At 41.3% G+C, this 72,089-nt stretch overlaps 1 protein-coding gene across 1 annotated transcript; it reads left to right on the forward strand.

Annotated features, from left to right (window-relative positions):
- The first annotated feature begins 4,827 nt into the window (after window positions 1–4,827).
- EDNRB (endothelin receptor type B) lies at window positions 4,828–35,992 on the forward strand. Its single transcript, XM_088457228.1, has 8 exons — window positions 4,828–4,974; window positions 5,497–6,001; window positions 29,812–29,924; window positions 30,180–30,384; window positions 30,647–30,796; window positions 31,904–32,037; window positions 32,349–32,457; window positions 33,221–35,992. Exons 2-8 carry the CDS (start codon window positions 5,558–5,560, stop codon window positions 33,371–33,373), a joined length of 1,308 nt encoding a protein of 435 aa, XP_088313354.1. The 5' UTR covers window positions 4,828–4,974; window positions 5,497–5,557; the 3' UTR covers window positions 33,374–35,992.
- Window positions 35,993–72,089: the final 36,097 nt, after the last annotated feature.

Below are 72,089 nucleotides of genomic sequence, written 5' to 3' on the forward strand. Positions count from 1 at the left end.
ACGTAAGGAACACGTCCACTAAGGTGTCAGCCTTAATGATCGTAATTTCATTGCTTTTTGGAGTTTGAGTGGCAGAAGTTCAATAGATTTGTGAATTTTCAGATCATGTCTAAGCAGCCTTAATGGGACATGTGAAACCGTAAGGTTTTTTGTCTATTAAATTTCATAGCTTTTTTAAAATGTATTAACTACCAGGGTTTGGAAGAGCAAACCAGGGCACCTGCAAAGGAGAAGGGCAACAAAATGGTACATTAACGCAGGTGGAAGAGGGGACAGCACACAGGAGGTGGTTTGGTAGGTGCAGAGTGCGAGATGGCTGCAGGGGAAGACTGTAGGCATGTGGGGTAGCGGCAGCAGCGGTAGTGCAGAGTAGTTGCAGCGGTGCAGTGCAAAGGGTGCATTAGCGGGCAACAGAGGGCTCACTGGTAGTGTGCATGCACCTGAGAAAATAAAGTCAATTTGTCATAGATGCACGTACGCAGCAGTGAGATCCTTCTATGCATCTATGTTAAAAATTGAATGTGTAAAATAAAACAGGGGCCCCCCTCCCCCAAAGCACAACCAACAGTAGGCTTTTAACAGCCAGTCCTGGTTGTGTTTAAATACAGGGGACAAATAACGTAGGGGTCCCCTGTACTTAAGTACAACCAGCACCGGGCTAGTCAGAACCAGCCCTGGTTGCCAAAATATGGAGGACAAATGACGTAGGGGTCCCCCGTATTTGACGCAACCAGCACTGGGCTCTGAACCAGCCCTGTTTCTGGAAATACAGGGGGAAAAAATGCGTACGGTCCTCCTGTATTTACCAGAACCAGCACCGGACTCTTTCTAGCGTGGGGGGGAGATGCCACAGCCAAGGGAGCCCTTTCACCAGGCCCCCCCAGCCGAAGCATCACCCCTGACCACTAGTCAGCCAGGGGAGCTGGGCACCCCCAATAAAGGCGTCCTCTTCCTCAGGGCACCCCTGGCCCAGGCTGATTGTGTAAAATGTGGTGCATATGAAAATATAAATATTGTCTTTTGCAGTAGTACTACAGGTCAAGTCCCAGAAGGCATCCCCACACACTGGTACTTGGAGAACCACAAGTGCCAGCAGATGGGGCATCAAGAGCCCACTAGTACCTATAGGACCCCTGCAAAAGAAATATTAAAATAAAACAAAGAGACCGTTTGTTTTAATATTTTCTTTTTCAGCACCTTCACCTGGGGGGTGGCAGCCTTTAAGCTCTTTTTCATAGCTGCTGCCTCCAACAGGGCTTCCACGGCGTCTTCACCTGGAGGGCGGCTGCCTTTAAGCTCTTTTTCCTGGCCACTGCCCATCCAGGACTTCCCAGCGTCTTCTTGCTTCAGCTGGTCTTCTCTCCAGCTACCCAGCCGATGAACTGAGTGGACAGTGGCTCGCACTGGCTTTATATAAGCCAGCCGAGGTGGCGGGGCGATGATGTCATGAGCCACAATGGGCTCGTGGTTGCCATCTTTGAATTTAAAATATGGTGCTGAGGTGCCATTTTTGAAAATGGCACGCTCGGTTCTCCCCATTGTAGTCAATGGTGAGAACAGCTCATTGGTTGAGAGGTGGAAAGGTCGCCTCTCTCAGGCAATGAGTGCTCTGCACTGGGATTTCTGAACTGAAGTCCCGGGCGAAACTGTTATTCGGGTAGTAGTGTTCTTAGAGAACACTACTAATGTCCGTGGGTCCAGGTTTCTAGGATTATCTATTATAAACAAAAGTTACGGTCTGCGCTCCTACAGAAGGGTTTATGTTAAACCACTAGCTGCTCTCCCCTATGGGGTTGTCCTTATTCCCCAAATTTATGATTCTAAATATATAATAAGGGAAGCGCTCCGTGGTAGACAGAAATGGAAATTCTATGATATGGTATACTGAAATATATCAGCAAATCAATAGGGTATATATGGGAGCTTGGTAATAGTCAAATAGAGTCAATAACTGTACTTGTTTCCAGGTGGGCAAAAACTTGGGGCTGAATCTTGTTAATATAGATGGATATGTGTCTTAGAAGAAAGAGTTTATATCTGGGTCTCCTAGGCAAAAACTGTGGGCAGAGACTAAAGTATATCCTCAATGTGACATGGAAATAAAAATGTCAGTATTGTGATCCAAAATAATGAGGCACAATACTGGAACAGTGGGCAAAAACTTTAGGCTGGATGTTCTAATTAAATGTGTGCTTCTTCCTCATGTTCCTGATGCAATCCTTCTCACCGCTCTCAATACCTCAGAGGACAGGAACGCAGTATCAGTGTGATATGACACTATATTGCAGTTAAAGTGATAGGTAAGTTAAATGTACTTACCCAATCTGGTGCTACTGGTCCTTCACCTGTCTGCGAGTCCTCTGATGTTAAGGACATTTGCCCTTGATAAAGTCCCTTTATGGGAGGAAATGCGTTGGGGAATTACAGATTATAATCCCTTACTTTGTTTATGAAGCTGTGACTGCTACTTTGTATTGCAGCATAGAGCTTTAAATTTGACTAATAAACTGTCATTTATATTGGAGCCTCCATATCATTTTTAGTGCACCCTCAGACCTTTTAACCTACTCCCACTCACATGCATGTTATCATCAGAGGACTCGCAGACAGGTGAAGGGGGGGGCCTGGTGTAAGGGCTCCCCTGGCTGTGGCATCACCCCCCACTAGAAAGAGTCCGGTGATGGTTCTCATAAATACAGGGGGGACCCTATGCATTTTTCCCCCTGTATTTCCAGAACCAGGGCAGGCTCAGATCCCAGTGCTGGTTGTGCTGAATATGAGGGACCCCTACATCATTTGTCCGTATTTTGGCAACCAGGGCTGGTTCTGACTAGCCTGGTGCTGGTTGTGCTTCAAATGGGGGATCCCTATGTCATTTGTCCCCTGTATTTAGCACAACTAGTACTGGGGCTCCAAAGCCCGGTGCTGGTTGTCTTTGGGGGGGATAGGGCAATGCCATTTTTTTTTTAAACACAGAAGCAGGTATCATGGATCTTCCATATCCAAGCCTGCATCTGTGTGCTGCTATCTCTCCTTGGTCCTAACACCTGCCCCACCACCACCTGCACTGCCGCCCGCACCGCCACTGCTATTGTCCGCTACCATCCCAGGGGTCCTGGCCGCAGCTAATGCCCTCTACCCCTCCACGCCTTTTCCCCTTGTCCTGCTGCAGCTACCGCCACCTTCCTTCCCTCGAGCCCGCAAACGACGGCCATCTTTGTGCACCCAAGTGAAGCCACAGTGAATACACCTGCTAGAGGCTCCTACTGCAGCTCGCAACAAGTTGAAATTTCCTATCTATTCAATGGCGCATTCTTGAGGTAATAGTTTAAAAACTGTAACTTTCTAATTTAACTGAACCCCAAAAGCACGTACCCTGGGACAATAGCTACCTATTAAAACAAACCCCAAGTCTAAATTCGCCCCTTACCCTGAGTTATGCCATCCCCCCCAAAAAAAACAGACTAGAACAGAAAATTCGTCCTAATTGAGAATGTCAGAAAAAAGTGACAGATGGAACTTTAGATTACTCCCAAATCCTCATCTTTTTATGTTTTTGTCCTGAAATTTGGCAAGCTGCACCAAGCAACAATTCTACCCACCCATGCCAAATTTCAGCTTGGTACCTCTTATTGCTTTTGAGGTGTAGCCCCTTAAACACCATGCCCCCGCTCCAGTATTTTCTGTGGGAGAATTGCAGTTTTTTTAGATGCAATCTTAATATAATATATATATATTTACAAATAACATACACTCACCAAAGATACAAAAATAATAAATTAAATTGAGTCCTGGTGCCACTCTGAAACAGTATTTGCACAATAAATGCACTTGGTTTATTGCAACTGTTTCAAAGTGCAGTGGTTTTTTTTGCATTTTCTATACAGGTATTTGCACATATTCCTTATATGAAGACAATAATACCTTTTGCTGATGACAATAAATACATTCAATTCAATGAGACATGACAACACTTTTTTTTTAGTATATTATTTTATAATGTTAAGGCAAACTCACAAACATAGTTTATCTGGATACAAAAAATACCCATGCAGATGTCAATCTGTGCCCTGGGGGCTGCACTCTGCTTCATATCCTCAGTAACATTCCTTTCTGTGTCTTCACAGGACACAACACTGCATTACAATAGCCTTATTCAGTTTTATTCACAAGTAAATCCATACAATCCAGTTGTGTTACAAGATGTAATGTCGCCAAGATATACAGGTACATTGAAAATAAACTTATTTATTTTTAAATATACTATAAAATCTGTGTCAATAATGTTATTAAAACACTGATCTGAGTGAAGATACTGAACTTAAGTTGTGAGAAATCAATCTGCTGAAGCCCTTCAAAAATCAACTAGGGAACATTACAAAGCAACGGAGCACTGTGTAAACCAATAATCTGTCTACATTGTATTTTATATTTTTATAATAGATATGAAATCACTAGTTACTATTTTATCGGACTTTGCTAGAACAGGGACATGATCACTTGAACATGTTAATAAGTCACATTTATATCAGATAACACAGTGCTGTAATAATAATATATATGATGCTAACAATAGCATGCACAGAAATGTCAGGTATTTACAAAACAAAAAGGTCTGTTCATTGTGGTTTTAGTAGTAGGTCTGACTTCTGTACTATTCCAATCTCTGATCTATCCCAATGATGCTGTCCAGACTACAAGGGACAAGAGTGGGGTAGAGAGAGGTTGCTGTAGTAGGAGGAAGCAGGCGGAGACTGTCAGTGACTGATGTACTAGTATTTGACTAGTGGTTTTCAGACACACACACATACCAGGAGAAAGGTCTGAATTGTTCATTACACTGATGTCCACTGAGACATTTCAGAAGATTTTCTGCTTCCTATAACTCCCCAGGACAACTCACAATCTAGAGAACTGTGCCAGTTTATAAATTAACTGCATTACGAATTCACTAGTAACAGGACATATAATAAGGTAAGTTTACTGTCTTGTTAATATATTATTATTATTATTAGTAGTAGTAGTATTAGGAGTAGTAGTAGTAGTACACGTAAATGTTTGTTTTTATTATTTATTTTGTAAAATACTGTACACTTACTTTGTGATAAATAGCAAAATAGTATTGATGTATTCATTGTATACCAAGTAAGTCACTTCTAATTAACCATATATGAAAAGTGATGACAATGTAGCAAAATGAATCACTAATATATAAATTGTTTGCAAATATAGTAGATAATAAAAATAAAATATGTTTACTTTAGTACAATAATAAATGTTATATAAATATTTTGTGTAGGATTTTTATAAATATATAATTGCAAATTGTATAATGAGTAATTGTTCTTAAACTTGTTAAGAATTGACTCTGCTTTTAGGTAATGAAATACTGTATTACAACTTATGTTATACTGCAGACAATAAGAATACTTTATACTAAGTAGTACAGATACTCACCGATTTTGTTTATGTTGATTTTTTAATCTTTTTGTATAGGTACATAAACTAACTGCCAATTTCTGTAAAATATTGCACCAATTTTACAACCAGATACATCATGAAATGTTTAAGTCTGGTGGCGTTGTTGCTAGCTACAGCTGTAGTCTTTGGAGAAGAGAATGGCCCATCCCTACAACCATTATATAATGAAAGGCTGTCAGGTTGGAGAAGTGTGTCTACTACAGTAAAGTCAACTGATTTCAAGACTTCAAATGCTAATATATCAAACCACAGTACACTTCATAATATAGTGTTTCGACCTGGAAAAAGCAGAATACCTCCAAGATGTAAAGGACAGATTGAGATCAAAGATACTTTCAGATATATTAACTCATTGGTATCGTGCCTGATATTCCTAGTTGGGGTCATTGGTAACTCAACACTGTTGAGGATAATCTATAAGAATAAATGTATGAGAAATGGCACCAACTTGCTTATTGCTAGCCTGGCACTGGGAGATCTGCTTCACATCATCATTAATATCCCAGTCACCATATATAAGGTAAGAACAAATATACCTATAATGCATTGACCTATGTTTCTCCACACCAGTTTTCAAATTTCAGGCTTAAATATTTCTGATTTTATCATATTAATGCTAAGAATTACAAAACAAATATTTTAGCAATTTTGGTTCATGCTGTTACATAATTCACATAGTGTAAGTTTGTTCAGACACAACAGCAACTGACATAACGGTAAATTAGGGCAATGCATTTACAGTCGCTTTTTGGAATATAGGCCTGGAGTTCTGTTACATGAGATAGATTTATCTCAAGCACTTACCACCTGGCTTTCCCAGAGGCTTCAATTGTATTGTGGCATGTAACAAACACTGGAAGTAGTCACTAATAATGCTTAGGATAACATCAAGGGTACTCATGCTGATTGTATTAATATGACGTGTCCAATACAACAGCAAGCTGTTCCCATCACTTTATAATAAATTTGTAACTTTGTATGCTGGGTGATAACAACAGTTGCCATTGTATTTGAAAGCAATCTGAATTAAGCTGAAGTTCCAGCAGTAGTAAAGAAATAAATAAAGTTATTCACCATAATTTATCTAATCATATGTCATGATGCCACAAACTTACAAGAAGGAAACAGTATTGTTGTGCATTTATACAGTGTATGAAAATATTCTCATTTAAAACTAGTCTGTGAATTTTGTTCTAATCTAGTTGGGCATTGAGTGCTGTACATATACCCAGCCTGATGCAGTGTTATAGCAGAGAGGAAGCAACTAGTAACCTTAGACAAGTCATCTAGAGTGCAAAGCATGAATCAAATATTACGTAACAGGATTAACTCTGTAAACTATGTGTGAAAATAATAGTGTGCAATGCTTACACAGTGATGTAATGAATTTCATTAGTAATATTAGTATGAAAAAACTACATAATAGCAAAATAGAAAAGTTAATGTTATTTTTATCCCCATTTTATTATTTTTAAGCATACCGTGCAACATTTGTATATAGACCCCAGTGTACTGCCCCTGTGAGTGTGATGATTGCTAAAGTAATTTCATAACCGTGTTAAAAATTGGTACAGTATGTATAATGTAGCATAAACCTTATTTGATTGAAATAATCTAATTTTAGTAAAAATAATACTGTAGTACATACTATGTATATTCTTTATAGGCACTGTACATTAGACAACTGCTGTTTTCTAAAATTACTGTAAAATATTTGAATAGTATAACCTATTAATTAAAATGTTGTTTTTTTCTATTGCTCCTGCAAAAAGTATGTACAAACATAGTTAAATAAAAATAAAAATGTTAGCTTACTGTATGATGGGAAAGTTCATGCAATTGGTATACAATTAACAAAACACAGAGATTTATTCAACACACCTTCTATCCTTTCTATGGATGTAACTAGTCAGCTTAAGCATAGCTTTTCAAACTGCAGACACTCCTAGAAACACAGAGAAGTCCATAGCGAGGTCAATTCCTGATAACAGTACATTGATATCCTTAATACTAGGCAGGCATTACTAACAGAAATGAGCAAAGTCTGAAATCATTTGTCATATTGTATTTACCTTATTACACATATATAAATCACTAGGCAATTAGTTTCGTTGTCACACTATGAAGGACTGTAAAGGCCGATTTAATATTTTGATTTGAATAATTAATAAATAATCTCATATAAATTAAAATAATGGAATCTCAACAAGTTGTCTGTAATACAATTGTTTAACTGTACACAAAACTTTAGACTAACATACAGTAAAGTTATTGTCTTGGCTATAATAATACAATCTACAAGTTAAATTGTATTTTAGTGACTAAATCTTCTGTGACAAATATTTATTTATTACCAGTTATTTATATAGCGCACACATATTTTGCAGCGCTGTACAGAGAATATTTTACCATTCACATCAGTCCCTGTCCCAGTGGAGCTTACAATCTATATTCCCTACCACATGCTCGCAAACATACACACTATGGTCAATTTTGAGGGGAACCAATTAACCTACCAGTAACGCTAACCATTACACCGTCTGCGCTGCTCAAATATGACATTTATATTTATTAACTATATTTCCTAGAAATTAGCTATATGTTGTTATTGATTCCATTTAATATTTTTATGTTATTTTCCTCTTTCCTTATGTGTTATATGTTAATGGTTTAAGACAAAAATAAAAATACAATTGATTAAAGTCTTTGCTTTATATTATGTTAGTCAAATTGTTGGAATTTGTAAAACAACTATTGAAATTATTATAAATTCACTATTTATAGATACACATTGTAGAAAATGAACCAGACATACAATTATTCATATTTATCTATGAAGAATTTGACCAAAGTGTAATATATTAATTTTTATTTACAAAATTATACAACTCTATTACAGAATCCCCCCATGTTATTTATAATGGAGAATATCAGATATATCCTTAAGTCTACTAAAATTGGGATTGTAAACATTAAAAATAAAAAAACAAATTAAGAAAGAAATGTATTTGTATAAAGCATGTGTAAAAAAAAATCATAGAAATGTAGACTAAATCATTTATATGCTGTTTCACCATGTGCATCTTATTTTATAATGTAACTTGAGTGTAAAATGCAAATCCCGAACTCCCTCCATTGCACTTTTGTAGCTGGAAACAAATTAATTGAATTAATTATAACTACCGGTAATAACTATTAGTAGGAGCAAGATTACACCCTTTGCAAGATTTTTCAGACTCAACACATTGGTTTCAGAAAGCAGATATACAGATCTATCCTTCCTCGTCTATACTCCCTGTATTTTGAGTTGATTTACACAGGGCATGTGAAAATCGTCGGCTCCCACGCAACTCAGCCAGCACCAAGCATCTTTTTCACCACAAATGCGTCTTATTCTCAATGTGACGCGAATAAGGCACGCAAGTAGACTTTGTGTATTAAAATGAAATGCGGCAGATGTATGTTCTATGTGCGGCTGAGTCTGTAAAATCATCACAATGGAACGATAATATTTCGTATACAGGTGCAGCTGCAGTCGCACACAGAACATACAGATGCCACATATCATTTTAATCAGCAAAGTCTGCTTGCGCATCTTATTCACAAAATACGCTTGGCATGGGTAAATTCGCATGGGACTAGGCCAGGGCCATCTCTTCCATTGGGCTTGTTGGGCAGTTGCCCAAGAGTCCGAAGCTTGTAGGGGCCCACCAACCTGCCCCCCTGCAGCCGCCGTCAGTTGGTAAATTTGTGATATTTTCATAAGACGGCCGCCGGTGCACTGTATTCCGATCTAACCTCCCCCTGTGACAAGTACTCACCTCAGTCCCAGTTTCACTTCATCCGCCGGCTTCAGATCAGTCAGACAGAGTCTCTCTGCATGTGTGGGAGGTCTGATGGGCATGCAGGAGGGTTTAATTTTATTGACCATTTAAATTTTTTCCCTGAAAATGGGTAGGGGCCCCAGTGCATTGCTTTGCCCAGGGTCCACACTGCTGTTAAGACAACCCTGGTCTAGGCAGGTCTAGAAGGGCTGTTTAACGCTTCTGCGGCAACAATGACGGAGGACACGTCTGTAGAGATGCCAATGGGAGATGCTGTTTTCCTGTCACACATGACAGTGGAAGTGTGATAGTATTATACAGGCTATTGATGCATATTTTTTCAGCTTAGTTCAAAGGCACAAGTGTGACACCACCTTCAGTTCAACATATACAATCATGACTGCACATACTGTGATAGTTTTAATTTATTTATGTAGCTTTATAAAAAAAAAAACTTTTTTCTTTAATTACATGGAAATATGTTAATTCCTATGTCACTATAAAGTATACTCGAGAATACCCCTGGTCTTGACCAGTAAAGTTAAAAGCCCACTCATCTTTAGCTATAATACTTTTGGGCAGATTCAATTAGCCACAGAATATTAGGGTTGGAATTTACTGCCTATATTTAGACCAATAGAGGTGTTAGCAAAAATAAGTGAGGCGTTACCTAGTGTAATAGCCAAAAATGCAGACAGCAACACATCTTGCAAGCTTCCGACAGAACCTCACAAATAATTGAAACTGACCTGAAATGTAATGCATAAAAATGAATGTAGGGGTGGTACCAATTGGTGCCTAATCTCTGAGACCTAAGGAGAATTACAAAGAAATAGAAATAATTACTGAGAAGTAGCGCGCTTAGAGTAAAAAAAGTGATGGAGTGCTGCTACAAATGCTTTATAAACAGTGCTGCCCTTTCCCTCTTTAGACAGTCATATTTCAAAAACCTCATCTCCTCCCAGTCCTCAAACCCCCGGCATCTCTTCGCTACTTTCAACTCCCTCCTCTGCCCACCTCTCCTTGACTCCCCTCCTCACTCTCTGCCCTTGACTTTGCCACCTACTTTCCATATAAAACAGGACCCTTAGCTCACCACCCCCTTGATTCCCAGACCACTTCTCACTATCAATCTTCCCAACTCTAACATCTTTCTCCCCTGTATCTTGAGAGGAAGTCATGGCCCTTATCTGCCTCCCCCTTCACTTTCCTCCTTGACCCTATCCCTTCTCACCTTCTCTGCTACCTTTCTCGTTGTTATAATTCTTTCACATTTCATTAACACTTATTGATTTATCCTTACACATCTATCCTTTACACTTCACTATCACCTTTTTTCCCCTTTTAGTGTGATGCCCTGCGGATGGTCCTTGGCTGGAATATTTTTTGGGTACCTTGCTTCTCGGACGTGAACCCCTTAATGTTAGGGATGCCAGTATAGAGGAGCCTTGATGATTGGCCTGGCGCTTATTCATATATTTGCAAATGTATGTAACTAATACCTCTGAATCTCTATTATCATGTAGGATTTAAGTACTTTTTGTTGACTTTGCTACAGTGTGCTGGAGGGCAAATCCTTTTTTCACCTTTCTCGTTCTGCCTGTTCCCATCTTGCCCACCTCCTCAATCTCTCCCTCTCATCTGGCACTGTCCCTTCTGCATTCAAACATGCCCTTTTCTCCCCCATTCTTAAAAAATCTAACACTCTCTCCAACTACTGACCAAACTCGCTCCTACCTTTTCTCTCCAAAACCCTTGAGTGTATTGTTTCAACCTCTCTGCATGTTTTTAAACTGTGGGCCACCCTATCCTCCTACAAAGCCTTTACTCCTTTGGTCTACATGACACTGCCCTCTCCTGGCTGTCCTCCTACCTCACTAACCATTCCTTCTTTGTCTTTTCTCATGACTCCTCTCCCCCCCCAACTGTTCTTGAACCTCTTATGTTCTCCCTCTATACATCTACTCTAGGTGAACTCATCAGCTCTTTTGATGTCTAATATCATCTCTATGCTAATAATACTCAGATCTACCTTTCCTCCCCATACCTCCCCCTTCTCTCCTCACTCTTATCTGCAACTGTCTTGCAGCTATTTCTTCCTGGATGTCAGAGCACTTTTTTAAACTTAATATGTCTAAGACTGAGCTGGTTATCTTCCCACCCTCGCACATATCCCCACTTCCCACAATTTCACCATCAATTGAAAGCACAACTATCTCATTTAGCTCTGAAGTGTGCTGTCTTGGAGTTATCCTTGTATCCTCCCTCTCCTTCAAACCACACATTCAGCACCTCTCACAGTCCTGTTGTTTCCATCTCAAAAATATGTCCAAGACCAGACCGCTTCTCATCCAGGATGATACTAAAACCTATATCCACTCACTGGTCATCTCCAGCTACAGATTGGACTACTGTAATCTCCTCCTATCTGGTCCCACTGACTCCTACCTCTCTCTACTCCAATCTGTCCTAAATGCTGCTGCTCAGCTCATCTGCATCTCCAAGCATTCTACATCTGCCTCCCCTCTTCTAAAAGGCCTCCTCTGGCTCCCCTTTCCCTTCAGAACCCAATTCAAGGTTCCTACGCTTGCTTACAAAGCCCTCACCAATTCCTTTTCCATTTACATCTCTGACCCCATCTCCCTTCACACTCCCATCCACCCTCTTTACTCAACAAATGCAAGCAGCCTCTCCTGCCAACTGATTAACATCCTTCCACTCCGGCCTCCCAAGATTTTGCCCGTGCTGCTCCCTACCTCTGGAACTTTCTCCCTGTCCCCATCAGACTCTCCACCTCTCTACAAATCTTCACATGAGCTCTCAAAACCCACTACTTCATCAAAGCCTTCTAGCTTTCATCCTAGCCCGCTGCTATATGCTCCTTCCTCCCTGTCTATCCCATCTGTGTCAAGCCTGCTTGTGTGCCCCTTCCCTTTAAAATGTAAACTCTCAAGAGCAGGGTCCTCTACTCTCTTGTGCTTCTCCTTACTTAAGGGGTTCATGTCTGAGGAGCAAGGTACCCCAAAAAAAGTTCAGTGTAAACCCCACCCTTTACAAGCACCTGTGCTATGTCATTAAGTTGATATGAGCGACCACCATACTTTTTGTTTGCACATTATGCCACACAATAATGTCCTTTACACATTATGTCATGAAGTAAAGACCCTCATCACATTATGCCATGCAGTAATGCCCTTATCAGTTCCGGCGCGAGGGCGGTTCCTGCAGTGCAGCTGCACAGGGCGGCATCAAAGTGGCCGGATCCAAAGGAGATCCCCGCCCTCCACCCAGCTGCTGGTAATGAAAGTTTAAGCTCAAGGGGGAGGGAGAGGAGGAGGGAAGGGGCTGCAGTGCTGCACAGGGTGCAGCGCACTGCCGCCCTCATATGGACCGGACCTGCACAGGGTGATAACACCCTCGGGGCCAACACTGGCCCTCAAAACACTATGCCATGCAGTTGTGCCCCTTATAACATTATGCCATGCTGTAATGCCCCTCACACATTATGCCACACACATTAATGCCCCTTACACAATATGTCACACACAGTAATGCCCCTTACACATTATATTCTTCCCCTCCTGTCCCTCCGGCAGCCTTTAAGGCAGGGGTCTTCAACCTTGGCCCTACAGCTGCTGTGGAACTACACATCCCAGCATGCACTGCCATAGTTTTAGCATGCTGTTATTTCAAAAAGGTGGCAGTGCATGCTGGGATGTGTAGTTCCACAGCAGCTGGAGGGCCAAGGTTGAAGACCCCGGCTTTAAGGAGTAGACAAAAAAATAATAATATGGATTGGTGATAAAAATAATAAACTCAACTTGACCTTCTTATGATAGTGAAAAAAAAATAGTAATAAAAAATCATAAAAATAGGGGTTCCTGCCAGAACAGGCTACTTGCAAAGCTACTTGCAAAGGCTCCCCTGCAAAGCTGCAGCCCAAAACATTGCCTTACCTGGGGAAGGCAAAGCAATATAAATTGCTTTAATCAAGCTCTCTGACATCTGCCCCCTCTCCTCTTCTGCTGTCAGACTGTCACTGACACACAGTTTAAATCGGTGGCATGGTGGGTGGCTGGTTGAGGCATCCCATCCTCGACTCCTGCTCTGGGTGTTGCTGCACAGCTCCTAGGCTCCTCTTTACAGCAACTCAGGAGAAGAGCAAGTGACGTCACGTCGCGTCAGCTCCTACATCTGCTGGATCCCTTTGGTGCATGCAGGGGAGGCAGAGCCTGGGAGAGAAAAGTCCAATTCAACATTTTCCATACCTCCCAACTGTCCTGCATTCAGTGGGACAGTCCCGTTTTTCTGGGACTGTCCTGCTGTCCCACCCGCGGGCCACAGTGTCCCGTGGTGGGGGGGAAGTTGGGCAGAGCACACCCGCTGCTCTGCATAGCAGAGCAGTGGGTGTGCAGAAGGTGAACAGATGCCGTGCGCATCGCATGGCTTCCATTGACTAGCGTAGGGAGAGTCTGGGGGGCTGCCCAGCATCTCGGAGAGTGCTGGGCACACCCCTATAGTGATGAACACGTTAATGTAATTAACGGCCACATGGTCAGGAACGCGTTAACCGGACTGCATTGCCCGCTTCTGACCGAGCGGCCATTAATTACATTAATACAAATGTCGGAATAGCAGCGGAACGGGGATGCACTGGACCACCCATTAGTTTCGCCTATGTCTCTGTGTGAGCCTTTTCCCCATTTCCCATGCTCTAATCAGTCACGCTCAATGATATTGTCATTGCCAGAACCTTACATAAAATAAAATGAAAATCCAAACTTGCCTACTCTACCAGAATGGAAAAGGCAATAGGCATGGTTCAGTAATGTCATTATACTTAATGGCACAAACTACCTATTCATAGGTTTTATAATGATATGTGCTATCCTCAATAGCCTGAGTTACATATGTGCTGCTGATCTTTTCACTGGATATTATATTGACAGTAAACAACAGTTGAATTTTATATACTGAGGTTTTATTAAAGAAGCCGTTATTTATAGCTAGCTTGCATGTGCAATTTAATTGCTAATTTTGTGATCTAAATGTATTTGACAATTAAGAATAAATGAATACAGTTCACTATAAGGGGTATCAGCCTTATAACTGATTGCTTTTTTCATTTTACCTGCAATCTAGCAGAAAAACAGACGCTCCGTGAAATTGGCACCTATTACATAACCTCATAAGTCTGATTCCATAACCTCAGCTCAGGGGCAGCACTAATCCTGTATAAGAAACACATAGGGGCTGATTGAGAATTGCACACAAAAGCCCATACAGCAGCGTCTAATGGCGGTCTCACATCGCGATTTTATGCAAATGCCGCTACAAACTTCTACCATTGTGTACATCCGTATGGCCAAATATGTAAAGTCTGAGATGCCCACTAATAGCGTCTGTGCATAATCTGCCCAGCTACCTGAACATCGGCATTGCGCTCGGTTTGCATCAAGCCCATACTCGTTATAGTTTGTGGGGACCTTGTGAAAGGTTGTGCCAACCAAATAAGGTATAATTAGTATCCCCACATTACACATATTCATTATTCCAATGTGACTATTCCAATCATATACAAACATATAGCAGATTATTTTGTACTACAGTAATGTCAAAGCAAAGTAAAATGTCACATGTCAACTCTCTGTAATTCATTCTAAAACAGATGCATTGTCTTGTCACACAATATTCTTTTGAAAACCAACTGATCTTTATTAATAATTCAGTGGCTAATGTGGCAGCCAGTGATCATTTAGAATTGGGATGTAGTTATGAGACTGTCTGCCGGTCTCAATCCTGAAAGCATTATCCAAGCAAAGGATTTAACATAGGCATCGAAATACCGACGCCTATGTTAATCCCGCTGCCGGAGGGGGAGGTTAGGGTTAGGCATCCCTAAGGGAGGGTTAGGGGAGGGAGAGGGGAGGGTTAACAAACTTACCACCGGGCATCGGGATCTTCACCTGTCAGCCTGTCACTTGAGACTTGAGCCGCCGGTATTTCAATCCCAAATGTACCACCACTAATGGCCTACAGTAAATACTGCACAATAAAGTATTTTGTCAGGTCTACAAGAGTAACTTCATTTATTGTAAAGACCAAACCCCCAGCATTTTACATCTACCACCCATGCTAAAGTTTTACAATGTCAAAAACAGTGATAAATGGTGCTTTATTTATTACAACAGGTACAATATAATATTATTTAAATGATGAATATGTATAATTATATTCTGTTCTTCTGTATCACATGGCTCAATATTATATATTCCTGACAGAACTGTACACTGAAGCAGCACTACTATTTATTTGTAAAAAGATAATATTATAAGGGCACGGTCGTGCCCTTATTTTAAGGCTGAATCAGAAAAAAAACGGTGTTTAAGGGGCTCAAAAGCTATTGGAGTTACCAAGCTGACATTTGCCATGGATGGGTAGAACTGTTGCTTGGTGCTGCATGCCAAATTTCAGGGCAAAAAAAATTAAAAATGAGGATTTGGGAGTAATCTAAAGTTCCAACTGTCAGTTTCTTCTGTCACTCAATTAGGACCACTTTTCTGCTGTTCTCTATGGGGAATTTTTGGGAAGGCATAAGACAGGGTACAGGTCAAATTTAGACTTGGTGTTTGTTTTATTACATAGCTCTTGTTCCAGGGTAGGTGCTTTTAGGCTTCAGGTAATTGAGAACGTTACAGTTTTTAAACTATTGCCTCACAAATCTGCCTTTATAGAGATAGGAAGTTTCACCTTGTTGTGCAGCCTCAGTAGGTGCCTCCAGCAGGAAGGTGTAGTCAAAGTGGCTTCACTTGGGTGCACAAAGATGGCTGTCCTTTGTGGGCGGTAGCGGGGTGGGAGTCGGGGGAAGGAATCGGGCGTCAAATGCAGCTGGGACCCAGAGAAAGTAGGGGGCGTTAGTTGTGGTGGTGCGGGCTGCAGGACCCAGGGGAGGTAGTGGGCATTAGCGGTGGCAGTTTGGGCAGTAACATGGGTGCGGGCTTCAGGATCCGGGAGAGGTAGCTGGCGTTAACGGCAGACAGATGCAGACTCGGATCAGGAAGATCCATGATGCCTGCATCTGTGTATACATAAAACACAGAACATTGACAAGATCAATGAGACCTGTCTGTTCTTCTGTGTTTAAAAAAAATTAAAACCTGTGTAAAAAAAAAACCTGCCCCCCCCCCCCCCAAAAAAAAGAATAACCAGCCCCTGCTTTGGAGCCCCAGTCCTGGTTGTGCTAAATACAGGGGACTAATGACACAGGGGTCCCCATATGAAGCACAACCAGAACCAGTCCTGGTTGCCAAAATATAGGGGACAAAAGATGTAGGGGTGCCCTGTATTAAGTGCAACCCACACTGGGCTCTACGACGGTCCTAGTTCTGGAAATACAGGGGAAAAAATGTGTAGCGTCCCCCTGTATTATCCAGAACCAGCACCAGACTTTTTCTAGCGGGAGGGGAGTAATGCCACAGCCAGAGGAGCCCTTCCACCAGGTCCCCCAGCCAAAGCATCACCCATGACTGCTAGTCAGCCCAGGTCGGGGATCCCTGGGAAGCCGGGGACCCCCAAATAATGGGTTCCCCCTCTCCATGGCACCCCACACCCAGGCTGATAGCAAAGGGCTATTCCTGGCACCTCTGGGTGGTGAGTGCCGGGTTGATTGTGTAGTGTGGTGCATTTGTTGACAAAAAAATATTGTCTTCTGCTGTCGAACTGCAGGAATCAGCAAGCCTCCCCCGCATGCTGGTACTTGGAAAATCACAAGTGCCAGCATGCGGGGCATTACGGGCCCACTGTTACCTGTAGTTCCACAGCAAAAGAAATATTAAAAGAAACACAAGACACACACACTGTTGAAAGTAAAACTGTATTAAAACATACATGCACACACACGTACACACAAATGCACACATCTCACATACTCACCTATGTATCCCTGAAGCCAATCAAGTCTACTTGTCCAAGTAGATAATCCATAGGGTACCTGTAATAAAAAAAACATACCTCCTCCTATGCATGGATCCTGTCATCTTCATTCCAAAGTAGGCAATCCAGGGTCTTGGAAAACAAAAAAATTTAATTCACGAGCCACGGACATTAGTACTGTCCTCTAAGGACTGTACTACCCGAATGTGGCTTTGTAGTGGGATTTCACTATAGAAATCCCGGTGCGGAGCGCTCATTGGCTGAGAGAGGCGAGCCTTCCACCTCTCAGCCAATGAACGGTTCCAACCATTAACTTCAATGGTGAGAACCACAAAAGTGACTTAAGGTTACTTCCATTCCCATTTCAAAAATGGCGTCTCAGCGCCATTTTTTAAAATGTAAAGATGGCCACCACAAGCCAATCACGGGTCCCGATGTCATCGCCCCACCCCCTCGGCTGACATATATAAACTAGTGCAAGGCAATGGCACGGCAGTCTGACGGTGGGGAGGCAGTAGAGAAGAGCTGCCGAAGAAAGAAGATGCCGTGGAAGTCCTGGGGAGGCACCAGCCATGAAAAAAGCTTAAAGGCTGCCCCCCAGGAGAAGGTGCAGGAAAATAAAATATTAAAACAATCGGTGTTCTTGTTTTATTTTAATATTTCTTTTACAGGGGTACTATAGGTACCAGCGGGCCCTTAATCCCCCACTTGCGGTTCTCCAAGTAACAGCTTGCTGGGACCTGTATTCCTACTGCAAAAGACAATATTAAGTTTCATATACACCACACTACACTATCAACCCGGCACCCACTGGCCAGGGGTGCCGGGGGTAGCCCCAGGCTATCAGTCCAGGCCTGGAGTGCCCTGGAGAGGTGGGCCAATGGTCAGGGGTGATGCTTCGGTTGGGGGACCTGGTGACAGGGCTCCCTTGGCTGTGGCATTACCCCCCCCCCTGGGCTAGAAAAAGTCTGGTGCTGGTTCTGGATAATACAGGGGGACCCTACACATTTTTTCCCCCCGTATTTCCAGAACAAGGACCGGCTCGGTGCCCAGTGCTGGTTGTGCTTAATACAGAGGACCCCTATGTCTTTTGTAGGGGAGCCCTGGTATTTGGCAACCAGGACTGGTTCTGAAAAGCCTGGTGTTGGTTGTGCCTCATATGGGGGACCCTTTGTCGTTTGTCCCCTGTATTTAGCACAACCAGTACTGGGTCTCCAGAGCCTGGTGTGGCTGTTCCTTTTTGGGGGGGGGGCTTTTTTTTTAATATATACTTTTATTAATTATTTTTTTAACAGATGCATGGACGTATCTCACTGATCCGTCCATGCAGCTGTGTCTTATTGATTTATTTTTTTCAGATGCAAGCCACACAGATCACCCTGATCCATGCATGCATCTCTGAATCATTTATTTTACACAGATGCCTGCATCATGGATCTCACTGATCCATGTATGGAGTCAGCTATCTTTAGATCCTACACAATAGTTCTTAACTCAAAATGTGCTGTTTAAGCACCATATCGTGTCCTGGAGTGCCGGGGAGTGTTCAAGGGAAATCGTTCACAATATCGCACCATGAGCACATTGTTCTGTTTGTAGGGGCCTTAAGAAGCAGTTCAGGGCTGGGGCCATCAGTGCCAGTGAGCCTTTCTGTCCCACGCTGCTGAACCACTGCACTGCCTCGGTGCTGCCACTCAGAGCCCTAACTAGACATTTCGGTGCCCTGTACCAGATTCAGCATTGGTGCCCCCCACCCCCTTCCATATTGTAAACAGGAAAAGCCAGGGCCTAAGTCGCATGTCCAAAAAAAAGGTTGTTTTGGTGGAAAAGGGTCTGGCCACACAATAGTACCCACAATTCAAATTGCGTCACACAGTAGTGCAACCTTATTCACATTACACTACCCAGTAGTGTCCCTTATTAACATTACTTCACACAGTAGTGCCCTTTATTCACATTATGCCACACAGCAGTATGCTTTATATACATTATGCCACACAGTAGTGCCAATTATTTATGTAATCCCAGAGTAGTGCCCCTTATAGCACATTATGCCACACAGCAGTAGTGCCCCTTATACACATGCCACACAGTAATGCCCCTTACGCATTATGCTACACAATAGTACCCACTTCATAGAAGAATGAAAACTCTGGAAGGAAAGCGGTGGGTAGGGGAAAGCTAACATCACTTTACCTACCTGATACAGCAAGTTCAAATGTCAGACGACTGAAAGCCACAAACACCTTCTACAAAAAGGGGCTAAATGACCTCCTTGAGGAACTGCAGCCTGGCTAGATCACAAAGAGAAACCTGTTGATCTCCAACTGCTGTGATACTACAAGTCCCAGCATGTCCTCCCATACAATGGCTGTCATTGTTGAGAAACTTGTAGTTCCATAGTAGCTGTGGAGCAACAAATTGCATAAGCCTGATCTAGCAGCAAGACTAGTGTTTTTATGGACAATAAAAAAAACACTAGTCTTGCTGCTAGATCAGGATTAAGCAGAGGTGGGACACTTTAGAATTTAGTATTAGTATTACAGTAAAGAACTGTAAATTATTCTTCTTTAATAGATTAATTTTAGTACCCCCATCCCTTACTCTGCTTAATCCTGATCTAGCAGCACTGCAGGACTAGTGTTTATTTTATTGATCTTTAATGTCCCCCTGAATCACCCCTTCTCCACCCTCACCACTCCTTGGCAGATTCTACTGCTTTGACTGCATTTGCCTTTATTACCACCATTAACATATAGGTTGAGTCAGTGAAAGCACTCACCCTGCAGCAATCTGTGAGCTCAGTCGGCCGCTGCCTCACTAGTGTCTATGACACACTGCTTTCCCCACCGGGCCGTCTCCTGATAATCGGCACTGTGGGAGTAACACCTCTCCCTATACATTGTGAGGCAGCTGGAAGGAAGTCGGGTGCACCACTAAGTAAAACATTGCAGCAGGCACCGGCAAATGTAGATTGTGGTGGTGGCCGGTTCTGCCCCCAGGATGACCTGCACTCCGTGCGGTGGCACCGGCTACACCACCCTAGTTACGGCCCTACTGCCACTGCTCCTCACCCCCGCTGCTGCCCCTGTGCACTGCCCCACTGCTGCCACTGCCCCGCATGCCTGCAGCCTGGCCCCTCAGCAGTATCTCCCTCTGCACCCCTGAAACACCTCCTGTGTGCGTCTCCTCCACCACCAGCGCTAGTGTAACATTTTGTTGCCCTTCTCCCCTGCAGGTGGCCCGGTTTGCTGCTCCCATCCCTGATGGTTAATAAATTATAGAAAAGCAATGAAATTCCATAGACAAAAATCTTTATGTTTTCACATGTCATATTAAGACTTCTTGACATGATCTGAAATTTCACAAAACCTACTGAATTTCTGCTGCTCAAACTTCAAAAAACAATGAAATTATGAACATTAAGGCTGACACCTTAATGGATGTGTTCCTTGTGCAATACAGATATGGTATGCCATCACACCCGGTGGTTAACTGCAGATTCAGCACTCTCACCGAGTGAGAGTGCTGTCACTCACAAAATGGTGGAACTGCTAATACACAGATTTTTGTGCTCGTTGGAATACACACATGCAGTCTCTGCAACTGAGGTCTGGGTAGAATATAGAGCTGCCCATATGGGATAAGAGTGGGGTGGATATGAGAAGAGACAGAGCGGTGTGGATGGAAGAGACAGAAAGGTGTGGAGAGGGGGGGAGATTAAACAGCACAGATGGGGGGAGCCAAAGTGATACAGATGGGTGGAAAACAGTGGTGCAGATGCAGGGGAGACAGAGTGGCACAGTTTGGGAGAGCAGAGCAACATTGATGGGGAGTACAGAGTGGCATGGACGGGGGAAGACAGAGAAGTGCAGATGGGTAAAGACAGATTGGTACAGATGAGGGAATACAGACTAGCACAATGGGAGAACACATCAGTAGGGATTGGGGAAGACAGATTGATGGGGGGAAGACAGAGTGATGTCCTTGGGTGAAGACAGAGTGCCATTGTTGGGGGTAACAGTGTTGCAGATGGAGGAAGAAAGACTTGCACAGATGAGGGGAAGACAGAGTGGCATGGCTGGGGGAAGGTAGTGGTGCAGGTGGAAGAAAACAGAGTGGCACAGATGCAAAAAGATAGGGTGGTGCAGATGGGGAAATACAGATTGGTGTGGATGAGGGAATAAAGAACTAGCACAGTTAGGAGACCACACAGCTGTAGGGATTGGGGAAGATAGAGCACAATGGAGGCGCAGATAGTATACATGCATAGACAGAGTATGATAGTTTTAGAAATTAGGGAGCTGATTGTGTATTCTGAATGAGATGGATGTATGGAGTGAGAAGGATGTTGGAACCCAGTGGGATTGTTGTGGTGAACGAATGGGAAGATTGTGGGCACTGAGTGGGTTGTTGTTCCACATAACTGTACAGACTTCAGTTGCATAGACTGCATGTGTGTACTCTAATAAGCACACAATTCTGTAAATTAGCAGCTCCACCATTTTGTGAGTGATAGTAATCTCACCCTGTGAGAGTGCTGAATCTGCAGTTAACCACATGGTGTGATGACATACCATGTCTGTATTGCGCAAGAAACACAACCATTATTGATCGGAATTTCATTGCTTTTTTGAGTTTGAGTAGCAGAAATTCAGTAGGTTTTCGTAAAACTTCAGATCATGTCTAAGAAGCCTTAATGGGACATGTCAAAACATAAGGTTTTTTGTCTATGGAATACATATATATATATGTGTATATATATATATATATATATATATATATATATAGAAAGGGGTGGAAAGGGCATGCGCCAAATAGTGTATTAAATTTAAACAAAATAGTGTATCTAAGCTCAAATAGAATTGTGCGTACCAGAAATAAATTCTTTAATGCTTATCTGAGTGGTCTTGTCAGCCGGATGCGGTTATAGCTGTATCCGGATATTTGGTACCACACAAGGGACCTTCAATGAGAAAGGCTCATAGTAGAGCCAAATAGAAGAGAGAAAATATTGGCCCTGATTCAGACCCACTCGCAAGCGGCTGTCCACTCGCAAGTGGGTCGATGGTGTGCACTGCGCATGCGCACGACGGAAGGAGCTCCGTCGTGCGCATGCGCCAGACGCGACGAGCGAAGGACATTCCTTCGCTCGTTGTGTCTGATCAAAGGGGGCGCGCTGTCGATGTCAAGGGAACGCTTACCGTCAGAAGCCGGCCCACTGACATCACTAGTGATGTCAGTGGGAGTGATTTTGGCTCTGATAGAGCCAAAATCACTCCGGGCCTTGCGGTTGAGAAACTCAACCGCAGGCTCCGGCTCGCAGTGGCGATGGTCGCGATGGTCAAGACCATCGCGGCCATCAACCTGCACGCTCGTATAGGCTGTGGGTGGTGACCCACAGCTATACGAGCGTCCAGGAGGATGCTCCATAATTATGGAGGACGGCCCTCATTCAGAGCGTGCGCTCTGCTCAGAGCGTCCGGCTCTCAATGAGGGCCATAGTGTAGTAGGTCTAGTACACAATACGTTGCCAGTAATTATTGTGCGTACCAATTAGAATCTTGTATAGGAATATAAAGGTAGGTTCTTTACTCGTCTGTACTCCTGTATTCCTCTCACCCCAAGGTATTCCACGTTTTTAGATGGTGGTCTTTTAAATCAAAGAAAGACCCATCATCAGTGGTGTATTTAAAACAGGGGGCTTTATTAAAGAGGAATATACAATGGATACATATAGACAAAGTTAATAGGAGATATGAAGAGAGAAAAATGCTTATCTGCAAAGGTAGTAGCCAAGGTCCATATAGGTAAGGCTGGCAGTTCCCAACGCGTTTCCTCCTTTGGACTTCCTCAGGGGTAGGCCCTACCTTTTACCTATTACAGGTTTTGTTGTTCAAGCTATACATTTTAAAAAAACAAGTTTGCAAATGTGCTCTTTATGCATGCCAGTATACTCAGTATGTTATTGTACTTTCTTATATAATTACTTAGCTAATTAGTTGCAGCCAGATGATTTTGAGACATTCCCTTATCTATCCTTGTTGTGTTTCATCTTTGTAATAAAAACTATGTTGCAATGTACTATAAAAATGTAACAAGGGCAAGCTTCTCAAACTCAAGCAATTATTAACCAATAAGAACATCAGCCTTTTTTGAATCACTTAGAAGTCAGCGGAAAGAATACGTTATTCTTTTCAATAAAAGTTCATGTATCAGTAACCCGTTCAAAATATTTTCTTTCATCCATATCACCAGAAATAACCCCCTCCCGTTCATTACCATGTAACAAATGTAAGGAGGTCATATATTTTAAATGGTTACTATATTACATTTTTGGAACTTTTTTAGTTTTATTTGTTTATGTTTTACTTTTCATTTATACTTTGATAAACACTGAAATTACTTTGTAGTAAATACGCTCTTTGAAATTGGAATTTTAATTTAGAATGACCTTGACAGTAGTACATAAAATATTTGAGTAACATAAGGTCATGGGGAATGACTGCTCGACTGTAATTTTATTATAAGAAATGAAGTTTAGCAATTTGATTCTGCATAACTTACAGCATTAAGAGCACTGACACTTAGTATTCAGTGCCAAGTTAATTACTGTGTACAGTATTTCCAAGCTGTTCTTCTTTTTCATGCTGCAATATTTTGAAATTATTCTAAAATCCACTCTTGGTGCATTGCTCGTTTATATATCATTTAATGTTGGACAATGAACTCAGTCAGTCTTCAACATTGAAAAATATGAAGTAGCGTTACTGTATATACAGTATACCATAAAATAATAAATATTCTCTTCCACTCACACTCCAATTGTCATAGATTTCCTTTGGTACTATAATTCAGTCACCCAGTAACCAGATGCTTAATCTTATAAATGCTTGTTACAAAAATCTTATACTGTACATGGACACTAATTAAGAATATATACATGAGACAGTATTTAATAATACTTTACTTTTATTACTGTTACTACTGCACGTTAATTGTATACTTTCTATGCAAAAATTTTACTTGTTGTATAATTTATTTTCAAATTATTTTCTATGCAGTGTAACTATCTTGTTATATATGTCATGTGTCTGACACATTAGGCTAAGGGGTAACTTTACTAAGAATCAAGATAGGTCGAGATGACCATCTTGGGTGATTTATTCATTTTTTTCCTGCTTGCAAATTTACTATAGGTAAAGTCGGGTGAGTTTGAGAGAGATTTCTGTCATCTCACTTGTAAAACTCAGGTGAGATAGCAATCTCAAATCAAATCGCCATTGGGCCAAATTGGTAGTACTTTTCACCTAAAACATACATCTCTCAAATTTACCAAGAATCAGGATGACAAGCTCTGGTGAGATAGGAGCAAACTCTCTGTCAAGATCACTTTTCAAACTCTCAACCCCCTGAGCTGCGAGATGGTCAGAAACATACACAAATCATTGTGATTTGTGTATGTTTCTTTCTGTAAATGATTAAAATAGGGTTAATTTAAAAAAAAAATGGCGTGAGGTCCCCCCCAAAAACACTAACCAGCCCCGGACTTGGTAACTAGTCCTGGTTCTTAACATTACAGGGAACAAAATGTGTAGAGTTCCATTGTAAATTTCAGAACGAGCACCAGGCACCAGGGACAGAGCTAGTTTTAAACATACGGAGAAAAAATTGACGTGAGGTACCCAGTATATTTAAAACCAGCCCTGGACCCTTTCTAATGGGGGACTGATGCCACAGCCAGGGGTGCCCTTTCACCGGGCCCCCCAGCCGCAGCATCAGCCCTGACCGTTAGTCAGCCCAGGCCAATAAAGGGGTCACCCACTGCCCAGGGGTGGCAGGGATAGCCCTGGGCTATCACCCTAGGCCAGGGGTGCCCTGGAGAGGAGTACCCCTTTATTGGAGGGGTACTCAACTCCCAAGGGATCCCTGGCCTGGACTGACTAGCGGTCAGGACTAATGCTGAGGCTGGTTGTCCCGGTGAAAGGGCACCCCTGGCTTTGGCATCAGCCCCCCGCTAGAAAGGGTCCAGGGCTGGTTTTAAATATACTTGGAACCTCACGTCATTTTTTTTCTATGTATATTTAAAACAGCTCTGTCCTTGCTGCCTGTTGCTGGTTCTTAAATCTACAGTGGAATCTTACACATTTTTTTCCCAATAAAATAAGAACCAGGACAGGCTGGCAAGTCCGGGGCTGGTTAGTCTTTTTTGGGGGGGGGGGTCCACGTCATTTTTTTTATAACTTTTAACCCTTTTTTACAAGTCTTAAAACACAAGCAGCCAACACATATCTCACTGATATGTGCAGGCTGCTAGCTCGTTAGAGATTTGCAGAGAGAAAACACTGCAATCTCGGGTGAGGAATCTCCTGCAAAACGAGATACTTGGGAGAGATATCTTGTTCTGCTTCACCATCGGCCAACTCGTTTAGCCTCACATCGCCAGTTGGTAAATTTGGTAAAAAAAAGAGATTAAGGACCTCATTCAGAGGCGGTCGCTCGGGAGCAATCGGTCGCACCCAAAGTGACCAAGAATATGCAAAACGAGTGCTCAGTCGCAAAGCACATCGTAAGCGCGGAAACACCCACAACAATGAAAGCACACCTCCTATCTCTACGGCCTAATTCAGAGTCGGTCGCAGGCGGCAACCTACGTCAGCACGATTAACACCTGTTACATTGTTAATTGCCTACAAACATCGGTTGAGGCAGTAACCATCGCCAGCACTCGCAATGCTTAAGGTAGACCCTGGGCTACCCTTAGCTCTGCGAGCAGTAGCGTCGTTATTGCAACGAGATGACGTGTGTGATGACTCGCTCAGTAATATATGCAGGCCTTTAAAACGGCCTTTTTAAGGTCAACCACGCCTGCGTGCGCACCACCACACCCCCGTTCACAAGCATCTTCCCCTGTAACCACCCACAAATGGCACGAAATGTCAATCACAGCTATGACCTCATAGTGACTAGCGAGCAAGAGTATTGCAGTCGGGAAGACAGGCTTGCGCACGCGCACTGCCAGGTACACACATGTGCAGTTGAAAAAAACATCCAATCACTCCGTGTGACCGCCTCTGAATGAGGTCCTAAATCACCAGAGTTTTGGCGAGTACCAGCGAAATAAATCAGTTTGAAAATCGGGACCATCTCGAATCTTAGTAAATTTACCCCTAAATGTTTTATTGAGTTATTTTAATAAAACATTGGCTGCTATTAATAGGTCTATCAGTGAAGTTATTGTTTATACTATTATAAATTAAAGCTTCCACACCATTCTTCCATTGAGTCAAGAGACTTTCAACTCATGCTTACTTTTCCCCACTGCTAAATTTTTCTAGGTCTTTATGCTTGGATTACAAGTTTGAAGGGGATGTAGTGAGAATGCCGGTGGTCAAAATGCCGAGCGCCAGAATCCCGACACTGAAAGCCCGGCATGGGATTAAAGATAGGCGTCTAAATACAGATGCCTATCATTAGCCCACCTGCGAAATCCCTATGCCCGGCATACCAAAGATAGGTTAGCCGTGCATCACGACGTGTTAAACATGGGTTAGGTTTTGGCACCCCTGGGAGGACTTAGGGTTAGGCACCCCCCTCAGGAGTGTGAGGTTTAGGCTAGGGGAAGGGTGGGCTTGAGTCAGGCACCACCGGGGAGAGGTTAGGGTTAGGCAGAGGCAGCCCCCCGGGAGGGTTAGGTTTAGTGCGGGGAGGGGGGTTGGGGTTGGGCAACACGGGGGGACTTAGTGTTAGGTACCACCCCCAGAGTCTAAGGGATAGGCACCCCCAAGGGAGGGTTAGAGTTAGGGGGGGGAGAGGGATGGGTTAAATATACTTACCAGCCAGCATCAGGATTATGATATGTCGGGCTTCCAGGGTCGGGATTTGATATTTCATACCCAACACGTTTAAAGAACCCCTTGGGGACTGTGAAGGACAGTCCATACGCTTAATCTTTTTTTCATATTGGTACAGTACTTTGGGCCTGATTCGGAGATGGTTGTAATGCTCATGTTCTCACAAATAGCAATGTATTTTCTACTGCGCACTGTGTAGGTAACACAATGGACTTTGACATTCAGGGACCAATTGTTGGTGGTAACAAAGGGCATGTTGTGACCATTTTGAGGGTATATCCAAGCCTACATCTGTGATCCAATATTCAGTTTTTAAGGCTCCGTTGTAGTAATTCCATCAACCACTCTGCACGGCCTTAGAGTTACTCAGAAGTTTGATGACCACCAGTAGAGCGTCCAATGGTTGTGTCTTTGCACACAAGCGACAGACTTGAGACATCACAATTGGATGTCTCAATACAAATCCTGGCGTCAGCAACATTTGCATGTTTTTGCACAGCCATTGTATATGGGAACGCAGCGGTGATGGCATTTGCATCCATCTTTGTATCAGGTCCTTTATAATTGCTTTTGAGGGAATAGTTGTTAAGAATAGGACCCAACATTTTGAGAATTTATAAAGGTCCGAGAATTTATCCAACTCTAGAATTATCTTAATCTGCCTTAATTTAACAACTAACGACTCACACAATCTGTTTTTTAATCGGTTAAATTCTACAAATTAAAAGTAATTGTGCATTAAAATGGGCAGAAATATGTATTTTTGGAGTTTGTACCCTGCAGAGGTTTGGTTAAATATGTTTTACTTAGATATTCATTAAAATATGCAATTTGAAGTGGAGTGCCCAAACTAGCATACAACATTTAAAATAACATTCTAAATATAAAAAAGATATTGAAAACAGAGGCAGCTAAAGTTTAAGGCATTATGCAAACAAGGTAACAAACTCTTAAAAGGAAAACATGTTTTTTGAAACACTTTGTCACACAGATATCTATCTCTTTACAAAATGTCATACTGGATATTATATCCATAGGCTTTTTACAGCTTTTTCATTAGTATATTGATCTGCAAGTTTTGGAATAATGGAACTCAAATGCCCATATATTTTTAAAAGGTGGTTTGTATGACTATACTTCAAACTTTTTTTTTTACATTAAACATGGGTTACTGCACTTGTTGTATACATGCTATAACCTACAGAGCCACAGATTGTCTATGTATACCTTTGAGCACTTTGGGGGACTAACAAATATATATTTAAAATAAAGTCTGGAAAAAACAGTAAACCTAGACCACCTAATGTACATAATGCAATAGTAACTGCAGTGGTGTAAGGAGAACCCTTGAGCTGGTATTGAATACCACGTTAGTGAACCTAATCCTCCACCCATGCCACACTAAGGTAGAATTGGTACGGTGCACTATGTTGGAGGCCATTTAAGTACTCTATCCAACTGTGATGGGAAGATTCCCCCAAGTGCATGTGGGTTGGTACTACCAAGTACATTTTATTAAACACATCAGGTGAGCCAGAAATACCACCACCCGGATATGGGAAGTTATTTAATATAATATATTATAAGCTAAATTTGGGCAGGGCTATCTTTAAGTTCTGCTCATAATGCCCTCAATGTATAATAGAATGTTGGTGGCTTATAAATAAAGGATGACAGTGATAATTACCTTTACCCAATGCCACTTGAGGTGTATACTCGGTTGGGTTCTGCAGCTGCTTTATTGTGTCACCACCGAAACACAATGGGGCTGTATAGTTTTTCTACAATAGATTAAAAATCTATTATTAAAGTAAGTCTACAAATATCTGACTTGTGAAATTAATTAACTAATGCTATGACAGGCTAGTATTGGAATATAACTTTTGGTCTAGATTGGGGAAAGGTTTACATTGAAGGTTAAAATTCTGAACACAATGGGCCTTATTGCTTATTTGGAAATAAATGTAAGTCTTCACCTGTATTCAGAGTGTGTTGGTTACATCATTGCAGCTTCACTGATCCTATACAGCCACCTATGAAAGTAGCCATCATCACTATCAGTGCATAATTGTAAATCCTTGGTGCAAGAGATATGTCTGAAATTAGATGGATCTCTGAATATACTCACCACTGAATAGTTTGCAGTTCCGCCTACACTCCCATGGCACATCCTCATAACATTTAACCTATGTGAAAACAGCCAGTTACCACCCAATTACACCCACTCAGCTGCAAGAGGAGAAGCAGATGAGGGGCCAAACGTGAGGGTGAGAGTTTAGAACATGTGAGACAATAGCAGTAATCTCTCACACTTTATAATCTCGACCAATGTAATAGAGTCTGAGAACTTGCAAACTCACATGTTTTTAGACTCAAACACTCTCACGATTTAAACTCTCATCCAGATATTTTCCCATTTTGAAGATAAAACTTGACCAATGTGAGAGATTACTGCTAAACTCTCACATTTTCTAAACTCTCACCCTATTACACGTGGCCCGAGATGCGTCCGACTTTGAAACGCCCATAGTTGCTCAATGTTGAGTATGCTCAGCTCATGCACATATACCATGTGAGAAATCACAAGTTCCATCCCCAAAATAGACTTGCATGGAACTCTGAATCAGCCCCAATCAGAGAAAAGTTACCAGACTCTGATGGAGATTGAATTATATCTTGAATGTAACATTTATTCTCTCTTTTTTTTTTTTCAATTTAAGCTTCTAACCCAGACATGGCCCTTTGGAGTTGTAATCTGCAAATTGGTTCCATTCCTGCAAAAATCTTCAGTGGGGATCACCGTGCTGAGTCTGTGTGCCCTTAGTATTGATAGGTAATGTTTATTTTCATTGTACCACATTCATTTTAAAACATATGAAGTTTGCTTATCTGCCAAATGATATCTACATCTGGAATTTGGAATTTAGTTAAAGGGATCAGTTCAAGATGTTTCTATCATGCACGATACTGTATCAGGCTAATTTTAGATGATTCTTGGTAAATTGACAAAACATATGTCATTGAAATTAATACCTAAGATGATATTAACTTAATTTACAGATACTAATACTAAGTATTTTTTATGTAGGTACAGAGCTGTCACATCCCAGACACGCATTGGTGGAAATGGAATTTCCAAATGGAGTGTATTGGAAATTACTTTAATCTGGGTTGTATCGGTGGTGATAGCAGTCCCTGAGGCCATAGGATTTAGTATTTTTTACCATGAGTACAATGGACAGAAGCTGGAAACTTGTATGGTTTTCCCAATACAAATAACATCTTTTATGCAGGTAAGCTGCATTTTACCAATACTAACATTAATATATCTATGTAGAATATAAACATACCACATTGTGCTATATACCAATGGAAATGGTTACATTATAGTGAGCTGGATATAAAGGATTACATTATATACCAAGCTTCTGTTTGAGGGCCATTCATCTTATCTTATCCAGCTAATACAATTAGATGCTAGTAGAAATTTATAATTCCTTGTGGAACAATTTTGCTTTATTTGGGAATATACTGATTTACTCTTTCTTATTTTAGTTTTACAAGACCTATAAGGACCTGTGGCTCTTCAGTTTCTATTTTTGCCTCCCTTTGCTTGTAACTGCAATTTTTTATACTCTGATGACGTGTCAGTTGTTACAGAAAAAAAGTGGAATGGGAATCGCTGTAAATGACCACTTAAAACAGGTACTATTATATAAAATAAGTAGTAGTCTATATTGCTAGCATCTGTCATAACTGTAATATTTTTAAGGAATTATTATTATTATTATTATTAATAATAATAATATCTCTCTTGATTTTTCTACATGTTCTGGTGAGTGCGCTCTTTTTTCTACAAATCTATATATATATATGCAGAAAAACAGCACTCCTAAGTAGATTCAAACTCCAGAGTGTTAAAAATGAAAAGTAGATTCAAATACTAGATATATATAAAATGTCCAGCAATGGTCAGCATACACTTTTTTTTACCAATAACCATCAGTGCCTGGGGTGACCATTCATTGGTATTTGCTATACGCAGAATTTTCTATTTGCCATACGCAGAATCCACTCACCAGGGATTCTCTTTAAAGTTTTAAAGATAAAACATACTTTATTGATCACATCATGATTTCAAGTTTTCCAGGTCAATGTTTTGACCGCATAAACACGGTCTATCTCAGGACCCTGGTGGTGTCCTAAGGAAGACCGCACTTATGCGGTCGAAATGTCTACTTGGAAAACTTGAAATCATGATGTGAGAAGAAACTCCCCTGGACAAGCATCCGGTCTTCTTCTGAAGCCAACTGTGCGTAGAGCTGCCTCTAGGTCTAATGTTCGGTCTAAATAGGAGATCCTTCAAATTCGGACCACATCTGATGCTAAGTAGCGGTGGTCTCCTGCTTAGTTTCTTAAAGGCAGGGTCTTTGTTGATCAAATGGCAGTTCCTCTTGATTGATTTCAGAGCATTACCCTCAGTAAAGATCTACTTAGCCCTGGTGATGCATTTTTTAATCACAGACTGTTGATAACCCCGAGCCGTAAATCATGCCATGCATTCCTGTAACTGTGAATCCGCCAATGTATCATCAGAGTTATTCCGGAGGACATGGAGGAATTGAGACACCGGTAAGTTAGACTTAAGATCGTCTGGATGATGGCTAGTGGACCATTGCTTTTTAAGAGAGCAAGTTCTATATCATGTGATACCTTCAAGATTGAAAAAATCAGGCAACCCAGGCAGCCTTAAGATAAAGAAAGGTTTAAATTTGAATAACCGTGCATCTTTTATCTATCATTATCTTTTAGAGGCGTGATGTTGCGAAAACTGTGTTTTGCTTAGTGCTTGTGTTCGCTGTCTGCTGGCTACCCTTACACCTCAGTCGGATGATTAAGTTTACATTGTATGACCCAGAAGACATCAAGAGATGTGAGCTACTAAGGTAATCCAATACCTACTTACAGTATCGCCGGTGTTTAGATGATTTATTTTTTTGCTGTACTGTACTTTTAAGCACATGACTCAGTTTAAATGTCCATTTAAGATATGAGACATGTTTGAGGCCTGTGTGTGTTTTTTATGATACAGGAGACAGATATTACTAATTGCTTTCATCTGCACATTAGCATGTAGAAATATATGTCCTATCTCTACCATAGTTATGTTAAGGTCTAGCTTACCTATTTAAATAAACTACAGGATATTTTTTAAAAATTGCCAATATTCTATACATATATTTTCTTCCAATTGCAGTTCTCTTCTCATATTGGACTACATTGGTCTAAATATGGCTGACATAAATTCCTGTATTAATCCAATTGCACTTTACTTGGTTAGCACAACGTTTAAAAACTGCTTTAAGGTAAGATACTGTATGCCTATTGCACTGTTGCTATTTACAAGTGTATTAGAACCTTTTTTATATCAATTGTTATCTTTTTCTACACGTGTATACTCTTTTCACATGGGGAGGAATAGGATAGCCTGTAACCACAGTCATCGCAATGCTCACAGCACCTAGATAGTTTAACTGATCTTTTGCGACACAGTGACCTGTCTACTTATTAATTATTTTTGTCAGAACCGGGCTGTATGTGACTGGGGCAGTGTCACATACCTTCCTATATTTAGACATGTAAAATCAGGACAAATAAATGATTGATGGTGTCCCTCCCCTTTTGAGGTAACTGAATTTGGATTTTTCTGTTAAAATGGGGACAGCGGGGAGGTATGATGGGAGCAGGCGATTGGAGGTAAGCAGGAAGCCATAGATAGATAGTGAAAGGTACCCCAGCAGAACAGTTTAGTGACATAATTTTCAACTTGGTATACTGAGAATCAGGACAGAGGGTGTGTCCAACTGCAATAGGCAAATTCTCACATCATAATCAGGCATGATAAAACCGATTTGGCTGTCCCATACCTCCCCTCCCAATAGAGCAACAGTGAATGTGATATATTTCCCAGATTTCTGACCAACAGGACTTAGTTCTAAAGTCAGGACTATCCAAATCAGGAGGTTCCCACCAAATGAATACAGAAAGATTATGGTGTCAAATGCATCTCTGTATGTGATATGTTTATATACTGTATCCAACTTAGTGTTTTTATATTTTTTGTTTCAGACATGTTTATGTTGCTGGCGTCAACCCAAAGATCTAATGAATGTGGAAGATAAGCAATCCTGTATAAAGTTCAAAGGTCATGAACATGCATATGAGACGATCACTCCTGTAAAAAAGGCCATTCTCTGTGAAACGGAAGATATATCGATTTAATTTTGTCGACAATAATATTAAATTGTTCAAGAGCAACTGTAAGAGGGATTTATATATCTGAGTTGGTCAACTGAAATCGTAGCGACCGTGTTATAAGTACACAAGAAATCACTCACTACATATTGCATAAGCACTTAAACTGTCTGACATTGTCATGCTCCTTCTAAATTTAATATATCTCTAAATTGTAACAGAGAGGTCTATGTACTAAGCCTTGGAGAGAGGTAAAGTAAACGTAGATAAAGTAACAAAGTGAACATAGATAAAGTACAAACCAATCAGCTCCTAACTGTCACTCTACAGGCTGTGTTTCAAAAATGACAGTTGGGAGCTGACTAGTTTATCTCCATCCACTTTATCTCTCTCCAAGGCTTAGCGCTTAGACCCCAGAGTCTTTTTAGGACAACTTTAAAATTGTAAATTACTCTCAATTACCTTAAATGATACAGAGTTAAAAGAAAACATCAGCTGTCATAAATATTCACACCAAGGAGAACAACATATAATATGTAAAATCTTTGGGGTCAATCTTATTCCATGCGAAGGGTGTGAGTTGCCGTTGTAATGGCGTTAAAATGTTGGCAACGGACCAGCGCCTGACACCCTTTGCAGCCCACTCCGAGTTTGAATTTGCTTAATTGTGCTCAGAGCCCTATGGGGCTGCGAGCACTTTTAAGCGAATCCGGGCTGCCGTCAATGCCTTAAGTATGTTTCTGTTAGTCTAGTCTACTAATGGTGAATATTAGCGATTTGTATTCCTTCAGTCTTTGGAATATTTTACTTACAATTATATTTGACTGTGTGTTTCCTGCCTTAAACATTTGCAAGTTAGACAATTGCACATAAACCAAGTGAAAATATACAATATACATTTGTTTTGTAGAAAGCATAATCAAGCAGGTAGATGTGTAAATGTTCCTTATTTGAAGCTTCTGTTTTACATAAAACACAACCATTTTCATTTGTCTGTATATAGCCATGAGTAACTTATTTTTCTAAAGCATACCTTCCTACATTTATCTCCTGATCCTCCCAGAAACACCCACTCTTAGGTGCCACTTTATCCACTCTGCTGTCTACCTCACCTCTTTTAATGTTCTCAAATCAGGACAGCTGCAAGGTGTGCTACAGGACCAGTAACATCAAAGTTGTGAATATTTACCATGGTTAAAAATAGATTTCCACATAATGTAATGTAGGCCCTTGTAGAGTACCTGGGCAGAGATATCAAATGAATATATTAGAAATACAACCATGAACATTTAAGTAAAAGAAAGGAACAAAAAATATTTACAGTAATTTACATTTAAAGATGAATTTACACAACATACATGTACAGTAGTCTACAGGGCAGATTCAATTATAGCCATCAGCAGTTCGCATTGCACATTTATCCATCTATTACAGTCCGCAGAGTCTACTCACACCTTCCTAATCTGTGAGCAGAATCTTCCTTCTGTAGTTAATGGGATGAAGCTGTCGGAACCTATTCTGAAGGCTCTGCTGGATAATTGAATCTGCCCCCTGTACTGTATGTACTAATTTATGTGTATATGTAGTATTTTAAATACTTTTGGGGCAAAATATGGGCAATGGCCACAAAGTGCAATTGCAACATTATTGGAACGCCAACAATGTCACCCTAAATTGTCCTGATTTCACCTCGAAAACATATTTTAGTTAGCAGCCCGTAAATTCCATATGTTAATATGCACACATAGGGGTTCATATAAACATATGCAATGTATGGGCCACCGTATATGTGGCATATAGTAGGACCACATTAAAACACTTTAAATTGTGGGTTTGCCGGCATCACCCCCAATTGAATTGACCCCTTTATGTTTAACTACAGGTGGTACCCCTATAGGTTTTGTAGTTCAAATGAAATCACATTATTTATGATGGGAATATATGCTGACAGTGAAAATGATAAGCCAAAGGAACATGAAACAATATGTGACAAACTCTCAATTTTAAAGCATGCATCAGCTGATGTGTTGGGGTGTTAGTAGACAGTTATGGGGACCATGTTCTTCCCAAGGGTGGAAAAAACACAAATACATACAGTATGGGAGTTTAGTGTGGAGCCCCCCAGCTGCAGACCCCACTACTATAGTAATTATGTTATGTGCTCCAGGATGGATGTAGTTACATGCAGGGCTATCGGTGTTCAGATTATTTCAGCATGAATTAGTTATATGTGCATTGCCCCTAAGTATAAAACACAGATGCCTATCATTGCATTATACACACATCTAAAGAAAATATGCAGATTATACTAAAAGTACCCTGTGTGTGTATATGACATGTCCATCCATCAGCTCATAACTTTGAAGTTAATTTATTTGAGATTGGCCATCTCTCAAGAAAAAAATAAATAATTGAAATTGCTAAAGTTTTTGTTAATTAAAAATAGGTGGTTCAAAAGCTAAGCATTAGACTTCAGTTGGTCAGTAGGTGTATTCTTGTCACAAGTATAGTATGGATTTTGTATCGATATGAATGGATTTTATAATCAAAACGGGTAAATGCAAAACTATTTAACAGACAATGTTATTTTTTACAATGTAACATTCATTGTGTATTATTATTTTATTATATAAAAGAAAATTCATTTAGAAAGCAAATTAAATGTGTCTATATAGAACTTTTATAATGCAGTATATGCAAATTAAATAAAATGCCATTAAAGCTATTTTAGGTACATTTATGCTTGTGCTAATTAATTTTGTGATGCTTGATCTATACTTCAATATAATATATGAGACATTTATGTAGAACATTCTGTAAACTATATTCTTACAGTGGCAGAGTGAATGACTTACCACATGCTTCTTGTGGACATTCAGCTACTATTGCGGGTGGAGTGCAGGGTGGGGCTGCAGTCAGACAAATCATACAGAGCACCAAGCAGTGGTGGGCAGGTTGGCTTCTGCCCCACCGAGCAGGGGAATTTTAGTCCTGGGGGACCACCAGCTGCCTACAACAGCAAGCTACATACATGCCAAATTATGTGTATATGCTTCCGTTTTCTCCCGGTGCATATGCTACTATTCTCTTCTAGCATAGATGCTACTGTTTTCTCCTGGCACATATGCTACTGTTTACTTCTGGCACATATGCTACTATTTTCTCCTGGCGTATATATGTCACTGTTTTCTACCTGCTATTGCAGAGATGGATACATCTTGAGATATGTACAGTATGACTCAGCATACACACTCATTGCATCTTTTCTTCAGAATCATTCTGCAGCTGTGCTTTCAACATAAAATACATCCCTCTGTACATGAGCCATATACTGTGTAAATTATCATATGTGTATGATCTTGCAGGACTTGGGCAGCAAATATATGTCAACATCCAGTTATATAGATTTCAAGGGTTTTGGAAAATGGAAAATAAGGTAAAAGTTTTTAAAAAATTACCAATTTCTCATTAATTACAGAAACCACAAACGAGTAAATGAGCAATTGATCACAGTGGTTGATTGCTTTTAACAGATTATTTCAGCATGAAAATATCTACATATGATGAAATTTCATACAGTCTTCTGCAGAATAAAACTTAGTTGACAAGAAGAAAACAATATACACCTTGTCCTAACTTCAAGTAAGAAATGCTCAGAGCAGGGTCATTCTGCATGCTAGCAAGGGCCAAACAGGAAGTAAAGCAACTGTAATTAAGCCATGGTACATTGCATACGAAAATATAAAAACAATAATAGCAATATAACTTTTGACCTTTTAAATAAACAGAGTAAAATAAGCATTGAGAGCTATCTGTGTTCAGATCTGTCACAACATCCGTGCAGCTTACCTGTGTAAAACCTGGGTGTGGGTAATTTGTGCAAGTAGCAAGAATAAAGTAGGGTACACACTGATAGATATAATCCCCGTTGCATTGAACGAGCAATATATCTATGGTGTATCTGCTGGTGTGTACAGCGGATATGTCTGTGAACGATGTTGGGACGATGCGGGGCAGGCATATCATGGGTACACTAGACGATGTACCCGATATGTCACTCCGATATGCATGATCAGACGACATATCGTCTAGTGTGTACCCACCCTATACAAGGGTTAATAATTAAATCCTGTGGTCCCAGTTTAATTTTACCATAACTGTAACGCTTACTAATATATGTGACCACTGTCATACAGCAGTTCATGGCAATACAATACGCTAGTTATATTATCTATGTATAACATAAATTTAAAAATTCATGCAAACGGCTTTATTCAAATTTTGTCAATATACAGTAGGTATGTCTAAAAAAAGCCACTATTGTCTAAATTCATCACTCATTATATTCATCTGTTAAATATTTTTGCTAAACAATGACTACTAGGATTTCTAGTCTGTCATTCTAATTTATAAGGAGTAAAGAAAGTTTTAAACTATGAGTTACTATGGGTTACTTTGAGTGCCCTACTATCAGTATAGTTTTCTATATTTCTTTCTTGTGTTCAAGATTTATATTATTCTGAGCAGCACATCCTATATATATATATATATATATATATATATACATAGAGAGAGAGAGAGAAAGAGAGAGAGATAGATATCATATATAAATATAGTCATCGAATATATATATATATATATATATATATATTTCTATAAATGAAGCAAATAAAGGGGGCGCCACATGATGCATTAAAAGATAAAAAGGATTTTATTTAAACATATACATTTGACTGCAAAGTGCGCTCGTCCCAATAAAAGCGGTTCATCCACCGCAGGTTTGACAGCAGACGAAGTCCTAGTGACCAAACGCGTAGGGACGTGGCTTGGCGTGGACACGAGGACCTTTGGATTTTGCTGTAGCCGGAGGCATTCTTGTTTCATGCTGTCAAACCTGCGGTGGATGAACCGCTTTTATTGGTACGAGTGCACTTTGCAGTCAGATGTATATGTTTAAATAAAATCTTTGTTATCTTTTAATAAACCATGTGGCGCCCCCTTTTATTTGCTTCATTTATATAATTCCATGTGCCTGGCAGGAACAGGTTACAATTGGGGAAGACGCCAACCTTTTTATTGTTCTTGATGCAGGTGGAACATTGACATTGATTTCAGTTGAAATTCTTCCATCTAGAGAAACTGACTTGACTTTTTGTTTATATATTCTATTATCTATTATGGATCTATTATATGATCAAGTTACACTATATATATAAATATATATATATATGGAAGTGGAATTGGGAAAAGGCATGCGCCTAATAGTGTAGTGTTTAAAACAATAATGTACGTGCTCAAAATATAATGTGCGTACCAAATAATAAATCTTTAAAGCTTATCTGTGATTCCTTTACTGGGGTTCCATATGGTGGGGTGTGTATGGTCCTCCAACAAATCAGGAAAACCTTAATAGGAAAGGCTCAAACAGAGCCAGATAGAATACAAATATAGTGTAGTATTTTTGTTTATACACAGCACATATAATAAAATATAATTTGCGTACCAGAAAGATACTTTAACATCTGCATGTAGTACTCTGATAATTCCTCTAGGATCCCATGGACACCCTCATGGTCTGCGCACTGATGGATAAGGTTTAGCCTCAAACAAGCAAAAATGACCCTTATCACAGGTGTGCTTTTCCACAAAAAAGGGGGTTTTAATCACATTTACAGGGATACAAAGTAAGCAGGGGTTAACACAACATAAGAAATAGGAATAGTAAAATGCTTATCTGCAATATATTCAGCAGAGTGGAGAGATACTGGAGCAAGGTCCCAATGCGTTTCGTCTATTCAGACTTCCTCAGGGGTGCTGGTAAGGCTTGTGGGGTGCCCTTTATATACTGTACAAAGCAGGGTGTTGATTAGCGCTATTTTTGGCTTTTTGCTGTTCTGCACATGCGCATACCCCCGCGGCCATCTTGTATGACGTCATCAATGACGTCCGGTATTTCCCATAGAGCCGCGTGGTAAGGAGTGTGCATGCGCAGATCGCAGCGGCCAGTTAACAGGGTCTGCCGCAATCGCGCTGTTTAATAGTATTAGCGGGATAGGATGCTTAAGCAAGCATTCTATTACAGTGAACAATAGGTGCAGAAAACCATGCCACTGCGCTTAAGTGGCAAACAAACAGCGGCGGCCATCTTTTTGGATTCCTGAATAGGAAATAGACAGGCGGCCATTTTGTTGGTGGAAAAAGGCCCATGATGTGACATAAAGTTGCCATTTTCTTCAAATTAAACTGAGTACATACATATGTCTAATGAGTAATCGTTGTACATCAAACAGTAAACAAATAGTTACAATTTCTATGTAAGAGGGTTATATGCAATAATCGCTTCATAACATAATACAAAGATTAATACTGTGAAAACGTCTCATACATGGTGGCAGCCATCTTTTTGGTTGTAAACACATAGTAAAAGCAGGCGGCCATATTTTTTGAATTATATTTCCCACAGGGTGGTTATTGTACTTCTCCTAATACAGCTGAAGACAATAGGACATATACAATAAACATGATGAATATAAAGAGCAGCATAAAAAACAGTACATAAAACCATAAAATAGCATTAATATCATAAAAGTCCTTTATATTAAAAAAAAAAAATTTTTATTAATAGTACAATAAAAATAATGGTGGCAGAGGCGTAAAATATAAGGGGAGAGCAGGAAAAAATGCGGAGACTAAAATGACTGTTAAAAACTGAGATGCACTAAAAAATAGGCTAAAAAACAAACTATAAGATGAATCTAAAAGAATGTTTAAAAGCCTATAAAAACGGAGCAATCTCGTAACTATCGTTAAGGCCATGTGGTATTAGAGTGTTTAGTTCGAAAATCCAGAACATTTCTCTTTGAGATAGCCTGTTGGCTAAATCCCTACCTCTTGAGCCTAGTTTGACAAGTTCAATTCCTTTGAATAGTAGGTTTTCCGGGTTGGCATTATGATTTACCTTAAAATGTCTAGACACAGAATGACTTTCTACTTTATTCTTGATATTCCTAACATGTTCCTGGATTCTGAACTTCAAGTTTCTTTTGGTTTTGCCAACATATTTGAGGCCACATTGGCATTCCAGTACATATATTACCGAACAAGTATTACAATTAATAAATTGTTTCATATTGTATACTTTAGAATTATTAAAGTTAAAAAATTGTCTTCTGTTGGGATGCAGATACCTACACATGTTGCAGTGTCCACATTTGCATGTTGCAAGTGCCCCAAGGCACTTATTTAAAACATTGCTCACAGGTTTAGTTTGTTGGAGCATACTCGGGGCCAGAAGGTCTTTGAGGTTTTTGGCTTTTTTGAAAACAATATTAGGTTTGTCTGGTAAAATTCCTGATAAAATTGGGTCCAGTTTCAGAATTCCCCAGTGTTTCTTTAGGGTCTGTCGTATTCTGCCCGCATCTTTGTTGAATTGTGTGATGAAGGGTACCATATCTTCCTTTTTTGGCCTGGTTTTGTATTCAAGAAGGTCTTTTCTGTCCAGAAGATCTGTTTTTGAAATAGCTTCTGAGACAAGAATCTCTGGATAACCTCGTTCTTTGAATCTATCTGCATAAAGAGCTATTTGTTCAGAACAGGTTTTTTTATTGCTACAGTTTCTTTTTATGTGGTGGAATTGGGAGAACGGGATATTATTTTTCCAACCTGTAGTGTGACCACTTTTGTAATGCAGGTAACTATTGGTGTCGACAGGTTTAATGTAGGTTTTAGTGGAAATATTCTCATTGTTTCCTTCTAAAACGAGATCCAAAAATTCGATCTCTTTTTTATTTAAATTAGATTTGAATTTAAGATTTAGATCATTTGTATTAATAAAATCCATAAAATCATTAAAATCCCGCTCATCACCTTTCCAAATAATAATAATAATAATATTGTCAATGTAGCGTTTGTATAAATGTATCATATGTTTAAATGGGTTGTTGTTATAGATATGCCCTGCTTCCCAGTTACCAATAAAAAGATTGGCGTAACTGGACGCAAAAATGGTGCCCATTGCTGTTCCGCAGATTTGTAAAAAGAACTGGTCTAAAAATTTAAAATAGTTATGTGTTAAGATGAATAAAACCAGGTCACAAATAAATTGTTTATGTTCAGTCTCTATGGAAGGATCTGCATCTAGAAATTTTTTGCAAGCTTCAATACCTTTTGGATGTTGTATACAGGTATATAGGGACTGGACATCAATGGTCGCCCACATATAGCTCTCGTCCCATTTAGTTTCTTTCAGGATGTTTAAAAGACTAGTGGTGTTTTTTAAATAAGACGGTAGCTCTTTTACGTACTTATTCAGGAATAGATCTAAGTATTCTGATACGTGTGAAGTTACTGAGCTTATTCCTGCAATGATTGGGCTTCCCGGTGGATTCCTAACATCCTTATGGATTTTCGGTAAGTGATAGAATATAGGAATAATGGGACAGGACACCATTAGGTATTGATATTCATCTTTAGTGATGATGCTTCTGTGCAGGCCTTTTACTAATATTTCTCTTAGGAGGTCAACATATTCTTCTGTGGGATCTTTAGATAGTGGTCTGTAAGAGTCTAGAACACCTAAGAGCCTGATAGCTTCTTTAGTGTAATCCGTTCTATTCATGATCACCAGGCCTCCTCCCTTGTCCGCCTGTTTCAATACCAAGTTGTTGGATTCTTGTAGGGTTTTGAGAGCTTGTCTTTCTTGGATGTTTAGATTGTTTTTGGTAGATGCCTCCTTTTGTGTATCTATTAGGTCTTTTTTTACCATATCATAAAAGATAGAGATGTTACTACTTTTAGATTCGAGAGGGAAAAATTTGGAAGTAGGTTTTAGACCCGATTTGGACACTTTTGCATAATTAGATATAATAGCCGTATCCTTCCTCATAAAATGCCTCTTCAAGGTCAATTTTCTAACGAACTTGTTCAAATCGATAAAAGTTTGGAATTTATTGCTCTTTTGGGTGGGTGCAAAGTTGAATCCTTTGCTAAGTAACAAAATTTCTGGTGCCGTTAATTGATGATCTGATAGGTTGAAGATCCCTTGTGTCGTTGGGTCTCTCATAATCTGTAGGGGTTTCTTCTTTTTGGTTCCCTTTCCGCAACCTGCTCTTCTTCCTTTCTGTATCTTTTTTTTAATGGTGATGCTATTTGAGATTGGTCCCTGAACATTATTCGTTTTTGCGTTCGCCTGTGGTAAGGCGTGGGGGTAGGAGATAAAAAATCACTATCACTGTTGGATTCAAATCTCTCCAGTGTAGTAAATCTGTTTCTTAGCGGTAAATTTTGTCTGGTTGGATGGTTATAGCCTGCTTTTTGTGCATATGTTCTTACAGGCGGCTTTTTCCATTCTTTATATTGATTTCTACCTTTGTTTAGGTGATATGGCGTGTTAATGTTTTTAGGGCGACTCCAATTCTTTATTTTGTTATTTTCATAGTCAATCTTGTCTCTTGAACTTTTTCTCTTTGGTTTTGATTACCTCTTCTTCAGCTCTCTCCAGTTTTTTCTGTAATACTAACTCGTTAGTTTTGTATTCCTCATTATCTTTATGGTGCATAATAAATGTTTCTTTAGTTGTAATCTGTTGTTCGATGGCCTCTAATTGGTTCTTTTTTTCATTGATGATTAATTTCATTAAATCTAGGGAACAATTGTGTAGGATCTTATCCCATTTTTCTGTAAATGTGGGGTTATCTTGCCCGAAACTGGGGATTTTACTTATGCGTAAACCCCTTGGGATTCTATTAGCTTTAACAGAAAATTCTAAGCCCTTAATGTCCCACCAGATCTTAGTTTCTTTAATAAGTAATTTTTCTAGATCCCAGAAAAAAATGTCAATGTTCTCATTGACCAGATTGGTGTCTTCACTAAATATTTTTAAACAGAGATCTGACCTTTTTGAACCTAGGCCTTGTGCTCGGAACATACTTAGAAAGTGACGAAGTGCAAATAGATAGATGAATAAATAAATAAGTATGGGTGAAAATCAATTAATATACACACAATTAAACATAGAAATAAACAACACCTGGCAGCCAAGTCTAGGAATATTGCCGGTTATAAGTTTGTAAGGAGTGTATAGAACGGCGCACTGGTTAAAGTCTTTATAAACGTATTGCACTACTTATGCAATAGGTGTGTTTCAATACAAAGTGAAATCCATTAGGCGCATGCCTTTTCCCAATTCCACTTCCAGATCCTATCTATCCTGATCGCCGTTCAGGAACCTGGGAAGACTGCTGCCACCTCCACCAGAGGGATTAAAGTGTCATATGTGCCAGCACTATATGGATTTCACTTTGTATTGAAACACACCTTAAGCATAAGTAGTGCAATACGTTTATAAAGACTTTAACCAGTGCGCCGGTCTATACACTCCTTACAAACATAAATATATATATATATATATTTACATTGGACTATTTATAGTACAGTTTGAGTGGGATAAAGACAACTATTTCTTTTTCATTAAACAAGAATTGTTCCCATGTGCACCTATCTCCTTCCTTAGAGCATATTTCTAAACTTAAAAGGGAAAACTAGAAGGTAAAATCATGATAAACTGCATTGGTTTGGATGTTATTATCTAAAAAAAAAATATAGCTATTTCATACATTCTAAAGATGGGAATGTAGTTACGAGACCGACGGCTGAATGGCCGCCAGTCTCAATCCCGACACCAGAATCCCGGCAAGAGATTTAACATAGGCGTTGAAATACCGACGCCTATGTTAATCCCGACGCGGGAACGCTGAGGACGCCAGCCTAAATGAAGGTACGTCTGGGGCACCCTTAGTGTTAGTCGTGGGGGGGAGGGTTAGATGTTTCATTTCTAACACTACTAAATAGTTGAAGTAAGGAAGTCAAATATTTATTTCAATTGTTCCAGTCTGGTAAACAGACCAAGAGATTAAGATGTAAAAATGCCACAATCACTAATGCAAGAGGAAACAGTAAAGTAAGTATATGGAACACATCATTTTGCGCACACCATAAGTGCATGTATGTATAAACCAGTGCAAAAATGGGAACGTTCCGTGTGTTACCAAAAACCGAGAAGTCATTGAAAGCATAACCTTATTTAAATAATTACAATGAAAAAGTGTCTAATATAGAGATGAGCAAATTGATCCATTTGAAACTTGACTTCATGCAAATTTCTGAAATGCAAATAAAAATACCCCCTGTACACTCATATGTATAACAGTAAACATCAACAACAGCACTTGTTATTTTCCCCATTCACCACATAAAAGGTGGATAGTGCAAACTAGTCTAATACATTGATAATGTAATTCTGACATAAATGTGAGTTTTGCAAATGAGTATTACTCACTGAAAGAGTGTGACAGCAAAGTGGCCATTTTAGATATTAACTTCTTCAGCAAATTTATAAATAGTGAGTAGTTAAAGTACTGTATTTACTAGCAAAATATCTAAAACACTAACACAAATTATGAACTTTAAAATAAAAGTAAATCTCAAATAGCTTTAAACAATGTTAACAAACACTTTCATGAGCAAAGCCCGGAGGGGTAGGGGCAGGGTTGGACTGGCCTACAGGGATACAGGGGAATGCCCTGGTGGGACCCACTGTCTGGGGGCCCACACCCTCCACTAGGTGTCAGTTTCCAGACTGTGCACTCAAATTATACATTGTTACTCTATTAGAGAGGTAGTTACATGGTGGAGCAGGACCATGGATAAACATGGGTGCTTGATACACTTCTAAAGAAACTGCACCAAGATTTGCCTAATGGTTAGCTAAGCAGCTGTAGTGGCTGACAACACCCCCTTCTGGTGGGTGACCACATCCCTAAAGCATGGGCCCCTAGCACTGCATACCCCCGGGGGGCCCTTTATGCCCCAGTCCGACATTGGGTGGGAGGGAGTTTGTTTGTCAGGGCTTGTGCTCCAGGTGTGGAATCTAGGTAGGGCATCAGCAATGGCTCTGAGAGGGGGAGCATTAGACAGCATAGTGGCATGCCAAAGGAAAGATGAGGTTAATTAGACTCCTTGAATCACTATCTGAGCAATCCAAGGACATACATAGGGGGAGGTGCCCTAGATTGCACACCCTAAGCACAATGTGAGGTGCTGATCCAAGGAGATATCAAGCAGTCCTGCTGTTTGTTATAAGTGTGAAGTGTGTTCACTGTCTGAGCAGCATTGGAGCCAGAGTAGTGTGCAGTGGAGCATCACTGCAGCAGAAGCCTGGCCCACAGTAAAAAGGTGAGGTGACAATGAGAGGGCACAAAGAGCTGTGATGGGGCAGGGAGATATGTGATGGAACAGTGAGAGAGTTGTGAGGGGCAGTGAGAGCTATGTGGGGACAGAGAGAGCTGTGAAGGATAGAGATCTACAAGGGGGGTCTGCTCAGTTGTATATTCTGTGAACATGCCCTTACTGCACACAGTGAACATTGACATGCCCCTTCCCTTACCTTCTCATTTTTTCTCACACTCTTCAAGCTTAAGGAGTCGTAAGTACCAAAGCTGCATATGGATGTAGCCATAGTTTAGGCTAAGAAAATAATTCCCAAAGAGAGGATGAAGATGGCTCATTATGAGTTGCATACAGTAGCACAAACACCACTATTTAATATGTACCATATATTATTGTCATGTGATTTTGCTTACTTTTTTTACTTGTTAACACTAATTTATGTTGCATGAGCATACTGAACAAGACTGGGTATTAAAAAGACAAAGAAGTAAGCAGGTTCTTGTCACAGGCAACAACCAACTGGAAAATAGGGGTTAGATACATGAGGGCAAGTGCTACAGATTGTCTATACTGTCAGCCTGATTGCGTTGGTGTACAGTGCTTAGATGTGGTATATGATCCAATCAGATAGCCATGTTGCTTTGGGGACAGCGAGTTGTTTGAGAATAAAACGAGAATAAATAAATATGTTTTCAGTGAATATTGCACAGGGTTGCTAATCATGTTAATAGTACTGTATTTAACTGAATATAACAGATTTCTGATTTTTTATTAAGTTTGCCAAAACTAGAGTGGGAATTAGTTAAGTTGGAGACTTATGTTGTTTTTGTTTTATTAAATATTTTTTTTTAGTTGGTAAAAGTATATATTTTTTGATTCAATAGTATAGACAACCAATGAAGTGAGGAGCTACAGTAGCAAATTATTTGGCAAAGAAGACCATTGTAGCTGAGTTGTTTGTTATGGTCGTAGCTTGAACCAGTACTTTACTAATCAGAACTTACTGTATGGTGGGAGGAGAGCAGCACAGCCACTAAGCCTGCAAGAGAGAACTCACACAGTGGGGAGGATGACTACTGTGGAAAGAAGAGCTGCAGGGAAAGGCAAAGACAAGTAGGAAGTGCCATTGTAATGAGACTAGAGGTTATGAGAAGAACAGAAAATCCATTAGAGTGGTCTACAAGTCTTGCATAGAAAGACACCAGTCTTTCCAAAGGAGTTTCTTATATAACAAAATACCAAAGATGGCTGCCAGAATCATTGGGGTTATCACAGAAAGTTACCAGAAGCCTAACTATGACAAGCTGTAAAAGGTCAAAGGAAGTCTAGGCACAGTCCAAAGATCCAGAGGAAGTTTAGTTTGAGTCCAGAGCTTCAGAGATAATCCACGTCCAGTCTGAATTAGTTATGTTTAAGTCTGAGTCCAAATCCAGGTCAGATGACCAAAGTTAATTTGCAGGTCCAGATAGAATCAAGTTCAGAGGTCCAGAAGGTTTTCAGCATTGCTCCATTTGTTTGCAGAATACAGTTGTTCCAGGTAACTCCTACTACTTATACTCCTACTTCTACTACTACTTATTAAGTAGAACCATTGGAGACTCACTCAGCCTAGGATCTATGTTTCAAGGCCCTTCAGGTTTCAAGTATTGGTCATTATCCAGGGCAAGTGTAAGTATTCTGTTGCATACTGCACATCACCATTGCTGTGCCCCATCTGAGCTAATGAGCTGGTCTTGAAATGCTGGACACTCCTTGAACTACTCATCCCTCTTCCTTTGCACTCATATTTTTGACACATAGTTTTCCACATCGTGCCCTATCTCCCCCATACTGGCTCGCACACACATGAGGGCAAACTATTTAGAAAGAGAGCAGTCTCCACTTACAAACATTGTTCCCCTTAGTAGTTATTGGCCTGGGGATCACCAGACAACAACTGAAACAATACACAAAAAATATAATTTTCTTCAGATCTGTCAAATAAAAAAGTGGACCTTCATTTAATGCGGTAGGTTGCCTAGTCTATAAAATGGTAGCCTTGTTGGGCTGATTTAGAGGTGGACACAGTGATGATGCCACATGCAGTTGGCCGATGTAAGTTTGCGTATGCATATGAGGCGCACAGCGCATGCGTCCTGATTGTTACTGCTCATATACACAGTAACAGAAATGCGTTGTCTCAAGACACTGCAGGTGGGGATCTCAGTTTGAAGAAAATTATCTGCGGTGTCTTAGTTCCATCGGCTATTCTGCACAACCATAGGGTTACTTAGAACTTCCCTAAAAGACTGATCAGTGTCCAATGCTCCATCTTTGTACTCAATCATTTGGGCTATTTGCATATATTTGCCTAGTCGCAGCATACAAAGCGGCAGTAGCGACGGGTTTTACGTCCATCTCTGAATCAGGCCCAATGTTTGATGTTTTTGGTACAGTACCTTTTGTTCCTGTGCTCCATATGCCTAAGCTGAATAGTGGATAATTGGACTAGATTTATTTATTTCCCTAATGGGAGAAGTATTACCGCATTTTATGCTCACTGCCATTTTAGTACACTGTAAATATAATGAACACATGGGCTGGTACAGACTTGAACATATGCCAGTTTGTGCAGCATATTTTGTATGAATTCACTCTGCACATGCTCAGAACAAAAATACACCCAAATGCAAGTTGAACACATATATATCAAATATATTTACGCCAACTACTGGAGAAGCACAATGGGGATGTGACTTGGCATTCTCACATAGGCAAAGTTCATTCATTGCAGCCCATGCAGACTAACGTGAAAGCAGTGCCATAACAGGACAGTAGCATAATGTGTGCTGGCCATGACCCCTGAACTCATTATGTCATGATGTCACACCAAGGAGGCAGGGCCACTAGCACTGGGAAGTACAGCACATACCAGAGCGTCCTCAGGATGCTCCAGATTGTACGGGCCTCGGGGTGCATGTCTGTGCTTAAACAAAATATGCTTGTTAGGAGAGGTATTCTGTGCACTCAGTATAGGGCAGATGCAAGTACGCCCTGATGATGGTGATGACTAGTATACTGCCCATGCTGGGATATAAGGATCTTGAGGTATGTACAGATCTGCATATGTGCAAAAATGTTTTTTTTTCCCCGTACACTTTACTTCTGAATAATGTATGCCCATTTTACTTCCAATTCTGCATCAGCTCCCATGGTAATCATGGGGACTGATGCAAACGGCGCTTTTCCTAAACTGCACTGCGCATGCATCAAATAGTTAATGTAGTGAATTTACACTGTTTTCATACTGTAACCTGCTTTTGTTTTTGTTCTCTACTGTTGTGAGACAATTTGCATAAATGTACTACTGTAGTATTGGCTGAGATTATAGGGGAAACCTTATGATTTTTTAATTATTATTATTAATATTATTATCATCATTATTATCATCATTATTATTATCATTATTCTTACTTCTATTCTTACTACTATTATTATTATTATTATTATTATTATTATTATTATTATTATCATTAGTCTATTCTTACTATTCTTCTTCTTCTTATTATTATTATTATTATTATTAATAATAATAATAATTTACATTAATGTATCTTCTTACTTGATTGTACTATGGCCCTCATTCAGAGGTGCTCACAAAATGCGAGCCCTCATTCTGAATGTGGGCGGCCGCTTGTATTTTGAAGTGCAGCCTCCAGGTCGCTAGCTAAGCTGTGGGTTACCACCCACAGCTTTAGCGACCGACCAGGTGGATGGTTGCGATGGTCAAGACCATCGTGACCATCGGGGCTTGCGACGAGACCCTAAGGTTGGGTCTAGGCAACCGCAAGCCCCAGGAAGCTTCCTGCTCTGAACGCCTCCATTTGTGAACCACCCCCCACCACGCCTACAAAACATCGACAGCCGCCCCTTTTGTAGTGAGCTCCGGAGCGAGAGAATTTCTCTCTCGCTCCGAGGCTTGCGCACGCGCAAAGCGGCCGCTGTACGTGCGCAGGGCCTAAACATCGACCCGCTTGCGAGCGGCTTGCGAACGGGTCTGAATGAGGTCCTATATGTGCGTCAATTTCTGAATGAAGCTCTCCATAAAGATTAATGGTGACCTGAGACAATTTCTGAATGATGGAGAACTTGCAGATCCTCTCCATAAAGATTAATGGTGACCTGAGACAATTTCTAAAGCAGTGTGCGACAGTTTCTGACTGATGGTTGAACTCCATGCAGACACTGACTCTCAATAGGGATGAATGGGGACCTGTGACAATACAAAGCGATGTGTGACAATTTTTGAAGACGTGTGTGACCGTTTCTGACTGATGGTTGAATTCCTTGTGGACACTTTCCACAGGAGAGAATGGGGCTGTGCTAATTGGTCAGTTTGCTGGCACTCTCTGACCAATCATTCCTATAAACAGTATCCACTGGGACCTTCTCAGAAATTCTCAGAAACACACAGCTTTGAAAACTGTTGCACATTATTGCAGAAATTGTTGCACACACAGTACATTTATTTAGCCGCTGTTCAGGGTTTATAAGAAAATACATAATAATAATAATAATAATAATAATAATAATAATAAAAACGAAACATGTCGGCACCAGGGACGGTTCCTCTAGAGAAATGGGGAAAAAAAACATTTGCGCCCTGCCTCCTGGGTCCAACCAACACTTACGTCAGTACCCACTGTCACCAAGGGTATGGAAAAGGGCACTAATGTCATTACCACTAGGACTGGTTGGATCCAAGAAATTTTGGAGCGCCCCTTCCCCCCATCCAACTATGTCTATAATTAATACTATTATTATTATTAATATTATTATGATTATTATTAATAATAATAATCCTATTTTTATTTATTTTCATTATTTTCTTTATACTGTTACTCAGCAGTGTGTAAAAAGAAAATAATACTGTTGAAGCATATAGTTGCATTATACTGTATGCGACTGTGTATAGCTGGCAGCTTGTTTGACTTCAGCCAGTTGCTTTACAAAGCACAGACTGCCCACCAATCACATGCAGTAACAGTTTACTGTATTTTGTTCTCTTAGTAACTGTATATGTGGGGAATAGGTGGGTCTCACTTTGGAAGAATCTTGTAGTTTCTCATTTGTAAAGGCTTACATCCACTAGCAGATATTAATGGATGTCTGAACGATAACGACATCATTATCGTTCAGTAATAAATTAATCGTGCATGAATCGGGCACTAATATGTCGGAAACGATCAGCGATGCGCGTTCACGCTGGTCGTTTCCGACATCAATCATTGACCGAACATGCCAGTCAATCTGCTGATAACGACAGATTGACCGTGTTCGGGGATGATGGATGGTGCCTACACTGAACGACTAATCGTTCAGTGTAGGCACTGCAGGGGATGGGGAATAATGGTATGATTACGATGTCGTAATCGTACTGTCTTCCCTGGGTCACGTAGTCGACCCAGGGAAGACAGTAAGGTTGCCCTTCCCTTTGCTGGTGAAAGAACTCTAAAGTACATAGGAGAAAAGGGGGGAAAACATGACTGCTTGTAAAAAGAAAAAGAAAAAACATTCAACAAATTATTAGGAAAAATATGTGCACTTTGATGCACATCACTGTAACATGGAAATTAAGTAAATGAGTAGTGTACCAAGTATTATACATACCGTAGCCATTACATACAGTAGTGCATTGGTTACAATATGTTATCGGATAAGTGTACTGTACACAAACACTACTGCCTTTTGATAAAACCTCTTCTAAGGAGGAGAAACATGCCAAGGTGTACATTTAGACTTACTGAATGAGTCTCAATTGTTGCCAAACCTGAACTCTATGTTCTACATTCATATCATATGCATGAGGTGATTACCTAGCTTATTGGAGACTGGAATCTTCATTGAAGTAAGCCTCTGAGCTTCAGCAAATATTTTCTATCATTGAAAGTGATGGCCAGTGGCCACATTACGCCATTGTTTGCCGCTGACTAAATTGAAGACCACAGAATCATATTTGCGTAAGATACCATGGACCGGATACTCCTTACCGCTACATACCTCCTCTGACTCTAGTGTCCGCTATATTATGTAAGTAAGGAGTCACGGTAAATGCACTGATTTAAGGGATTAGAGGCTTTTGACAACTTTGTACACAGCAGTTTGGGGACACAGATATTAACACTGGCCATGTGTGCTCCCTCAGGGGACCAAACAGGAGGCTATCTACAATAGTACTTTAACGAGCCAGGAATTCCTCCACGAATGTTCCCCTGTGTATTTTAATCTGGGAACAATTACAGATGAACTTTAATGCCAGAAATCCACTAATATACTCCAGCTGATTGCAGCCTGATTTGAGCTATCCGCTGGATTATTATGGTCTTTTATTAGACACATTTTAGCTACTTATTTTTAATTACAAACTGGCAACTTAATTATATTGGTTAGGCTTTGTCACAAGTTCTACATGCCACTGAATAGATGGATGCCTGTTTGGCTCTAACTGAGGCACAGTGTATGAGTACACATCTGTATTAGGCCCCCGACAACAACATAGACAGCAGCATAGCAGAATGTATGTATCCAGAGCTGGATTAAAGCTTTGGAGGAGGGGCAACAGAGGGCGCTAAATTGCCCTGCTTCTGCACTGTTTGGGAGTAGGGTGAATCAAAGCGTGAAGAGACAATTCTTGTTTGAAACCTGTCAGTTACTAGTTTCATTATTTGACATATGTATTTGATTACAACTGCTAAGGATGCACTGAAGAAGCTAAATAGAGGTAGGGGCTCACCATTTGACTCATGTGATATTTGTGGTGTGATTTAAACTGGGATTTCAGATAATAGACCACTGAATGCAGGAGTGGAATAGGAGAGGGGAGAGCCGGTGAGCAGCATTCATGTGGGCCACCCCTCTCTCACCAGTGCATGTCTTCTATAGACTCTGGCAATGTGTCACATTCTACAGATGATTTCTGCAGTGCACATGTGCAGATCTCCGGAAACATGGCGCCAGTTTCCAGTATTATCTGTGGCACCTACCGGTAAGTATTATGAATGGGTGGATATCACTAAAACCTGGGCTGTTGGTGTGCCTTGAGAGCCGTGGTTGGGAAACACTGACTTAAACCATTCAGACACTGGGCCTGATTCACTACGGTTCGCTATTCTGCTTATACGCATGCAACTGCGTTGCCAATATCAGCGGTGATATTTAATGATTGCATTCACATTGCGTACGCTACCTGACATAAGGACGCCCACTTCCCCTTACTCACATCCGTATACTTGACTAAGATAGTGAAATAATCGGTAACATAGAGTAACATTGGCCAGTTAGCATAGCCCAGACCTCTCTCAGGAATAGCCTATTTATGCGCACGCCATGAGGCCTCAGGCGGCATCTGTTATTGCAGAGGATAATTTATGCACGCCCCTGCAATGGTGTTGAAAAGCACTGGCACGCCTGCGTTCACCCAACTCCCCCCCCCTCGTCACCACCCACAAACTGCATTTCCTGTCACTCGCTCTGCTCTGTGCCTGCATAGCCTCTGCAATCACAATTCTGGTTGCAATTGCCAGTTAGCGCACTGCGATGCGTACGCATGCGCAGAATGCAACAATTGACCGATTGTGTGCGTCTTTGCAGCTGCGATCCGTGATGAATCAGGCCCACTGTTTGTGGGATTACTATAGTGCACAGGTCCTCAGGATCCCAAACAGTGCATGTTTTCCAGGTCTCCTCACAGAATCACAAGTGCAATAATTAGCTCCACCTGTAGATCTTTTAAAATGTGTCAGTGAGTAATGAATGCACCTGTGCACTTGCGAGGTGATCTGGAAAAAGTGAACTGTGTGGGGTCCAGAGGACTGAGTTTGAGAACCTCTGCTATAGTGGCAAACCTGTGTAATTGCAACAATCAGCAGGTAGTCAGTGTAATATAAATTGTTAAAGATTATTTATCAGGACAGGACACAGAAAGAGTGGCTTTACTAGTAGACTGGATACTCCTGTCTACTGCCCCCTACAATTTGGTTGCTTCACATTGAGTTCTACTGGCAGAGAGCTAAACGTCTAATCCTAGAGGGTCAATCCTATTAGCCCCTATTAGCATCGGCAAGATCATCGCGGCAATGGCCACACTTTACGGCAGTACGGATTCACTGAATTTGCTCGCAGCCCCATAGGGCTCCTAGCAAAATTCAGCAAATTCGGGCTCGGAGCGGGGTGTGAAGGGTGCGAGGTGCCGATCCGTTGCAGGCGTTTTAACACCGTTGTGATGGCAAATTGCACCCTTCACATGGAATAGGATTGACCTATAAGTTTCTTAAGATTTCTGGCAATATTATTATTTATTTATCTGACACTGCTACAGTTTTTGCAGTGCTGTAGGGGAAAAATAGTGGCAAAGTTAGTGGCATAGCATGATATTATATCCAGTGCTCGAAGTGTGCCGGTATACAACGGTACTTCGAGCACTAAACCGTTTTTTTTCAACTTCAAAGGACAGCAGGCTACATGACTCCGCCCGCCCGCTACACTGACACTGCTCATAGGCTGTCAGAGTGTCAGTGTAGTACAGCCCCAGCCCCTAAAGCCAGCTGCTCGTGCCACAGCTACCTGCATCCTGACAGCGGAGGAAGCCTGTGCTATACTGCCTCCGCGAGTGTGTACTGCCACGACCGGAAGGGGAGGGGGGACTCGGGAGCACAGCTGTGAAGGGGGTGTAGTTTTTCGGGACTCATGAGGACAGCCGCAGGGGGAGGGTGTAGAACCAGGAGTGGGGATCGGGAGTACTGCCACGAACGGGGGAGGTTGGGATTCGGGAGCACAGCCACAGAGGAGGGGTGGGGGTTCGGGACTCATGAGTACAGCCACGGGGGGAGGGAGTAGGGCTTGGAGTGGGGGGGAGTATGGCTGCGGGGGGAGGGAGGAGAAGGAATATGGCCATGAGCGGGAGGTGGTGGCGCTGCAGTCAATACTTGTCACCGGCATTAGCTTATTAGTGCACAGGGAGCTGCAAGGGAGGTCTGACACACTGTGGTGAGTAATTATTACTAATCAGAGGACCTGATTTCTGGACTTTCCATAGTGTTGATAATCCACTTTACAAGCTGAACTCCCCTCATACCCACCTCCTCCCTTACCTGCCCCTAATCATCACCCACTCCCAGTACTCTACTGCCTACTAGCAAGCCTCCTCGCCCGTCTCCCTGCCTCTATCCAGTCATGATCTTCCACTCACCTTCTCACTGCCTAATGCCTGCTCTAGTCTCTCCTGCCTACCCAACCGCCTCCTTACCTGCCTCCAGCCAACTCCCTTCTACCCTCCTGCCTACCAGCACACCTCTGCATCTGTCTCCCTGTCCCCATCCACTCCTCTCCCATCTACCCTCCCACCTCCTCACCTGCCTTTAGTCCTCTCCTGCCTACTCGGTAGCCTTTTCACCTGCCCCCCACCACTCCCTTATACCCACTCATCTCCTCATCTGCATCTAGTCCTTGCCCACCTCCAGTCCTCTCCCAGCTACTAGCACGCCTCCACATCTGTCGCCCTGTCCCCATCCACTCCTCTTCCACCTATCCGCCCGCCTCCTCATCTGTCTTTAGTCCTCTCCTGCCTACTCGCCCACCTTTTCCCCTGGCTCCAGTCCACTCCCTTCTACCCACTCGTCTCCACAACTAGTCCTTGCCCACCTCCAGTCCTCCCCTGCCTACCAGCATGCCTCTGCATCTGTCTCCCTGTCCCCATCCAATCCTCTCCCACCTACCCTCCTGCCTCCTCACCTGCCTTTAGTCCTCTCCTGCCTACTTGCCTGCCTTTTCACCTGCCTCCAGTCCATTCCCTTCTACCCACTGGTTTCCTCACCTGCATCTAGTCCTTGCCCACCTCCAGTCCTCTCCCAGCTACTAGCATGCATCCTTGCCTCACCCACCTTCTGTTCTTTCCCACCTATGCACCCACTTCCCTGTCTGCCTCCACTCCATGCCCTCCTCTTCACCTGTGACTGTAATTTTGTCTGGACAAGTGCCCTCTGCATCTGCTGCTGGCGCTGGCACAATGCAGTCTAGGCATTGTATAAGGGCCACTACTAATGTTGGCATTCTATAAGGGATACTAGTACTGTGGGCATTGCATAGGGGCACTACTACTGTGGGCATAGCATGAGGGGCACTAATATTGTGTGCATTGTATAGGGGTCGCTACTACTATGAGCATTGTATAAGGGGCACTACTATTGATGTAGCATAATTTGTATAATGGGTACTACGGTAGGGTACACTACACTGATGAGTGGCCATCCCCCATTTTCTGAAACGTGCATAAGTACAACCTTAGTTTTTCCATACCCCCACTTCAAAATTCCCACTTCGGCCACTGATTATATCATATAACATGAAATACTGTAATATAATATAACATGACATTGTTATGACAATGCCAGTAGATTGGTGTTAAGATCCCTCTTACATCTTTGTGAGGCCTTCACATTAGCAAGCTGCCTTACCCTTGAAGCTAGATCACTTTCCAGTACTCCAAAACCCCTATGGTTTCCAATAAACCATAATAGAGACTCATCATCATAAGGTACTGTTTATGTTTAGTATGGAGAGGACACTGTATTGGAGGATCAAAAATTGAGTACTACCAACTGGAATGACTGGACACAGAAGTGAGACAGTAGCCTCAGAATCAGGTTTCAAAGCAGGCAGAAAGAAATTGAAAGAATGGCCAAGGGTGGTGGCAGACAGATAGGTATTTTTAGATAGGCTGGCTAGTAGAATAAACAAAGTGGATGAAAGAAAATACTGTGCATGGGATATCAGTGATATCAAAATCATGGGGCATGAGTGCATATCTATAAGATGGGACAGGGTGGTGGACAAAAAATGTTTAGAATCTGTTTGGTTGCTATGGGCAACATCTCCACTTCTAAAAACTTTAACTTTAGTAAATGTACCCCTTAGAGAAAGATGGAGTGTCTCTGAAGTGGAGAATGGGACAGGAGAAGTCTTGGAGGTGAGAGTGAGACATGGTCATCAGTGGAAAGCTAAAACAATAGTCATTGTCATTTGTTGATTGGAGAGGAGGAAATATGTAGGGAGATGAGGTTGTCAATGTAGGGAGGGGGGAGTGGCTGGGGGCTTTGAATGTTAACGGAGTTTGAATTGGATTATTTTGGGGGAAGGGAGCCAGTGTATAGTTTATCAGAGAGGATAGGCAGAAGTAAGCAGTGATATCAATCTTGCCAAAGTGTAAAGGATGGATTGAAGAAATGAGAGGCAGCTGCAATACTGAAGGTTAAAAATGACTAAAGAATTTTGGTGGCATTAAGGTAGTGGTTGGGTCTGATCTTTGCATGTTGCAAAGATGGAGTGGCAGGTTTCAGTGAAGTACTGGATGTGGTGGGGGGTAGGAGAGGGAAGAATCAAAAATGACAGCCAGGCAGTGAACCCTGGTGTACAGAGAAGACAGTGGACTGTCAACAGTGACAAATATGTTAGATTGTGGTTGCATTAAAAAAAACATTGGAACATCCAGAAGAACATGTCAGATAGGCAACTGGACAAAAAAAAAGAGAGGGAATTCTTTGATCTACAGCAGGTGATGTCAGCGTAGAGGTGGTACTGGAGAACTGAAGGAGGTGATGAATTGTAAATACAGAAGTACAGAAGACTAAGGATTGAGCATTAAATGAAAGGAGTCCTAGGAAGAAATGGAGAAGAAGCAGTTGAGGAAAGGAGATGAACCAAGAAAGACTGTGAACCAATGGAGTAACAAGCAAGCATAGGCAAGGGTTGTCCTATGATATCATGTACCACTGAGAGTTCAGGAGGATAATTAGGTAGAAATAGCTTTTTAACTTGGCAGAGATAAGAACCTTTGTGACTTTGGCTAGGGCAGTTCTAAGAGTGGAGCAAGTGTAAGCCAGGTTGGAAATTATCGAGAAAGGAATTAACAAAGATGTAGCTGGTGAAATGGTTGTAGATGAGTGTTTTAGTATTTGGGGGGCAATGGGGAGGAGAAAGATAATGTGGTAGTTACAGAGAGAGGCTGGGTCAAGAATGGGTTATTTGAGATATGTACAGTAGAGATGACAGCATGTTTGAAAAAAGAAGTTAATATAAGAGGGTTAAATTGAAAGGTGGGCAAGGTGAAGGCAGTGTTAGGGAAAGGTAGAGGAGAAGGTAAGAGGGGATGGGATCCAAGAAGCAAGTTGGGGGAGCATGGTCTCTCTGGCCCCTGGGAGAATGAAATGAGCACATAAGGTGTGGCTTGAAGATGAGTTAGGGATAGCAGGAAGGACTTTGCAGAAGGAGATTTCACACCTGGTGGAATACATTTTGGAGGTTAAAGAGGTGGCAAAGTCAGTAAATGAGAGAGGAAGGAAAGGGAGGGCAGAGGAGATGATTCAAAATGGGAAAGGCAATGGAAGTAGGATGATTGGGAAAAATTGATGGGGATTAAGAAGGGTTGTTTGGCAAGGAAGGAGGCTCAAAGGTCTACAGTCAAACCTGTGCTGTTGTGATCAGGACAGATAGTACCAGAAAGATGGCAGAAAAGTGATATGTGTTGCTGGGCGATGACTGGGAGGTGGCTATTATTGCACGCAAAAATGGGTAATTCAGTAGGAATATTATGGGAGTGTGATGGACGTGTTAATGCAAGTGGCTGCATTCACAGGCGCAAGCATAGGAGGCAATAGTCAGATAGAGAAACTGCTCCTGCCATAGGGCTGGTGCCAGTTTCGATGATGTGACCGATGGTGGTGTCTAAGGATGGTCCAGTATAACAGTATGTACAGGTGCTAAAAGTGGGCATCTCATGCTTTGCACATTTGGCTTCACGGAGGAACACAAGAGAAGGAGTTTGCAGCAGCATTTGCATATACTCACTGTCAGACAACCGCCAATAGACGCTGCTGTATTAGTTTTTGTGTATGACTCAGAACCAAGATAATAAAGTAAATAACAGAATGTAAAATTTACAATATAACAGAAACCTTCCTACTCCTACTATTCTGGTACTACACAAAACTAAGTCCAGAGTGAGGTTAACTTTTTTTTATTAATAGTGCCAAGTTCACATCTTTCACCATAACACGCTATATAATTCCATGTAAAGTACACTATGTAGACAAAAGTGATTAGACAACCTGTAGTTGGAGTAGGGGGTCTATTAATATTATGAGGGTAATTTAGTGTTATCAAGGAGATACATCAAAGTCTGTGTTTTTATGGGGTGTAGTAATGTTATGCTATATGGGAGTGTATCAATGTTTCATACACACATGCATACATACCCCCCAACCATCCCATTCTTGCCGGGATTGTCCCGTTTTTCTGGCACTGACCTGCCATTACGCCCATGGGCCACAGGGATGCAGGCAGGATACCGGCGGTTGCTATACCACCCGCCAATATCCCAACACTTACATCCTGACATGGGACTAATGATAGGCGTCGAAATACTGACGCCTATCATTAGCCCCACTACGGAATCCTGACACCCGGCATACCGAACGAAGGTATGCCGGATATCTTAGTGTCTAGCTAGGTTAGGCACCCTCCAGGAGGGTTAGGGTACGGGAAGGGGGGGTTAGGCTTAGGCACCACTAGGGGGGGTTAGGGTTAGGCACCACTTGGGAGAGTTAGGTTTAGGTTGCGGGGAGCAGAGGTTAGGTTTATACACTAACGGGGGGATGTTAGAGTTAGGCACTAGGGGGGGGTTAGTTTTAGGCACCCCTAAGGGAGGGTTAGGGGGGAGAGGGAAGGGTTAGAGTACATACACACTAGATGATATGAACGATATATCGTTGAACGATATTATTTTCATTCATATCGTTTACATTTATCGTCTAGTGTGTAAGCGACATTAGAAAATTAAAAATGTACTGTATAGCCATACACAAGATAGGAAAAGGCTACAAAATAATATCCAAGTGCTTGTATATCCCAGTGAACACTGTTGGACAAATTGTGAAGGAAAGGGAGCAGCAGCATACCAACAAGGCATTGCCTAAACAAGTTAAACAGGAACCACTTTACAGTGCTTAGACCAGTAAGTGCTCAATCACGGGTATTATGTGAGTGCGTGTACAGATATTACATATATATATATATATATATATATATATATACACTGATATATCTATTTTCCCAATTGTTCTAACTGTACTGAAGTAGTACTACTGAAATTCAAAAGAATCATATGAGTCAATATTAAAAACTTGATCAGGTAATAATTAATTTAATTTCGGAACTTGATAATGACAACATAATATTAAAAGTAATAATATAAATTAGGGGTGAGCGGGTTCAGATTTCTGAAATCCGAACCCCCCCGAGCCCCCCCGATCCGAGTCCGATCCGAGTCAGGCTCGACTTTTCCCGCCTGACTCGGATCTGAAATCGAGGCAAAACGTCATCATCCCGCCTTCCGAGTCTCGCGGGTTTTGGATCCTATAAAAGGTACCCGCGTCGGCGCCATTTTCTCACTCGGCTGTGGACAGTGAAGAGGGAGGGTGGGAGTTAGGGCTGGCTGGGCTGTGTAGTGTAGTGTAGTGCTGCTGTTGTCCACTACTTCAAAGTCCATAGGGGCTGGCTGTGTTGTGCTGTGCTGCTGTTGTTAATAGGGGCTGTGTCCACTACTTCAAAGTCCATAGGGGCTGGCTGGGTTGTGCTGTGCTGCTGTTGTCCATAGGGGCTGTGTCCACTACTTCAAAGTCCATAGGGGCTGGCTGGACTGTGTTGTGCAGTCAGTTCTCCATAGGGGCTGTGTCCACTCCAAAGTCCTGTGCAGTGTCCCAGTCCTAAAGGGGTGCTGTACTGTTGTCCAGGGGGTGCTCTGTCCATCAGGGGTGCTCCCCCCAAGTGCTAAAAAAATAATATATTTTCTGTGTTTGTGATTTGTGTGCGCAGTAGCCGCACGTGCATCAACAAAGTAGTGCCAAGCGTGCGCCTGTGTCATAAGTAAAGGGCCGGCTGGCTTGACCGTTAAAGGGTGCTGTAACCCCCAAAGTACACTCCAGTCCAAACCAAAAAAAAAATTATTTTCTGTGTTTGTGAATTGTGTGCGCAGTAGCCGCACGTGCATCAACAAAGTAGTGCCAAGCGTGCGCCTGTGTCATAAGTAAAGGGCCGGCTGGCTTGACCGTTAAAGGGTGCTGTAACCCCCAAAGTACACTCCAGTCCAAACCAAAAAAAAAATTATTTTCTGTGTTTGTGAATTGTGTGCGCAGTAGCCGCACGTGCATCAACAAAGTAGTGCCAAGCGTGCGCCTGTGTCATAAGTAAAGGGCCGGCTGGCTTGACCGTTAAAGGGTGCTGTAACCCCCAAAGTACACTCCAGTCCAAACCAAAAAAAAAATTATTTTCTGTGTTTGTGAATTGTGTGCGCAGTAGCCGCACGTGCATCAACAAAGTAGTGCCAAGCGTGCGCCTGTGTCATAAGTAAAGGGCCGGCTGGCTTGACCGTTAAAGGGTGCTGTAGCCCCCAAAGTACACTCCAGTCCAAACCAAAAAAATATATATTTTCTGTGTTTGTGACTTGTGTGCACTGTGGCTGCACGTGCATCAACAAAGGAGCAGCGCGAAGCGTGCGCCTGTGTCCCATAAGTAAAGAGCTGGCTGGCTCATTTCTTAATGGGTGGTGTAACCCACAAAGTGCACTACTCTCCAGCAAAAATAAAAAAATATTTTCTGTGTTTGTGTGCGCTTTAGCCGCACGTATATATCAATATAACATAAATGGAGGACCAAACTTTCTCCGATAAAAATAAAATAGGGAAAGATCAAGAACCACTTCCTCCTAGTGCTGTTGCTGCTGCTGGGAGTTGTTCATCATCCCAGAGAGGAAGTAGGAACATCACTACTTTTACTAAACAATTGACCCTCCAACAGTCCCTAGCGATGAGGATGAAGTACGACAGCAGTCATCCTGAAGAAAAACGTATAACTGAGGCCTTGACTGCTATGTTGGTGTTAGATGTGCGTCCGGTATCCGCCATTAGTGCAGTGGGATTTAGACAATTGATGGAGGTAGTGTGTCCCCGGTTCCAAATCCCGTCTAGATTCCACCTGCATCCTCAAAGCAGCAGCGACAAGCGTGCATCTGTCTGTTAAAGGGTGGTGACACCCTCAAAGTGTGCTACACAAGCAATAAAAATATTGTTCTTTTTTTTTTGGTCTTTGTGAAATGTGTGGGCTGTAGCCGCACCTGCATCCTTAAAGCAGCAGCGACAAGCGTGCGTCTGTCTGTTAAAGGGTGGTGACACCCTCAAAGTGTGCTACACAAACAATAAAAATATTGTTCTTTTTTTTTCTGTCTTTGTGAAATGTGTGGGCTGTAGCCGCACCTGCATCCTTAAAGCAGCAGCGACAAGCGTGCGTCTGTGTGTTAAAGGGTGGTGACACCCTCAAAGTGTGCTACACAAACAATAAAAATATTCTTCTTTTTTCTGTCTTTGTGAATTGTGTGGGCTGTAGCCGCACTTGCATCCTCAAAGCAGCAGCGACAAGCGTGCGTCTGTCTGTTAAAGGGTGGTGACACCCTCAAAGTGTGCTACACAAACAATAAAAATATTCTTCTTTTTTCTGTCTTTGTGAATTGTGTGGGCTGTAGCCGCACTTGCATCCTCAAAGCAGCAGCGACAAGCGTGCGTCTGTCTGTTAAAGGGTGGTGTAACCCTCAAAGTGCTCCAAAAAATAAAAAACTATTTTTTTAATGTGTTTGTGACTTGTGTGCGATGTAGCCGCACGTGCATCAACATAGTAGCAGCGCCAAGCGTGCGCCTGTGTCATAAGTCAAGGGCTGGTTTGGACATCTGGTCCGGACTGAAGGACGTGCCAACAATTTCTGACAAGTCTACTGTCACTGCATATGATACTGTCCTCAAAGCAGCAGCGACAAGCGTGCGTCTGTCTGTTAAAGGGTGGTGACACCCTCAAAGTGTGCTACACAAACAATAAAAATATTGTTCTTTTTTTTCTGTCTTTGTGAATTGTGTGGGCTGTAGCCGCACTTGCATCCTCAAAGCAGCAGCGACAAGCGTGCATCTGTCTGTTAAAGGGTGGTGTAACCCTCAAAGTGCGCTCCACAAATAATAAAAATATTCTTATTTTTTTTTCTGTCTTTGTGAATTGTGTGGGCTGTAGCCGCACTTGCATCCTCAAAGCAGCAGCGACAAGCGTGCGTCTGTCTGTTAAAGGATTACATCGGTGACAGCATCCAAGTAGGCATGTCAGACAGTCCGTACCTGTACTATCAGGAAAAAGAAGCAATTTGGAGGTCCCTCTACAAACTGGCTCTATTTTACCTGAGTTGCCCCCCCTCCAGTGTGTACTCCGAAAGAGTGTTTAGTGCAGCCGGGAACCTTGTCAGCGAAAGGCGTAGGAGGTTGCTTCCACAAAATGTGGAGAAGATGATGTTCATAAAATGAATAATCAACTCTTCCATGGAGACCAGGCTCCAGAACGTACAGAGGGACCTGTGGTTGTGGATTCCAGCGGGGACGAATTAATACTCTGTGAGGATGAGGATGTACACACTGAACAGGGTGAGGAATCGGTGGATGAGGAGGATGAGGATGACATCTTGCCTCCGTAGAGCCAGTTTGTGCAGGGACAGATTAATTGCCAGCTTGTTTTGTGGGGGCCCAAACGAACCAATCATTTCAGCCACAGTTGTGTGGCAGACCCTGGCGCTGAAATTATTGGTTTGTTAAAGTGTGCATGTCCTGTTTATACAACATAAGGGTGGGTGGGAGGGCCCAAGGACAATTCCATCTTGCACCTCTTTTTTTTCTTTGCATTATGTACAGTTTGGGGCCTAGTTTTTCAAACTGCCATCCTGTCTGCCACTGCAGTTTCACGCCTAGATGGGTCACGTGTTTGTGCCGCCCACTCGTGTCGCTTAGCATAGTCATCCAGCTACCTCGGTGCAACCTTTTGGACATAAAAACACTATTGTGAGGTGTGAGGTGTTTAGAATAGACTGGAAATGAGTGGAAATTAAGGTTATTGAGGTTAATAATAGCATAGGAGCAGAAAAACCTACAAATTCTGTGATTTTAGCTGTTTTTATGCTTTTTTTCAAAAAAATACAGATCCAAAACACAAAACCCAGAACCCAAAACACGGAAGGGTGGTTTTGGCAAAACCAATCCAGATCCAAAACACGAAGAAAGATCCAGATCCAAAACCAAAACACAAAACACGAAAAGTGGCCGGTGCACACCCCTAATATAAATAGGTATAATTGTCATAAGATTTGTATTATTGCAGCACAGCTGTGTTTAGATAACAGAGAAGGGAAAAACCACAGGGTCACACTAGGGTAGGAAGTGGGAAGGTGAGGGTTTAAAAATAGAAAAAATAGGGCAGCACAGATGGTGTAATGGTTAGCGTTACTGCCTCACAGCAATGAGGTCATGGGTTCAATTCCCACCATAGCCCTAACTGTGTGGAGTTTGTATATTCTCCCTGTGCATGCGTGGGTTTCCTCCAGGTACTCTGGCTTCCTCCCACACTCCAAAAATATACTGGTAGGTTAATTGGTTACCCCCCCCAAAAAAAAAAAAAAAATTAACCCATGCTTGTTCACATGTGGTAGGGAATATAGGGCCTGATTCTGAGCCAGATGCAATTCTTTGTTCTCTCATACACATTCGATGTTTTCCAACCACGCATGCGTCCGGCTATCACTGTGCATGTGCGGCCATATCTTTGCGCTCAGTTTTCTTTCGCTCGTATACACAGCGAGCAGGAAGTGACCTATGTAATTTGATTGACAGAATGGTCCTCTTATGGGTGGTGATGGGGGTGGAGATTTGAAAACGTAGGCATGTCAAGACGTTTTTTGGGCGTACATTAATTATCTTGTGCAAGCGCAATATTTGAACGGAAGTTGTGATACGTCACTGTGTGATCCAGTTTCCATTATGACTGCTCGTTCAGCTTGTGGTAGGGTATTGGATCTCGCAAAGACGATGGTGTCTTCGTAGCTCCCTTAGCGATCGATGATTTGCTATTCTCCTGAATAAGGCACAAGACCAATCACCTAATAATTGGATCACTTGTTATAATGTGATGTGCAATGGCCCTGATTTATTAGCTAAATTTGGAATGCATGTTGTGATCCTATTTGTTTGTTTGTTTGGAAATCACAACAGCAATCACCTAATAAATGTTTCATTTGTTATGTTATTTGAAATGTGCTTGCTTTATTTGCTGTATTTCGTACGCATGTTGTTGGCACATTTCCTTAGTTATTTTAGAGCACAACACCAATCACCTATGTTTTTTTTTTTTGTTTAAATACACAAAGATAAACACCTACTAATTGCTTAGCTTGTGTTATTGTTTACTTACCTGTTGGCTTTTTTTTTTGTTTGGGTGCAAATATTTTAGTATATGATCTTTCTCATGTATTTAAGTATGTTTGTTGCAGTCCCTTTTACCCAGTTGATAAAGAAATTTCAAACCATTTTTTTTTGTTTTTTTGATTTGCACAAAAATTTTATTAATGTCATTTTTACAAATATTCATTTTTTTTGGGTCAGCCAAAAAGGAAAATATTGTCAATTGCACAAATAACAAATATTACAAAATAAAAAATTCACAAGAAAGGAGATGGAGGTTTTGGTGTGCACAAATATGGGGCAAACACAGAGATGGATTTTGTGGAAATTAGCCAGTGCTGTCAATGCCTTTTCGTCCACTTGGCCTGGTGTGCTGGGAGCATGACTTTGTCCGTCTGCTCCTGCGCCTGGCCTGGCCAGAGGTAGATGTTGTTGCCTCTGGCCTAGGCATAGGGCTAGGCACATTTTGAGGGATGGCCGATGTTGCGCCAGAAGTGGAGGGCCCTGATGTTCCATCAGGAAGGGAGGGCGGCTCCAACATGCGCTGGCGGACGAGCTGCTCCAGGACATTTGCTATTCTCACATTGGCCGCAGCATTTTCCTCCAGGGCGTCCGCCACCCGTAGCAGATTGGCATCCATCCTCATCAGAATCTCGGTGTTCTTATCCATTTTTTCATTGAGATCTGTGAGGAGGGCCACTGCCTGCGAGGGGGAATGCCCTGGACTGTCTGCCACAGGGTCCGCACCTGGATATACTGCTTCCTCCCCTGCGGAACCAGCAGATCTACTGCGGCCAAAGCTCACCACTGGAGCAGACTCGTCCTCTTCTGTGCCTGTGTGGAAAAGATAGAAAAAAAATGAAATTAGTAAATTAGAAACTTTACTTCTAAATTTTTTATATAACTTTCATAAATTTTTACCTGCGGCAACATGTGGAGCCGCAAAGTCTGGCATGTCTGTGTCCATGTTGGACACGCCAAACACCTCCTCTTCCTGCACACACCCCTGTGCCAGCTCCTCCAAATCTGTTAGCTCCAATGACACAGGGGTTGGCCCACCACCTGTCCCCCCTGCATGCCTAGCCCTATCTGCCAATTTTTGTTTTAGCCGATATTTGAAGTCGCTCCATTTGTTGTTAAAAAATGTAGGGTTAGATTTCTTTATTAAAAAAATAAACTTTGGAAATAGGTTACAACATTTACGTACCAGCGTTTGACCTCTTTGGTTGAACGGACAAAGTCACCAACCCCATTGATAGCACTGGCTATTTCCTCCCACAGTTTCCATCTCTGTGTTGCACCCATATTTCAGGGTGCCTGTGCCAGGTTATCAATGCACTTTTGCACCAAAGCCTCCATCTCCTTTCTTGTGAATTGAGGCTGCCTTTTGCGTTTGGCCCTGGCCTGGGTACTAGGCCCCCCAGTCTCCTCATTCTCAGTCTCCACACCTTTCAAAAAAATTTTAAAAAAACATTATTTGTCTATTTTTATTATTTTTTGGTAACTTTCATTTTTGAGCTACTTACTGTGAGGTCCTGGATTTTGGCTTTGCTGCTGTTCAGTGGACATGATGAAACACTTGAATTCAGCAGACCCATTGTGGGCTCTCGTGATGTTTTTATAGATGCGTGTGCATTATACGGGCGCATCTATTGTGCGTCATTGATTTGAGCGGGAAAGTTCTAGCTATTTAAGGCTTTTTTATGGCCTTGATTCGGGGTGGGTTGTTTGGAGTGGTTGTTGTTGGAGTTGGAGTTGGCGTTGGCGTTGGAGTTTGAGTGTGAGTCGGAGTCGTGGTTTTTGGAGGAGAGTTTGGAGGTTTTTTGGAGATTTTTGTTTTGTTTGGTTATTTTCGATCGCATTTTTGCGCATTTTTTGATTCTCAATTTTTTCTTATTTTTGGAGGTAAGTTTTTATTTTTTATATTGAGTCTATTATAACTTGTTAATATTTTTAACATTTTAAATGTTAATACGTGTTTACTTTGCTTTTATTTAGTTTTTGGATTGTTTTCGTTTGTTGTTTGGGATTTCGTTTATTTTGGTGTGTTCGTCTTTGTGTGGTAAGTGTTTTTTTCATACATTATAACCCTTTTTTAGGGGTGACGCTATGCAGATAGGTGTACCTAAAAACATGTTTTTGCAATGGTTTTTTTTGGAGGAAAAATTTTAAATGTATTGCGTATAGTTTGATCATCTCCTGTCTGTGGGTTAAGCATACCATTAAGCGTTATTTTTCTTATGTATTGCGTATAGTTTGATCATCTCCTGTTTGTGGGTTAAGCGTACCATTAAGCGTTATTTTGTTAATGTATTGCATATAGTTTGATCATCTCCTGTCTGTTGGGTAAGCGTACATTACAATTTTAATGTAAAATCCAAGAATAACTCAACATCATCTAGTAGTGCATGCATTCTTGATATTATGGCCTTAGCCTGTCTTGTTTTTTGAAAATTTTATTTATTTCTATGGAAATTCTAAATCGTAGGTTTACTGCAAGATGTCACTGCCCAACCCGGTAAGATTCTTCTTAATATGAAAAAAAGATAAGTATATTTTAACATTCTTAAATTTCGAAAACATAACTACATTGTCTAACATTTCAGATTGATGTTGGGCGAATTATAGTGGCGATGGTCCCCGACCCCGACCAACCTGGACATCCTCCTAGGCATAGGCCTTCGTAGGCGTGCAAGGCCCCAGATATTTCGAACATGTGTCACCCTTTTTGGAATGCCTGATGATGTGGTCTTAAGGCGTTACCGCCTACCACCCCAAATCATGCTAGACACTCTTTCATTAATAGAGAGTGATCTTGAAAGGCAAATTAACAATCCAACAGCAATACCACCACTTACGCAGTTAATGTCGGTGTTACATTTTTGTGCCTCAGGATCCTTCCAGACCACAGTCGGCATAGTTGCGGGAATTTCCCAATCCTACTTTTCAAGGATCCTGAGGGCAGTAATGGATGCCCTATTTAAGCACCTCCATCATTTTATTAATATGCCATTGGATATGGAGTCTCTTAATGTGTTTAAGTAGAAATTTTCGAAATTGCAGGCTTCCCACACATCATAGGGGTTGTGGACGGCACTCACATACCACTTCAGCCTCCAGCAGTGCTGGAGGCAATATTTAGGAACCGAAAACATTTCCATTCAATGAATGTAATGGTGGTATGTGATGCCTCCCTCCAGATCCTGTCCATAGTGCACATGATTAATTTGTCATCTGGCAATCAGGGCTTTGGCACAAATTAAAAAACCTACAAGCTGGTGATGCGTGGCTTCTGGGTAAGTGGTACCCTTAATTTTAAAAACAAACACTGTTGACTTAGAAATGGTACTGATGTTTTTTTTATTTTCACAGGAGACAGTGGTTACCCTTGCACGCCCTGGCTGCTCACTCCTTATTTGGTTCCTACACCAGGGCCACAAAGTCAATATAATTCTGCACTTACTGCCACCAGGCAGGTGGTGGAGCACTGCATTGGCCTTTTAAAAGGCCAATTTAGATGCCTCAACCGCTCTGGTGGCGACCTAATGCATTTGCCGGCTATGGTTTCCAAAATTGTGGTCCTGTGTGGGATATTTCACAACATCGCCATAAGGAGTGGTGTCCCAATGCAGCCAGAGGATGCCTTGCCTGAGGATGCCCCCCCCCCGAGGTTGGTCAGAGGAGAGTGTCTGGGGGGGCCATACGTGATGACGTAGTGGCATGTTTTTTCAGGTAATTTATTTCAATCATTTAGTTAATCAAATATATGTTATCTTTTGTTTTTTGACTGTTAACTTTCAAATGTGGTATTTTGTTTTAATTTTTCTTCTTTTTTTTTTTCCAACAAATAAACAACCTGCATACTACGTGAAAATAAATGACTGTGACAAATATGTTCCAAAATGGGATTTTACATGTGGACAAATTAATTATTACCATGAATTGTGGAAACATGTTGGCATGCTACATCTACAACCAGTTCTTGATGTCCTTTTTTTTAAAATGTATATTAAGTGTGTTTGTGTTTATTAAATGTTTGTTTTGAAAAATGTGTTTGCTTTTTTAACAATAAGTTACCCAAAATTTTTGGATTTAAAAAATGGGACAATAGCTTCTTAATTTTGTCCCAAGTGAAAACTGTTGAAAAAGTGGATAAAATGTTTTTAAAAGAATTCACTTTTTACACAGGTTTGTTTGTTTTTTCTTAATTTTTTTAATGTTTTTTTTGTTTGTTTTTGTTTTTTTCTATTTTTTTTATTGGGAATAACAAAAGGTATTATGGCTAAGCAGTATGGAGGGAAAGACTAATACAAACACAATTATGTAAATGTATCCCTAAAAAAAAACAACATAATGTGTGTTAAGGAATTTGCCAAAATTCTTATTAAATGTAATGGTATTAAAATGACCACTTTCCTAGTTACTTGGATTCTCCAAATATTCCTTTTCAAAATGTCAAAACACATTCCACAAATGCAATGTTATTATTTATCCAGGGATTAAAATGTTAGAGGCAAGGAAAGAGACTTATTAACCATTTTTTTTTTTTTTTTTTAAATTAACAACTCTATCAAACAAAATAAAGCACAATTAGGGCCTCCTTAAGGCCAACAAATTGTCCAAACACATGAGAATGCCAATAATATGGCCACACAGACGCCCAAGCTCCTAGAAGATTGCATCAGTCTGCATCTGTGCCTCTGTTGAAAGAGAAATGTGTGTATTACTAAAATGTAGACATTAATATTTTTGATAATGGTCATTAGGATTAACATATAAAACAAGATAAGATACCATGCAAAATGGGGCAAACATTTCACATTTATTAAAATAAACTCCACATTGTAAACTTTCAAACACAAAGCAAATGTTAAAAAAAAAAAAAAAGGGGTTAGAACTAAAACATTTGCATATGAAGTAAGCCTAACACAAGTTGACAATGTTAAAATTAATTTAAAAACATGAAAGACACAAGTGGTAGTGGTTTGGCATGTGTCATGTGCGCAAGGTTAAACCAACTTTTTTTTAAAAAAAAAACTAGCAGATTTGTACTAAACTGAATTTTTTAGGTACACAGGGCAAATTTAAAAATCATATAAAATGGATAAAAAAGAAATATAATGTCCAAAAAACAGAAAAAACCACAGTGTATGCATATAGGGAAAATGTAAAAACATTACTTCCAGCAAAAAAAAAAAAATACTTGCAACATCCAGAACTAGGGCAGAGTGGCCAATCTCATCCTCAGATGATGTCGGCCAATGGACATGTGATGTGGGAGGGGTGAGTTGTGAAACAGATGAGGGAGTGGAACATGGAGAGGGGGGATCAGGGGAGGGAGTAGAAATATGGATGGGTATGACAGGGGAGGGAGGGGTGGTTTGGGATTGGGGGCCAGGAGAGGGAGGGGAAATATGGATGGCAAGGACAGGGGGAGGGTGGAGAATTTGGGGAGGAGTGGGCAGGGGTAGAGAGGGCTGGAATGGGGATAGGGGTCGGGCCGGCCTTCTCCGCCTCACTATCCGCTCTTGACCTAAATGATAGATAGTTCAAAAGATTAACTAAATTGACATACATTTTTAAATTGTTACTAAAAAAAAAAAAGCCTAAATTCGCATACACAAATACAAGGTATAATTTATTACAAAACAAGGCCATATTGAAAACATGCACACGCATTAATGATAAATGACATTAACAAAGTACATTACACAAATAAGATTAAGATTAAACCATTCACATATACACTTACGCCGACGGATACGCAGCCAGAGAGACTCGAGCAGGCGGGGTGACCTGCGTCGCAGATCAGACCATCTGCGCTCCAATTGGCCCATTTTTCCCAGTGGTAGCCCATGGAGCGCAAACAACGCCGCACCTCAGCGTACACCCGCCTCTTCATTATATTAGTGATGGGGGGCTGTCGTGTGGTGATTCTCTGGTCCATTACCTCAGTAAGGACCAGCAACTCACGGCGTGTGAACGCACTGGCTCTCATGATGGCAATGATTTTTTTCACACAAAACAGTTTTAATAAAGGTACAAGAAAAATCTGATAGGCTAATGTACTTTCATAATTAAAAGGAACAATTCTATTGGTTAATGTGTGAGTCATGTGAAAACCCCGCAAAAATATATTGGGACTTATATTTGGCTTGATGCATTTAGATGCGTTAGCAAAGGTCAGAACAAATGGAATAACCATATAATCTGTTTGTAAACCAAAAAAGAAAACATTAATAACAGAAACATTATTTGGAATTATACTATAAATCTGCTTTGTCCTTATAACCGTATGGATTCAGCGGAACAAATGTCACACAATACAAACAATAAAGTTTATTTACATTCAAAAAAAAAACAAGATTGAAAACATTTGAGGTTCAATTAAGTAACTTAATATGGTGATTGCCACCAATTGATTCAAGTATGTTTGCCGAACGAGAAACAAGGCAATCGAAAACTGACAGGCCAACTTCCAGAAATTACTTGTACGAGCGCAGACATCAACCAAAGACGAGTAGAGCGCTCGCTATTTTGAACGCTCGCTAGCTAGAGGAGAGGTTGGGTGAATATGGGGAGGAAGCCTAGCTACGAGCAAACAAACGTGGGAGCGCTTTGTTTTACATATTTCCATTCGTATGGACTACGAGCGGACGGCCGCTTGCGTCCAGCTCTGAATTAGGCCCATAGATTGTAACCTCCACTGGGGCAGGGACTGATGTGAATGGCCAAATATTCTCTCTGTAAAGCGCTGTGGAATATGTGTGCGCTATATAAATAACTGGTAATTAATAAATATAGAGAAAAAAGTATAAAAATGTATTTAAAACAAGAATAAAAATACTTGCACAAACCAAACAAACAGTCCCTATTACTCCACAAACACCATTCTAACAGAGACGTTTGGGGATGCTTTCCCTCAGCAGGGCCATGGCATCTTGTTAAAATTGGAGAACAGATGGACTGTACAACATATAGGGAAATACTGCAAGACAACTTGCTACAGTCTGCTAGAAAACTAAGGGGGTCATTCAGACACACTCGCGAGCGGCAGTCCGCTCGCAAGTGGGTCGATGTTCCCCACTGCGCATGCGCATGACGGAGGGAGCTCCGTCGTGCGCATGCGCGAGACCCGGCGAGCGAAGGACTTTCCATCGCTCGGAGTCTCGCAC

This window comes from Taudactylus pleione, unplaced genomic scaffold (assembly GCF_031769625.1).
Source record: "Taudactylus pleione unplaced genomic scaffold, aTauple2 ptg000041l, whole genome shotgun sequence".
NCBI classification, from domain to species: domain Eukaryota; kingdom Metazoa; phylum Chordata; class Amphibia; order Anura; family Myobatrachidae; genus Taudactylus; species Taudactylus pleione.

What these genes read in the sequence shown, in the direction of transcription:
- EDNRB (XM_088457228.1), top strand. Translation starts at nt 5,558, where the DNA reads ATGAAATGTTTAAGTCTGGTGGCGTTGTTGCTAGCTACAGCTGTAGTC. An exon ending in TGTGCCCTTAGTATTGATAG is followed by an intron (nt 29,925 to 30,179) that starts GTAATGTTTATT and finishes TTTTTTATGTAG; the next exon opens with GTACAGAGCTGTCACATCCC. An exon ending in AAATAACATCTTTTATGCAG is followed by an intron (nt 30,385 to 30,646) that starts GTAAGCTGCATT and finishes TTCTTATTTTAG; the next exon opens with TTTTACAAGACCTATAAGGA.